We start from the raw sequence: 58,232 nt of genomic DNA, 5'->3' as shown, positions 1-58,232 counted from the left end.
AGGGAATATAAATAAATTTGTGGGTAAAAACTACGATAAAGGATGAAAAACTTGTTTTTCATGTGAAATTTTACAGTTTCTCCTTAAGTAATTTTTTAAAATATACACCCCTGGTTAGATATAAATCAGAGCCTGCGATTTATTAGCTTAGACTCGGGATTTTAATCCTTAGGCCCAGGTTTAAGGCTTTACCTTTCACCCATCTCATGAAGAACTTTATGAGCTTTTTTTAGAAATTAACTCAAATCCACTTTGCAACAGTTCTAACAAATGCTATGTGATACATTTAATAAAAGATTTTAGGATATTTTTTTATAATTTTCAAACTTTTTAGCTTTTTGTGTGAATAAAATCACAGTAAGGAATTATGTACAAATCAGAAAAAAATTCATTAAAATAAACCAGAAGATGAGTATCAAAATATCCGTCTTGAAACACTGAGTTCAGAAACGTTAAATTGGATAAAATCCCTTGAAAACTAAGCAAACCCGCAACTTATCGCAAATCTTAAATTAGTCTCAATGACAGCACAGTCGAGTCTTATCTTCATCAATTTTTAAATCGCTGGCTCTGTAGAAAAATAATCCCTTTTCTCTATGGTTACAATTTCCTTGATAAACGGAAGGTAATGAAAGGAACTGAATATTTGCCACAAATCCAAATTTTCTAATCCCTATATCTTTGAAACCTGATGGTGAAAACTTTGAAACACCAAAGTTTTAAACCATCAGGTTGTAAAGATAAAGGGTTTGGAAAATTTTATTTTGTGTCAAAAACTGATTTCCTTTAACGGCAAAATTAAGTTAATGGATCGAAACACCATAAAATAGATAAAACAGGCAATTAAAGCTTTTAGTTAAAAACCAACGATTTCCATAGATTCATTAGGTGCATTTAATTTTCTAGTTCTCTAGTACTTGTTTTTAGCTTAGGATTTAAGAAGTTAATGACAAAATTTTGTACTTAAAAAAGTACAGCCCCTTATACAAATCCTATTAAAGAAACCTGTTTTTAATGAAACCCCGTGTAAGCTTTATTAGCAATTTTTAATGATGGTAGATATTTTAAAAATCATTAAAAGCGGTTATTTTCATTGAGTTTTATGCAATTTTGAGCAGAAGATTACCTAAAGTGGCAGAGTTACTTTATAACATATCCGGTTGTTCTTTTTTCATGAACGGTTATTTCCGTTCGTTAACAATTTCAAAATTAACGGTTTTTGCCGTTCTCTTTTAAGAACAATTGTCAGTCGTTAACATAACTTAAAATTTTAGGAAAGTTACAGCACTCCTTGTGGTTTAGAAACAGAGGTTATAAATATATGCCGGGATCCAACTTTATTCTGTGATTATTTAAAACTGTATCAATAAATGTTAATTGAAAATCTGGAATTCATCGTCTCCTAATAGTATTAAAAACTATTTCTTAAAACTCAATCAAAAATGAATTGGTTTAATCAATTTAATAATAAAAGTGATAAACGTCACAAATGAGTTAAAATCCGGTTCGTCGGAAATTGTTAAGGGATTCCCAACGAATATATGATTTATACGACGATTTGATGCAAAATTATGAAAATGTGCATCAATCTAAATACTTGGGTCGATTTTAAAGTGTTGCAACGCCTTGCTCTTAGATATTACCGTACTAACTCTGTAACTCATTTAACGCTGTAAAGGCTGGGGGGTCTGAAACTATGTATAGCCTGGGGGTGAGTTTGGCGCTCCCCCCCCCCCCNCCCTATAAAACACCATAGTTTAACAGTAGAAGTAAATATTTCCATTTATTGATAGCGCTGATTAAAGGATTCATAACTCTGATTGGATAATGAGAAAGATATAAAGATAGTTGTTACCGCCATACTATTTCTATTGGTTCAGAATAGACAACAAACACATGACTGGACCCTGATTGGATTAGGCGCTAATGGACTTAGAGAATAGGTATAGGGTTGAAATGCATGTTCATAGCCCAATTTTTCATGGCGAACTCAAAGAAAAAAAATAGACTGATAACTTTAATAGTTTGGGTGCTAAGGAGGGCGGAAAAAAATGCCTAAAAAAGTGTAAAAAAAATGAAAAAAATATTTTTTTGTTTTCAACAAATATCAAAATGTGACACATGTTTCTACATGAGTTTTTTAAGGGCTTTTCGTGAATATAGTTTTTAGATCTGTAGCTTTAGTCACAAAATAGTTATGGGCTATTTTAGATTTTTTTTTTCACAGACCGGACTTTTTTTTCGCCCTGTACCCTGCCCTATTAATTAAAAAAATATTTTTCAACTAAAAATCCTTGAAAATACTACTCATTAATAGTCACAAAATTTTTACTGTGATAGTGTCAAAAATGAGAGTGCTAAAAAAAACTACAGGCTGCGCCAAACGCCCCCCCCCCCCAGCCTGTTTAGGGTTAAACTTTGATTAAATACATATTCATTTTAAACTAGTAAAATACAATTGTTTTAAGTAAGTAATTGTAAACATTATTTTGTGAACGTAATGACACCCCACGCGAAGAGGGCAATGCCCGATTTACAACGGTACACTAAAAACATTTGTGTTTTCGTCGAGTACAGAGATATTTGTGTGTAAATTTATCGAAACCCGATTGTATTCAGCTGCAGATTGCAGTGTGCACTCTGTCTAGTCCGAACTTTTATTAATCCTCTAAATTGAAGGAAATCAAGATATTGTTTAAATTTTATAAGATATTAAATAGAATAAGATAAGATAAAGAATGTGAATGAATTTTATTGCTCATAGTTGGTGGGATCTTCATGGAACTCTTCCTGAGCTGTGGTTCCTTGTTCAGGGGCGAGGTTCTCTTCAGCTGGGTCGTCTGTGAGTCCGTGGTTCGGTTCTTGGGGATCGGGTTTCTCCCCTCCCAGGAAGGGTGGATCTGGTTGGATTAAAGGATTTGGATTGGTTGGAGACCCTGTATTGGTTGGAGGGTCTGGGTCGATTGGAGTATCAGGTTTGGTTGGAGTAACTGCATTGGTGGAGGACCAATTTTAGTTGGGAAGGTCTGGTTCAACTGGAGGACCAGGATTGGTTGGAGGGTCTGGTTCAACTGGAGGAACTGGATTGGTTGGAGGATTGGGACAGATTTGAGTAGGTTGGATTAAAGGATTTGGATTGGTTGGAGACCCAATTTTAGTTGGAGGTGCCGGACTGGTTGGGGGATCTGGAGAGGTGGGAGCGTCAGGATTGGTTGGGGGCCCTGGATTGGTTGGAAGGTCTGGTTCAACTGGAGGACCAGGATTGGTTGGAGGGTCTGGTTCAACTGGAGGAACTGGATTGGTTGGAGGATTGGGACAGATTTGAGTGTTAGGTGCGGTTGAAGGATCTGGTTTGGTCGGAGGGCTTAGATTGGTTTGAGGAATTGGTTTGGTTAGAGGATTGGGTTTGATTGGAGTATCAAGGTTGGTTGGAGACCCTAGATTGGTTGGAGGGTCTGCATTGTCTGGGTAGGCGTGAGGATTGGGTTCAATTGGAGGGTCTGGACCGGTAGGAGGACCTGGTTGGATTGTAGGATCAGGTTTGGTTGGAGTAACTGTATTGGCTGGAGGACCAGTTTTAGTTGGAGGTTCTGGACTGGTTGGGGGATCTGGAGAGGTGGGAGTGTCAGGATTGGTTGAAGGGTCTGGTTAAATTGGAGGAGCTGGACTGGTTGGAGGATAGGGATGGATCGGAGGATTAGGTGCAATTGAAGGATCTGGTTTGGTTGAAGGGTTTAGATTGGTTTGGGGTTTTGGTTTGGTTAGAGGATTGGGATTGAGGATCCAGGTTGGTTGGAGACCCTAGCTTGGTTGGAGGGTCTGATTTGATTGGAGGATCTTGAGGGGAGGTTTTGACAGTTGCAACTTTTCCGCAAGTGCTGTGGTCAGAGGAGTTTGGTGAGGCATATAGAAAATCCTGTAGATCGCTGAAATCCCAGTAACGGCTGGGAGTGTGTGAGCAGTGGAGGAAGTGAAGGACTTCCATGGCGCAATCTCGGGTTGCATGGAGGGTGGAAGTGTTACAAAGGAAATTGTCTGAGTTAGATTTCATGTTCAGGCTGTATAGTCGATCTAAGACTTCCAGTTCCTTGATGTCTTCTGATAGGCACGTTGAAAGCCTTGTTGAAGATCACGAAGGGGTGGTTATCTGGAGGTTGAGGCCGGGATGTGAAAGTGGTCACGGCGGTGTATTGGGCTTTATGGAAAGGAGGGCAGTCATAAAGCAAAAATTCCCTCTTGGTACGTACGGTTAGGAGGGATAGATGGTAGATGTGATCCAGTACCTTGACGTTGTTCTCCCGACTAGCGAAATCGAAAGCCGCGGTGACTGTATGTATAAAATGCCTTATTTTTCACAATAGCTTTATTTCAGATAAATATAAGGTAGTTAAAGTAGTAATATTTTAAATTTGAAAATAAAGATATGTAGTTTGAATTTTTTAAAAAAGAATCATTGAAAAAATGTTGATATGAGTGAGGATAGTGGAGAATTGAAAAAATAAATGATTAAATAAATGTTGATATTAAGATTTTAAAAAGTCAGTGGTATTCAGGGTAGTGGGGAATTGGAAAAAAAATCTTGAATAAATGTTGATAAAAAGATTTCAACAAGTTGGTGGTAGTCAAATTAAATGGAAACAAAAAAAAATCCGTTGAAAACCTTACGTATAAAAAACTCTGAAGTAAACAAAAAAAAATTTGACAAATTTTACTGAACCTAACCATTTACAAAAAAACAGCTTTATCCATACCTGGGTTTCTAGGGGGGGGGCAACTTTAACCAACTGCCCCCACCCAAAACTTGTATGAACCTTGTAGATTTTTACGAATTTTTGTCCAAATTTTATGAACTCAAACCCAAAACATCCAAACTTTTTTTTTGTCTTTTTTGCAGCGGGCTGATTGTTACATACTTTAAAAACATCATATTGCGTATGAATCTATCTGGTCCAACCTTTTTTATACAATATTCTTTGTTCATGTTGAACCAGATAAAACCGGATAAAAAACTACATAAAATATAAAAACAAACTTTTAACATTCTTCACAAAGAACTAAAAAGATAGGGTCTGTCCTAATATGAAACTGCACCATTTATATTCCATTTATAAATAACATAAATTGTAATATATAACAACATATGCATATTTTTATGTACAAAAAGTGTAGCAGACCTTGAACAAAAAAGGCAACTTCAAGCCTAAGCTGGAGATATACAGCAGTTCAAGACCAAACGTACTCCAACCCATGGTTCTCCAAAACTCCGGATCCAAACTCTCAAATCCGTTATCACATATTTACGAAACATACAGAAATAAAGATTTTGTAAAACTCCAAACCATTTTTCCATCAAATATCCGAGAGAGTGTCTCAATTCATTCTTACTCCAATCTCATTCTTACTCCAGAATTCATTCCAACTCCAGGTAGGACTGGGCACGTTCCGACTTTTTTGAAACCGTTCTGTTCCGTTCTAGAACAAGGGCCTTCAGCTAAATTGTTCCGTTCTCGTTCCTCTTTTTTATCATTCCGTTCCGTTCTCAGTAGAAGAACGATCTTCCCGTTCCGTTCCGTTCTTGGCGTTCTTAGTTGAAGAACGGTTGCATCCCTCTTGTTCTGTTCTTAATAAAGAACGTTTCCATCCCCCGTTCCGTTCTTAGTAGCGAACAATACCATCCAAGACAAAAGTTTTATAGAAAAGAGTTGGTTAAAAAAAATTACGATTTTTTAATAAAAAGTTCCTCACGGCTGTAAATAATACTTTAAATTATATATTTTAAATTTATAGTTAAAAGAATAAGCTTAGATAATTTCTGGGCTGAGCAATGTACAATAAAAAAAAGGAGGAACAAGAACGGAACAATTTAGCTGAAGGCCCTTGTTCTAGAACGGAACGATTTCAAAAAAGTCGGAACGTGCCCAGCCCTACCCCTGATATCATAAATGATGCTCTTAGCAAATTAAAAAATGAAAACAACTCTGGTCCAGATAACATTTCTACTAACCTATTAAAGTCGATAATGCCAAGTATCATGGGTCCTGTCTGCCATTTATTTAATATGTCGTTTAAAAATGGTTATATTCCAACCATCCTTAAAACTGCTAAAATTGTTCCAGTCTTTAAGACTGGAGAATCTGATAAATTTACAAATTACAGACAAATTAGTTTACTTTCATTATTTTCAAAACTTTTAGAAAAAAGTAGCGGGAAATCAAATCATGAAATATCTGAATAAATTTAAACTTCTCTATGAGAAGTAGTATGGGTTTAGGCAAAGCATAACACTACCCAGCCTTTAATCCATTTTCTAGATACAATTTACCAAGCCTTAAACAATCCGGTATCTGATTATACTTCAGGAATTTTCATTGATTTAACTAAAGCTTTTGACACTTGTAAACTCCTCTCTTGAAGATATACTTTGTGGAGTTCCTCAGGGGTCAATATTAGGCCCAATTTTATTCCTAATTCTCATAAATGACCTTCCAAATGCATTAAAACTCTTTACCATACTTTTTGCTGATGACACAACATTACAATATTCTTCGGAAAATCTAAAAAGTTTATACGATTTTGCTTTAAAAAATTGCAGACTGGTTCAAAGCAAATAAACTGAAATTAAATGCCTCTAAAACAAAGTTTATATTTTTCAGAAAGAAAACAAAAGTTCTGGTAGGTGACTCACTTAAACTTTTCATCTAAAATAAGGAAATAAAAAGAAAAGGTGCTGGTTGTAAAAATGAATCCTTTAAGTTTGTGAGAATACAGCTTGATGAAAACCTAACCTGGAATCACCATGTTAAAGCTGTAAAAAACAAAGCATCTAGCGCAGTGTTTGCATTATCCAATGCAAGAAATCTACTTCCAAATAACATTAAGCATACTATTTATAACACATTATTTTGCTCATTTGTAGAATATGGAATTTCAGCCTGGGGGAAAAATAAAAATCCTGAAATGAAAAAAATTAGCTTGCTCCAAAACGTGCAGTTAGAATTATTGAAAATGCAAAAACAGCTTGACAAACTGATCTTCTTTTCTTAAAGTATAAAATCATTAAGCTAAATGATTTGACTGAATTTAATCAAGATTCAAGCAACATTTATGTATAAATACACAAAAAACCTTCTGCCCTCCTCATTTAACAACACTTTTTAAAAATTCGGAAAAGGAGTTGAGTTTTTGCCACAAAGTCTGATTTTCTAATCTCTATATCTTTGTAACCCAATGGCGTAGACCTTAGATATTTCAAGCTATTAATACTTATAGGTAAAATAATCTAAGTTTGAAATATCAAAGGTTTGCATCAAAAGATTGCTAAGATATTGGAATCAAAAGATTTTAGTTTGTGGCAAAAACTCAATTCCTTTGAAAGATCTTTTAACTATCAAATTTTTTGAGATCTATATATTTATTATCTCCGTATCGAGATTATTTAAATTGTACAAAAAAGTATACATAGATTAAATATGACAGTTTTACATCAAACTCGTTTACATATATTTTGAGAGAATTATATAGGAGTTAATTTACGGATACATTTTTAAATAAAAATTTGGTATCAATGCTATTTAGATTATGCAAACCATACAAATTGAGAATTGTAACATTGAAGTGGTGGAACATTAAAAGCATAAAATAGGTTATTGACGAGAAAAGTTTATGTGGATTGAATAAAAATATTTTACAACAAAATCGTTTACATATAATTTGAGCAAGTTTTGTAGAATTCAGTTTGCGTATACATTTTACATTTTTTAGGAAAAAAAAAATTTTTAAGAAAAAAACATTTTTTAGGAAAAAAACATTTTTTAGGAAAACTATCAAATTGACATTCTAAATACAGGCTCATTAGAATATCTTCCCTCATATGCATTTCTTAAGATATGGAATAAACTGCCACTTGATTTAAAAAGAAGTGCTTCGTTAGGTATCTTAAAAAAAAGTTTATTTAAAATGTTATCTGACGCCTACAACTCAAAGTGCAATAAACCCTTTTGTTATTCTTGCAAAAAATGAACATAGAACTTTGTAGATGTTTGTACATGCTTAATCTTATTCTGTTAAACGTACAAGTTTATAAACTTATAACTGAAAAATGAATTATTTTGTTATGCTGCACCTCGGTCTCTCTAAATTTAACTAGTAATCCCTGACTTATTGTAAACTTTCAACACCTAGTAATATTCATCATATTCTAAACGTTTTAATATTAATTAGGTGGGGATAATGCCCAAAACAGCAAATAGCTAATCTCCACCTAATTGCTATAATTACATAAATATAGTAAACAATATAAAAATAGTTAGAGACTATTTTCCCTGTAACATTATAACTTGTATGTGTATTATTAGAAATAAACTATATCTTATCTTATCTTATCTTAATATTAAACTGTTGCTGGCTTGTTGCATGTCTTCAATGAAAAAAATAATTAGCTTAATTAAGATAATTAACCCCATAAACTCAGTTAATTACAGTAATTTGCATCTTTAAAGCAAATAAAATAGAATTCAAGGATGTTAATTTTGACATATATCTTAAATCATTTATATTTAATTTACCTTCTTAAATATAAATGTATATCTATCTTATTACGTTTCAACACTATAGACTTTTAGGGCGATTTGCACTTTCTTTCCTATCAACAATTTTCAGAAAGTCGCTATATTAAATTATTTGCTTATTTTCGCGGATTTTTGGTGTAAAGTAGTATTCATCACATCCCCAGCATCTTCTGAGGCTGAACATCTTTTCCCGCCACTGCCCAAATTATCATGCCCGGAGGCCATTATCAAATTATCTACTTAAAGTCCGAATCAACCCCTTTAAGTTTATTAGATTGAATGTTTCGCGACCAAACCACTGGCCGTGAATATATCAATTTATCAGGATAACCCTTATCCTTCTCTTAAACCATGGTAGACCCCATCATATCCTTATCTTAAACAATGGTAAACTATCCTATCCTTCTCTTAAACCATGGTAAACAATCCTATCCTTCTCTAAAACCATGGTAAGCCATCCTATCCTTCTATTAAACCGCGGTAAACCATCCTATCATCCTCTTAAACTATGGTAAACAATCTTATCCTTCTCTTAAACCATGGTAATCCATCCTAACCTTCTCTTTAACCATGGTAAACCATCCTATCCTTCTCTTAAACCCTGGTAAACAATCCTATCCTTCTCTGAAACCATGGTAAACCATTCTATCCTTCTCTTAAACCATGGTGAACCATCCTATCCTTCTCTTGAATGAATGGTAAACCATCCTATCCTTCTCTTAAACCAAGGTAAACCATCCTATCCTTCTCTCAAACCATGGTAAGCAATCATATCCTTCTCTTTAACCCTGGTGAACCATCCCATCCTTCTCTTAAACCATGGTAAACTATCCTATCCTTCTTTTTGACCATGGTAAACCATCCTATCCTTTTTTAACCTAGGTAAACCATCCTATCCTTCTATTAAACCATTGTTTTGCTACTTAGCGATTTTCCTAAAGACCTAATGAAATCTTTATAAGTACCGTGCGGTATTTCTCAAGATAGGATTGTAAGCCTTCCTCTTCTGACCGCTCTCCATAATAAAGGATAATAATATGGTTCCGAACGTTTATTTCTCCGAGACTTCAATCTAAATAATTTTAATAAACCCACAGAAAAAGCATTGAGTGATAAAATCATACAAATACAACAAATAAATCAACTCAGGCATTAAAAAACTGTGGAATGGAACCAACAAATTACATTTATAAAATATCAAACCATAACCGAACATAAACAAACGATATTCATACATATATATAAAGAATAATTACCACAGTGATCCTAGAATTTTAAGCACGGTTTAATAATAGACGAACTTGCAAGACAAACAAATATGTACTACGGTAGAAACTGTCCGCTTCCACGCGAGAAACTTGCGCATGCGTAGTCGGTCTGTAAACAGCTTCTAAAACTAGTTTTTCACAATACGTTCTGTACAGATCTGCTGGGAGAACTCAGGAATTCACAGGGGCACCACATAGACTTCATACATGGAGCATGGCTCGCGTAACAACCATGTTAAGCATCCTATCCTTTTCTTAAACCATGGAAAACCATCCTATTCTTTTCTTAAACCATGGTAAACAATCCTATCTTTCTCTTAAACCATGGTAACCTATCTTATCCTTCTCTTAAACCATGGTAAACAATCCTATCCTTCTCTTAAACCATGGTGAACCATCCTATCCTTCTCTTAAACCATGGTGAACCATCCTATCCTTCTCTTAAACCATAGTAAACCATCCTATCCTTCTCTTAAACCCTGGTAAACAATCCTATCCTTCTCTTAAACCATGGTAAACTATCCTATCCTTCTCTTAAACCATGGTAAACTATCTTATCCTTCTCTTAAACCATGGTAAACAATCCTATCCTTCTCTTAAACCATGGTAAACTATTTTATCCTTCTCTTAAACCATGGTAAACAATCCTATCCTTTTCTTAAACCATGGTGAACCATCCTATCCTTCTCTTAAACCATAATAAACCATCCTATCCTTCTCTTACACCATGGTAAACCATCCTATCCTTCTCATAAACCATGGTAAACAATCCTATCCTTCTGATAAACCATGGTAATCCATCCTATCCTTCTCTTAAACCATGGCAAATAATCTTACCCTTCTCTTAAAACATGGTAAACTATCCTATCCTCTTCTTAAACCATGTTGAACCATGCCTATTCTTCTCTTAAACCATGATAAACCATCCTATCCTCTTCCTAAATCTTGGCAAACAATCATATCCTTCTCTTAAACCATGGTAAACTATCATATTCTTCTCTTAAACCATGGTGAACTATCATATTCTTCTCTTAAACCATGGTAAACTATCATATTCTTCTCTTAAACCATGGTAAACTATCATATTCTTCTCTTAAACCATGGTAAACTATCATATTCTTCTCTTAAACCACGGTAAACCAACCTATGTTTCTCTTTACGGTAAAAGTTGTGACAAAATTTATGGGGAAAAGGAGAAAAACTGTCAAGGATTAAGAAAAGAAACAAGATAAAGGATAGGAACAAGATAGAGGAATAAGAACAAGTTGGAGGAATAGGAACTAGATGGAGGAATAGGAACTAGATGGAGGAATAGGAACTAGATGGAGGAATAGGAACTGGATGGAGGAATAGGAACTAGATGGAGGAATAGGAACAAGATAGATGAATAGGAATTAGATAGAGGAACAGGAACTAGAGAGAGGAATAGGAACTAGATAGAGGAATAGGAACTAGATAAAGAAAAAGGAATACGATAGAGAAATACGAACACGATAAAGGAATAGGAACTAGATGGAGGAATAGGAACTAGATATAGGAATAGGAACAAGATAGAGGAATAAGAACAAGATAGAGGAATAGGAGCAATGTGAAGAATTGGATGAAGAAGATATTGAACAAAATGAAGAATATATTTGAATAGAAGCAAAATGAATCATACCCTCAGTTGACAGGTGGAATATGTTAACTGCCTATATAAAGATAGAAATAGAATGATTATCTATCAGTTCAAGATTAAACTCTGAACCCCACAACAGGTTAATATTTAAATTCACCTTCTTTTTCTCCTCTTTCTTCATTTTTTCTCTTGTTTGCCCTCAGCTGGGAACACTTGTATTGTGTTTGATGCTTAATCTCGATCTTTTGAATGTTTGGATCCTTAAATTAAAAGTGATTGGGATTATAAGTTTCTAACACAAAAGTTCCCAGCTCTGCCCTTTTCATTTCCCCCTTCTTCTCCCATCTTTCTCTCCTTTCCCTCTTCTCCTGTTAATTGATCACTGGTCTTGCACCCCCACCCGGTCCCTAAGTCGTGAAAAAAAAATAATAGTATTTATTCACTTTGTCCCCAAGCAGCATGCTGTTTTAAAAATTGAGAGGAGATTGTTTTCAGGGACCATGAGAATTTGGTTATCTATATTGGTCTTGGCCATGGTGGCCTTTTGTTTGGCACAGGAAACTAAACCTAAGAAAAATTGTTTCATCAATGGTCAAAGAGTAAACGATCCTAAACGATGCCAAAGGTTTCACAGGAATAAAAAGCAAATAGCTCCAGAAGGCCAGGACGAAAATAACAAAGAACTGAAAAACTATATCAGTAAGTTAAAGAAAGTCCCAGCTAAAACAGCGCAGAAAGACATTAAGAAAGAAAAGAAGAAAAATCCTATCATTAAGCGAAGGAAAATTCATTCTCAGACACCTGGGAAAAAAATGTTGAAAGAAAAGAAGGAGAGAAAGCCCATCATTAAACAGAGCAAGATCTCAAATCAAATTTCAGAGAAAGAAAGTAAGGAAGAAAAGAAGAATAAAAAAATCATTGTTAAGCGTATGAAGATACCAGCTGGAACAGCCCAGGTTCGTATTGATGAGACTGGAGAGGGATGTGAATATGTTGTACTTTCTGATCTAACTTTCAAAGGAACAGGCTGTGTTAATGGGGCTAAATTTGTAATCAAGAAAGGAACAAACTCCAGAAGGCAGTATGTAATCATGAATGATAAGATTTTACTTCTTTGGGTGAAAATCGGATCAAAGTTCAAAGATTGTCCAGCTTTCACCGACAGAACAGCAACCATTACCTGTAAAGAAGTTGTGGGATTGGCAGCTGTAAATCTAGGCATAGCTACTGTTCCTGTTGCTTCTACAGCTGGAGTTCAACCAGCTTCTTCTGCTTCATCTGCTGCTGCCCCGCCTACAACTGCTGCCTCTGTAGCTATTTCTGCTGCTTCAACTTCTGTAGCTTCTTCTTCAACTGCTGCTCCTGGTGCTTCAACCTCTGTAGCTCTTTCTACTACTTCTACACCTGCTCCTGCAGCTTTAACATCTATAGCTCCTTCTACTACTGCTGCTCCTGATTCTGCAGCTTCTTCTACTTCTAATATTTCTGTTGCATCAGCTAGTGCAGCTCTTTCTACTACTGCTTCAGCTCTTCCTATCTCTGCTGCTTCAACTGCGTCAGCTGCTTCAGTTGCTTCAGCTGCTTCAGTTGCTTCAGCTGCTTCAGCTGCTTCAGCTGCTTCTCCTACTTCTGCAGCTCCAGATGCTTCTTGCCAGGTAATTTAGTTTACATTGTTTATGAAGTTCACACTCATTCCTCAAACCTATATAGTGACCTTGGTTCTCCCAGTCACACATTTACATGGTTTCAGCGTTCACAAATGTCAATTGATTTTATTAAACAGGCAGAACTATATTTCTATATGCTAATGTTGTTTAAAAAAAATATGAAAGAATTCCATACAGAATTTAAAATGCAAAGAAGTGTTTAATTTTCTGTATGCGTATTTTCCATCTTAAAATGCAGTATGCTTATTTTCCCAATTTTTTTCAATCGCAAGTTCTGTAATAGTAGTTCTATTTATGATCTTAACTGACAAACCTGTATATACAGTTCCATCCTATAAAATATTGGATTATATCCAAGTATGAATTTCAAAATACACATAATACTCGAAAAACCTAGTTTTTTTTTTCTTTACTTAAGCTTTATACAATAAAATAATTGATTCTTTTTAATTTTCCTATTAGTCCTGAAAATATCAATTTAGAGATATAAACGATCCATTATGGGCTGGAACACCCTAAATATCCATCCATTGATGAGAATTCATGGGAAAAAAATCATTTCACATGAAAATTTGAAAGATTAGTTTAAAATTTTAATTTAATAATTTAGAATGGTATTTTTTTTATTGGTGGCTCTGGAACTTCTTCTGGGTCAGGTAAGTTAATATATTTTTTTTGTATTTGGAAAAACAGACTTTATGGAAGAGAACATGATTATTTTTGATTTTGTCTTTTTGAAACATTTGGATAACTAATCCCATGAAAAATTTAACTTCTATTGATCATTTTAACAATTTCAAATTCTTTCCAAAAAAATCCCAAAAATTATGTTTCTAACATTACTGACAGAATATAATTGGCAATATTTGGTGAACAGGGAAAAAGACAGCAGTTCAGAGCTATCCATGCAAAATAACCTTGCCATCTGAAGTTGATAATGATATTAGTAGCAACAGATTTATGCCAGGAGGTAAAACATCAATATCATCATCATCATCTATATGTATGAAGTAGTAACCTCTGTTTATTGCGCGCTTGTTTGTTTGTCGGATCAGAACTAAAAATGACAGATAAAAAAAATTACTTTCGAATGTTTGAATATGCTAGACACGGATCAGCTGGGTTGATTTCATACAGTTTGTAGTGTACACTAGGTTTTAGATCAATTCAACATTTCACAGATCATACACAAGCTCTCTCTATATACCTGATTAACAGTCAAAGTTTAAAGAGAATCCATGTAAATTAGGCAATGCCCTATTCACATGGACGTTAACATAAAATTAAACTTACAGTTCCTTCAAGGAATGATTTAGTAGTTTCACCATAATTTTTTGCATGCAGTACATTTTGTCATTTATTCTTCAATGCAGGAGTTGCGATTCTTAACGGAAAAGCCCTTATTCTCAACAATGGAGATACAAGGACCGAAACTCCAAACAAGTAAGATGTTTAACTATCTATTTAAAGGGAGTGCTCGCAAAAAATGAAATGGGTATATATGACCCTGAATCATTCTGTTTTTATCTAATGCTTTAGTAATTAAAATATTGCAAAAACATCCAAGGCTTGTAGATAATATTCATTTTCAATGGAATTAAGTCTTTGTCACAAACTAAGAATTTTTTATCCCCAGATTTTTTTTATCCAATGTCGTATTCGTTTACTTTAGATATTTTAAAGGATGAATCTGTTAGATCAAATAATCTATGTTGGCCATTTTAAAAGGTTTGTACCTTCAGGTTGCAAAGATAGAAGGCTTTAACTATTGAGTTTTCTTCAAAGTGATCATTCCTTTATATGCAGTTGGAGCCTTTTCATTTTTTGCTAACACCCGGCCTTAAAGATTGAAATTGTTATACATTAGATTCGAGTTTTTATTCAGAATATCAGAAAATCAAGTTCCACATATTAATTTAGATTATAAGGATGAATTTATGACTATTTAATAAAAATATTAAAAATAAAATCTGACCAGGTGTTACAACGGCACTCTAGGCTCCTCTGAGGGCTGGTCTGTAACAACTGATTGTTTGCTTACAAGAAGGATGTATCCAAGTATGGTAACAGTAGGACAATCTATTCTGTTGACTGGGGGAGCAGTACGTACTTCTGATAGTATTTTTAATAATAGTTTTTTTACCATTGATTTAATTGAACGCTATGACGGGAATAGTTGGACAACCCTGACTAATAAACTTCAAACACCAAGAGCTTACCATTGTTCTGTAGCAGTCAGGTGACATATTTGTAAATGACAAAATTTTAAAAGATTTGTGAAAAAAAAAATTAGAAACTTAAATTTTCAAAATAAAAATGACAACTTTTTATTTATTTCTGAAATTTAAAACACTTTTTTGTGAATAGAAATTTTAAGGACCCTATGCATACATTTTTTTTTCTAATGCATAGGGTAGGTTACAGGATTGAAAAAAGTGCGGTCTTTGAAATAAAATCTAAAATAGCCCATATCTTTTTTTGTATCTAATGCTACAGATCTAAAAACTAATTGATATTTGTTTAAAACAAAAAAAATATTTTTTTTTCATTGTTCTGACCCTTTTTTTTGGCCTTTTTTCAACCCTCCCTAACTTCCAAACTATTAAACTTATTAGTCTAATCGTTTTTTTTTCAATGAGCTAACCTTGAAAAAATGGGCTATGAACATGCATTTTAATCCTATACCTATTCTCTAAGGCTTTTTTCTAGGGGGGGGGGGGAGTGGGACGCCAAAGTGAATAAATACTAAAGTGGGCCAAACTCATAGTAGGATGACGACATTTGTTGTCCCAAGTATGTAAAAATAATATTGCAGGGCCCTTACAATCTGTGTGTACGGAGTGTACAGTACTAAATTAGCTGGACTTCAGTTTGTTTACAAACTGTCACTCAGAGTTTATGTGGAAAAATTAACAAATGATGTAAAAATGTAATGATTCCGTATGGCCTAATTAGTCGTCTTTATTCTGTCTGTTTCACTTTAGTATTTATTCACTTTGGTGGACGACCCCACCCCAGGATATACATAGATTTAGACCCCCAGCCTTTACAGGGTTAAATAAATTGTATATATTATTTTTTAAATTTAGTCTAAAATGAAAAACAACCTTATAGAAAATCAGATTTTGCTAAATGTCAAGTCTTTCAAATTTTGTTTTAAAAACCTTGAAAGCCAAAGAAACAAGGATGTTTAATAACGGACCTCACAATGATGCCTATCAGGAAGGAAAGGACTAAATAAATCTTAATTCAGTAAATCTGAAATAATTTTGCTGGGAGGAAACACAGGAACAGGCCCTCTTGCCACTATGGAGAAATATGATGTGGATGGAAAGTTAATAGAGGTTCTTCCTAAAATGAGCCTACCGAGGTAATTAATTAGGAGTTAGGTACTTTCCTAAAGGCATTTTTCCAAGTGGCAACTTTCAAATTGTGCTAAAACTTCGATTATGTACAGTAAGGGTTAGGCTAGGCCTTCTGAGATGTAGGGCTGGGCAAAGTTCAGTTAACGGCACAGCTAGGTTTTCAAAAATTAACGGAAACAGCTAGAAAAAGTTGGAACATGCCCAGCCCTACTGAGGAGCTGCCGGCTGCAATGGGGCCAAGTGCTGTGGCAAGGGTGGGCATGGTACGCCGAGCATTGCGGCTAGAACAGGCTATAGGGCTCTTCACTGGTTTGATAGCTCTGTTTATAAGATTTACTTAAGACACAACCTTGGATGCACCATTTTCAACAACGAACTTTACGCAGCCGGAGGAAATATTGGGACTTTTTTTGGAGATCCTATTAACAATGAGTAAGTGTTTCTTATAATATCATTTGTTATTTTTTCCGTTAAAATGAAAATTCACATGTCAATCTTAATTTCTTCAGTAATACAACCGTTCTTTCTGATGTCGAGGTTTACAATCTAGAGACACAAGTATGGAGAAAAATTAGTAATATGAATCAGAGACTGTGGTTACCAGGCTTACATGTATACAACAACCTTGTAACAGTGTTTGGAGGGGGTACAGGCAAAAATAGAATTGAAAAGTTTGATGGTACGAAGTGGGACTTTGTTGCTGATAATCTTGAGACTAGTTTCGTCGGCGGGGTTTCAACTGTATTTAAATGCCCATAATGCCCATAATAATGCCCATAATAATGCCCATAATGCGGGGCGTGTTCAATTATTAAAAATTTTGTTTGTTCATATTTGTGAATGACTTATTTTTTTTATTGTTCAAAAAAAATTGATTTTGTTAGTTTTCCATATAGTTTGTCAATTTTCTCATTAAGTTTTCATTGTAAATGCACAGAAGAACAACAGCAAAAATATTTAAAATATTATAAATATATCAAATAAAATAATAAAGGCTTAAACTTTTTAATAGATTTTATTTTGAAGTGAAAGTGAACTAAGAAGAGGAAAGATGATAGTTGAAATGTGAATATGGAAAGAGAAAGTCTCAAAACATTTTTTTAGAATTAAATGATGAGACATAAATTTTTCTTCCTTTAAAACCCTATGTCTCATTTTTTTTCGTTGCTATTTATCAGTACGTAAAATTATTTAGTTTGACGTTAGTATCTTTTTTTTTATTTTGAACCAATTTTTTCTACTTCCACAGCACTTCGGCAATTTGAAATAAATGTTTTTTTTTTAATTAAATTAAATTTTTTATAGGAAAGCTTGATAAATTTACAATAAATATCTACTTTTCTTAAAACTAAATGAATATGAAATATATATATTTTATCACCACAATTTACAAACAATATACCACTATAAATATTAAATAATCAAATTTGGTAAAAAAGTATAAACTAAGTCTTTTAAATCTAATGTCAAGTCAAGGAAATGTTAAATCCTGACTTTTTGCACCATGGTGTATGAAATGATACGAGTAATTAATAGGTTATAGAATATAAGAAATGGATGATTGGGGAGTAGGGGGTTCTGAAATCTTGTAAGAATTGTGTAACTAAAAACGTTATTTACATTACAGGCGCTGATATCGATAAACCATATTAACAAAAATCACAAGAAATTTTGCTTTTTAAAGGAATAAATTTAGAATCAAAATAATTCTTAAACTGAAAAGATTTTTGCCTGTCTAATTTTCTTTTTAACCCTATTCCTGCTGGGGGGCCCCTGTAGTTTTTTTTACATAACTCAAAAAGTATTGGTCTGAGGCTGTTGAAATTATCTGACTTTTCCTACATACCCAAAGCCCTCCCTTTAGGCCTAAAACCGGGCTTTAATTCTAACTGCCTGAGTCCTCAGGCCCACTGCCTGAATGACTGCTTTTTCCATGTAACAAACTAAAACTTTGTTTTGACCCACTTCCACTTGTCAGATTTTGATAAAATTTGATTTTTTGGAAAGCCTTTGACATAAGGAAACGAATTGCACAAGTTTTATTTGCACATGTTTAGTTTTTCTTGATTAAAAATCAGGTTATTCAAAATTTTGCATTACTATCCCTGTACTATCCCTGTACTATCCCTGTACTATCCCTGTACTATCCCTGTACTATCCATATACTATCCCTGTACTATCCCTGTACTATTCCTATACTATCCCTGTACTATCCATATACTATCCCTATACTATCTCCGTACTCTCCCTGTACTATCCCTGTACTATCCCTGTACTATCCATGTACTATTTTTTACTATCCCTATACTATCCCTGTACTATCCCTGTACTATCCCTGTACTATCCCTATACTATCCCTATACTATCCCTGTACTATCCCTGTACTATCCCTGTACTATCCCTATACTATCCATATACTATCCCTGTACTATCCCTGTACTATTCCTATACTATCCCTGTACTATCCATGTACTATACCTGTACTATCCTTGCGCAATATCTGTACTATCACTATAATATCCCTTACTATACATGTACTTAACCTGTACTATACCTGTACAATACCTGTACTATACCTGTACAATACCTGTACTATACCTGTACTATACCTGTACTATAACTGTACTATACCTGTACTATCCCTGTACTATCAATATAATATCCCTGTACTATACCTGTACTATACCTGTACAATACCTGTACTATACCTGAACTAAACCTGTACTATACCTGTACTATACCTGTACTTTACCTGTAATTTCCCTGTACTACACCTATACCTGTACTAAACCTACACTATGTCAGATCCTTACAATTTCTATAGTTTCTATAGTTTCTATAGTTGAATTGTAGGTATTCAGACAGATACAGAAATTTCAGATTTTTATTTTCCTACCTCTCGTAACAGATATGATTTTCAGACATTGTGTAATCAAAAATTGGTTGAATGGACCTTCCTTTATGTCTGAATGGAAGATGAGTAAATAAAACTTAATGGAAGTCTGTTTATAAGTTTACCCATTTATTTGTAAATGTCTGAATACCCATGTTCTGAAATAAAAAAGTCTGAATTTACACCATCATGGCGTTAACTTTGCTTTAGTAATCCCTTTACTATTCCTGTACTTTGCACGTACTTTGCATGTACTATTCATGCACTATCTCTGTACTATCACTGTAATATAACTTTACTAACTTGTACTATGTTTGTACTATGCATGTCCTTTCACTATACTATCCCTGTACTATTCCTGTACTATCCTTTTTACTATTCCTGTACTATCCCTGTACTATTCCTGTACTATCCTTTTTACTATTCCTGTACTATTCGTGTACTATCCCTGTACTATAACTGTATTATGCCTGTACTTTACCTGTTCTTAACCTGTACTTAGTATACCTAGCTGTACTATATGGTATACCTGCACTATGTCAGTATAGTATCTAGTAATGTTATATCTAGGTTTATTATCTAAGATATATCTATATATCTATATCTATATCTAGGTTTATTATCTAACCGAAATGGGAAAAACAATTAATTATCTCCTCCTATTTTGCCCATCCAAGCTATACCTGTGAAGTAAAATAATGATCGTTTTTGCGGTGTGCCTTGCGTCTTGAAAATGTCACAATATTGCAAATTTGCAGCGCAAAAACCGTGTGTCCTTTGAGCATTGTAATTATAGCTCCGCTTCGATATATTTCTCTGCAATACGAGGAGGGAAAGCAATAGATCTGAACCTCCACTCTTTCTGCAATTCGAGGGGGGGGGGGGGGCAATTCTCATGCATTAAAAAAGAATAACATCACAATATTTTTATATTCAGTTTTAACCTATGTTAAAGAGGCTTTTATGTTTAAGCCAATAGTCCAACAGTTCACAATTTAGCGATTTACATCGAACATAAAATTTTTTAAATATTAACATTAATAAATCTGTTGAGCTAAATAAAGTTCTGAACCGGAAATAAATTATAAAAGAAAATATTCAATTTTTTTAAAATTGTGCCCTCTGAATTTTTTAAGAATTAATGAATATCAAGAACTTTTTAAAACTGTTAATTTGAGGCTGGAAGCGGTCTCACTTTGAAGATAGAGTCTTCTCCCCCTCCCTCCCTCGTTCTTCTGTTTTAGCTTCTGTAGGGTTTCCAATATCAAGAGAAATACAAACATTTATAAACATTTTTCATTTTCAGACTATTTAGTTCAATTAAAAGCTGAGAACTAGCCCCCCCCCCCCCCTCTCCTGCCTCGGATACAAGATGTCGATTAGAATTTCACACGTGAGCGAGCGAAGAGAATGTTTACAATTACTTTTAATTTTCTCTAACAAGGGCACATACTTTTATTCTATATTATAAAAGCGCCCCCCCCCAAAAAAAAATTAAAGGGACTATAAGCGTAATTTCAAGAGACCCTCCATTTAAAGATGGCAGTTCCCGATTTACAACGGTACCCTTGAAACCTTAATCTGATAAAAAATGTGGAAGATATACCGACCTTTCCCTGACTCAAAAAGTGTTTAATTCTGATGATTTCTCCATTGGTTCCTAAAACAAGAATTAAATGCGCAAACCACTTTTTCAGAGAGACCGCAAATAAAAATGAAAAGTTTAAAGAAACAAAAACATGGATATCTGATTTATGCTTGATCATGCAAAGCTTTTAAGGGTACCGTTGTGAATCAGGCATAGCCATCTTTGCATGGGGGCCGGGGGTCACTTGAAATTACGTTCACAGTCCCTTTAAACATCTTCAACCTTTGGTTTCTTTGTAAAATTAGCGACGAGAAAAATGTTAGATTTTTGTAATCATATTTCCAGAGGGGTTTCATCCTTAATACTGGTTGAAAGTTAATTTGTTTTGATGATTTTGTTAAATTGGTTTAATTTTCACCTCTTTATCTGTTAATTTATCCCCTCGTGCCAGTAATTAACTCGAGGATTTTTGGATATTTTTCGAATTCTTTTCTGACAATATAATTGGTTATGATAGGGGTTAGAACTACACTTGTCAGGGGCAATTTATATTTTATTTTTAGAAACAACACAATTTCAGTTTTTTATTATTAGGAGTTTTTAAAAATATCAAAGCAAAATGAATTTATGCAAGCATTTGACAGACCTGGAATACCTCCAACTTATTGTTGAAATCTAACATTTTTTGGCTAAATACAGGAATTTCGATTAACTTCGTCTAGGTTTTAAGTTTTATTTTTTAAGTTTTACATTTGATAATGAAACGGACTAGCAGTGCCTTGTATGTGATAAAGAAAACGGACTAAAAGTGTCTAGTAATTGATAATGAAACGGACTAACAGTGTCTAGTATTTGATACTTATATGGGAGGGAGTATAGGTTATCTATATGATAATATTAGATTAATTAATTGCCTGGTTTCAATATGAACCTAAGCTTCTATATTTAACCCATAAATCTACCAGAGTAGATGCTATAGTAGTTCTCAAACCCAGGCTGTACAAAAAATATTTAATTTATTGAAAAATATTTAAATTTTAGAAAACTTTACACAACAACAGTACGTCTGAAACAATGTTTCAAAAATATTGCAGAATAAAAGATTTTTTTTGACACCTTTCATTTTCTATTTTCTGATACCACGGAACTACTATAAATTATATTCTTAACTCCCAATTACCAGTTTGCTTACGTATATAATACTAGATGATTAACAAGGTCTGGAAAGTATAAAATTTACGAATTTATTCAACAACGACAACAACAACAATGTAGCCAAATTGTGAATTATATTTAGGACCATGACAGTGTGTGTTTAGACAAATTGTACAGGCAAATCAAAGTACGCTAAAATATTGTTGATAAAAGTACAGAAGGACAGGAACTGTAAGAAAAAGATTGTACTGGCTTGGTAATTAGAGTACAGGAGAACCTATACAAATTGTACTTTATTGCATCTCGGTACGCACCCCGGGACGGTACGATACAAATTGTACGAGCATGGTAATTTAAGTAGTACAGCGGTTACCAATGTACAGCGGGAACCAATGTACTGTACTATAAAATATGTACAGCGGGAACCAATGTATTGTAGAATATGCAGACGTAATTAAAACAATTTTCAGTTATTTTGAGGCAAATAATTTTGAGTAGCTTGAAAATCAAGTTTTGAACAGTTTTATCCGAACATCTTTTTTGTTTATAAATGTATTGTATAATGTATATTTTTAGAATTGTACAATGTATGTACAATGTAAAATGTATGTACAATGTACAATGTATGTACAATGTACAATGTATGTACAATGTACAATGTATGTACAATGTACAATGTATGTACAATGTACAATGTATGTACAATGTACAATGTATGTACAATGTACAATGTATGTACAATGTACAATGTATGTACAATGTACAATGTATTGTATTTTTCCTGTTCAATATTCAAAAGTGTATAATACTGCGCATTGCATGTTTATGAATCAAAAACTAGATCAATTCACTTCATACCTTGTGCAATCATTCATTTAGTCAGTACAGATAAGGTTTCATAAAAAAATCATCATTAATAAAAAGGCATACCCCCCCCGCTCCTCCTTTTCTTTGTACCACCCCTTTATACCTTCCCACTTAAATTTGAAGTAATAGCGGCGTGTATTAACATTGTTAATAAAAAGGGCAGTATTGGGTATTTTTTGCCGGAGATCGGTCATAATTTATTCTTGTTCTATTATCTGAATACTAACGAGCTATCTACTTATCTATCCATCTATCTAGTTATCTATCTATCCATCTAGCTTTAGTTATCTAGTCATCTATCTATGTGTCTTCTTCTTATCCATCCATCTATCTAGTTATCTATCTATCCATCTAGCTTTAGTTATCTAGTCATCTATCTATGTATCTTCTTCTTATTTATCCACCTAGCTTTAGTTTATAGTCATCTATCATGTTTCTACTTCTTATCCATTTATGTTTTACCTATTCATCCATATTTTTATCCATTTATGTTTTACCTATTCATCCATATTTTAATCCATCCATCTCTCTGCGTCAGGCCATGTTTATTCAGACTTTTTTTAGTATTCAGACCTGGCGTAATGAGACTATGGTTATTCAGACCTCAAAAAAATATCTTTAAATGACAATAACTTTGTTGTCAATTGACCAATCTTTCCAAAACTTATTCAGGGTAATCTACACAGAATTTCCGTTCTAAATATGCAATTTTTTTGCAATATTGCAAAGTCCGAAAAGCCATGTTTGGTGAACAAAGTCTGATTAAGTGTCGTTGAAAACATTGCAGTTAATTTCGGACCTCAGGTCTTAAAAGCCTCCTTTTGGTGTACCTATTTTGCAATGACAGCTTTGACAGCTTGTTGGACAGCTTAATGGGCAAATTTCAAATAAAAAAGACGATATTTAACCACATCGTAAAAGCCTAGTCAATTTATCACAGGAATATTNACTCCCCCCCGTGCTTTTTAAAACTTAAAACGTATTGGTATTATGTCGTCTACCTATTCCAATGCTTTCTGGTTATCACTGTAGCTGAGACTAAAATCAAACTCTTTCATAACAGATAAAGTAGCATTTTTTCTTCCTCCAAGAAATCTCTAATAATAAATTATAACCTGTTCTTTCCATGATATGAAATTACCTATCTCTATGAGAATTCTTCTCTGCCTATGAAAAAAGTCCTATTTACGAAATATCCCATATATAAAAGTCCTATCTAGGAAATATCCCATCTATAAAAAGTCCTATCTAGGAAATATCCCATCTATAAAAAGTCCTATCTACAAAATGTCCTATCTACAAAATATCCCATCTATGAAATGTTCTATCTATGAAATTTCCTTCTATAAAATGTCTTTCTATGAAATATCTCAACACAATTGAGCTCAAGCTAGTGGGTGTATAGTTTTATAGATTCGTGTTTTTTGAAAAAATTATTATTTTCATAATTATCTTGACTTTTTTACAGGCATTTGTCCTCTTTTTACTATTGTCCTTGATATCTGTCAGTATCATCCTCTTCTTGTATCAAACTTTCATATCTGTCTCCTTTTCTATCCTATTTTCTGTTTATACAATCATTAATTTATAGTTATATTCTAGTCAAATTGATTTTAAACTGAACTATATTTGAGTAAAAGCTTTTATTAACAAAATAAACTGCAAAAAGTCTTTCATATCTAGCACAATGTGGATGAAGACATTCAAAACTTTTTACCAACTGTCATGTTTCGTCGGACACCCAGTATGTAATTATATGATTGGCTAATTTTTGGTATCGTCAATTTGTTATAGACAATTTGGTGATGACAATGTGGTAATGCCAACTTAGTAAGGTGACTTTTTGGTAACGACAATTTGGTAAAGACAATAATGGTAACTACAAAAAAGTGACAATTTGGTAATAACAATTTTATTGCTTCATAAAAATGACGATTTGGTAACTGCACAAAGTGACAATTTTGTAACTACAAAAAAGTGACAGCCAGGGATATAACTACATAAAAGTGACAATTTCGTGAGCACAAAAAAAAGTGACAACCATTTTGTCTAATCAATTTTGGTCTAAGTAACATTATGTCAACGTTCAATTTTGTCTAACTTTTCTTGGTCTAAGGTAAATTTTTGGTCTAAATAACATTTGGTCCATAGTAACTTTTGGTGTAACGTAAATTTTGGTCTGAAGGTACTTTTTTGTCTAAAGTAACATTTATCTAAAGAAAAATTTTGTTAGAAATATAGGTTCACGATACCAGGTTGTAAAGATATATGGATTAGTAAATTTAATTTTGTTGCTAGTTCTATGTACCTTTATAGTCTAATTACCTTTTGTTAACCTCTAGGATGGGCTATTGGGCCGAGCGCTGCTGTCTCTTACATTATTTAGGAATAGGGTTGGTTAAGACAATTTCTGGGCCGAGCGCTGCGACTAGGATAGGCTAGCGTTGTGGCCTATTAAATGTTGAATAATCTAACCAAACACAATTTAATTATTTTTAATAAATTCAAATATGTATACTTGCCACACTTTTTTTATCAAATTTTCACCTTACCAAATTGTCACTTTTTGTTACCAAATTGTCATTACCAAATCGTCATTACCAAATTGTCAGTACCAAATCGTCATTACCAAATCGTCATTACCAAATTCTCATTACCAATTCTCATTACCAAATTGTCGTTACCAAATTGTCATCAACATATTGTCATTACTTCCCTGTCACCCTGTGGTTCTGTGAGGTGCAAAATGTGAGCTTAATTAGTTTAGCCTTTTTTTACGGTAAATCGAAACATTATTAATAAAATATTGTCTTCATTGTATTGATATTATCGTCAACCTCTGCAATTTTCATTTAACATTTTACGGTTCTCAAACCTTGCCACAAAAATGTGGGTCCTATCGGTTTAGCTGATTTGATGTTAATTGAAAACAAACAGGAAGGCAAAGAATATAAATTGATTGTCCTTAATCTCTTTTAATTTTCAACCAAAAAAAAAACAAAGATTAACTTTATATTTTTAAACCATATAAAACAACTTTTTGGGAAATAATTATGATTCTTCAGAGCTGGAACCAAAGTTATTCCTGTGCATAAAAAAAGTTCTGAAATTCGGACATGGTGCTATCAAAAATTGGTTAAACGGACCTTCCTTTATGTCTGAATGAAAGATGATTAAATGGAACTTAATGGAAGTCTGTTTTTAAGTTTACCCATTTATTTGTAAATCTCTGAATACCCATGTTCTAAAATACAAAAGGCTGAATTTAGACCATCAATGCGTTAACTTTGCTTTATTAATACCTTTACTATTCCAGTACTTTGCATTGCATATACTTTGCATTGCATGTACTTTGCATGTACTATCCATGCACTATCTATGCACTCTCTCTGTATTATCACTGTAATATAACTATACTAACTACTATGTTTGTACTTTGCATGTCCTTTCCCTATACTATCCCTGTACTATTCCTGTACTATCCTTTTTTTCTAATACCTGTACTATACCTGTACTTTACCTGTACTTTACCTGTACTTTCCCTGTACGATACCTAGCTGTACTATATGGTATACCATGGCACTATGTCTGTATAGTATCTAGTGATGTCCATTTTTGTCTTGTAATGTCTTGTAATGTCCTGTAATGTCCTGTTATACTTTGTCCTGTCCAGTTATGTCTCGCAAGGTCCTATAATGTTCTGAACTTTCTTGAAACATATTCAGATGGATAAAGCAATTTCAGACTTCTCATGAGAGATATGATAATCAGACATTGTACAATCCAAAATGGGTTAAACAGACCTCTTACTAAATTTGAATGGAAGCTAAAAATGGAACTTAATTAATGCCCGCTTTTAACAGTCTGAATACCCATATTCTGAAATACAAATGTTTGTTTACACCATCATGGCTTTTGAAATTAAGTATTACACTGCTAATTCATAAAAAAGACGATATCGAATTCGTCACTGAATTCCCATGTTTTTTTTGGGACACCCTGTATCTTTACAGCCCAGTGTCGTAGTCCTTAGATATTTTCAAACTAAGAATTCTGTTGGATCAAATAGTCTAAGTTTAATATATCAAAGGTTCAGACCATCAGGTTGCTAAGGTATAGCAATTAGAAAATTTGAGTTTGTGGCAAAGACTCAATTCCTTAACAACGAAAAATTATAGAAACAAATGAATTACAATGTAGTTTTGACAGCAATGGGAGAAACTGGAAAGCCTACCAGTCTATGTTGTAGCTAATAAAATTACTAAAAATTACAAAAAGATTAATTCTAATGTAACTTTTTGTTCTCTTGATTTTTGACTCTGATGGTGTTAACCTTTAACATTTTAAACCGTGACCTTAACTTTAGATATCATAAAATAGCTTGGGAACCCAGCTTTACCAAAGTTATTGAAATTTACTCCCGCCCAAGCTAAGAACATTCTATGGGTCTCCCGAGTTCCCGAATCAAAATTTGAGGCAAATCGGTCCAGGGGTTCCTGAGTTATGATCGGACAAACAAAGAAACAGACATCCAGACAGACACACAAAGATTAGAACTTTATATATTATAATTATTACATACCTTTTAAAGACTTCATCCCCAGGGTAAAAGATTTTTTGGCAAAAGCACAAGCAAATAATAAGTACTGTTTGTCTGTTTGATCTAGAAACCCCGATTTGTTTCAATATTTTATTATGGAGCTTGGTTAGTCACGGAAATTTAACTGGTTAATTCAACGAGGTTATAGTGTATAGAGTGATGATGTACGGCAACACTTTACTGATCTTATAGGCCATAAACTATCCGAGAGCGTACTGCATATTTGTTTATTATAAGTTGATTCTGGCCTAACCTATTGTATATCAATATTAGTAAGCAGTTGTAAGTGTACATTACAGCTAACTGAGCACACAGGTAGAGAATTACAACCCCCCTGGGTTAATTGTATTGTTTTAAATTGGTGAACAATACCTTAAAAAGAAAAGACATTTATTGGTGGGGTGGTATATCCGACTCACAATACTACCTATTAAAGGGATTGTTCGCGAAAAATGAAAGGGGGTATAGACTTAATGCGATAAAAAAGTGCTTTTGATCGCTACTAATCTTACTTCTATCTTAAACCTACATAGATAGGACATGTCCTTCCTTGCAGGGTCACTTGAAACTACACTTAAAGTCTCTTTAAAGGGAGTTTTCGCGAAAAATGAAAGTGATTTCAATTCGATATTAACCTTTAAACTTTAAGAATGTGCGTGTATGGTCTATGTCCCTTTTTGCTTCAAAGTCACACAAAATAATTTTATCTTTTATTTTACTTATTTTAAAACTGTAATTTCATTGAAAAACGAATGTATCTAATAGATCATTATTTTCAGATAATTATACAAAAATTCTAAAATATTATATATTATATTATATAATTATGTTTGAATGTTTAATGTTTGAAAACTTCAAGTGTTTCAGGAATTGATTCAAGTTAAGAGATTTGGAATTTGTGTTCATTGTCAGATTCTTCTCCGAGTCGACTATGCAAACATACTTAAACATCATCAAATAATAAATCTTAATTTATTCCACTTAAACTTAATAATGAAACTATTTAGTATAAAATCTTTAATTTAAACAAAATATAAAGATTTTTTTCTATTAAACTTAAACAAATCAATGGAACCTTCAACTTTCTAAATAAAATTTATTCTATGGGACTTAAATAAATTAATGAAACTTTGATTTTATAAATTTATAAATTTTGGACAAAATATGAAACTTTTACTTATTAAACATAAACTTGATTGTAAAAATTTAAGCTATAAAATATGAAAAAACATGAAGTATGAAGATGTCGTCTTCATTATCAAAACTCCTTGAAACGGGAATAATTTTTTTCAAAAGTAACAATCAGATCATATAAAATAAAAAATATTATGAAATATCAACTATTTACGAATGCGTAGAAAACTATCGATGATTATTGGTTGTAATATCTAAATGATTTATCTTGAATCAAATTGATATTTTTACGATCCGAGTTGAATGTTGCAAGTTTCTCACTTTGTACGGACTCTACGTTCTTTGGTATTAGTTGTTTTTAACAATTTTCCTATCATAGAAGCAAGAGATAGAAGTAAGATTAGTAGCGATCAAAAGCGGTTATTTTTGCCGTAATCTATACACCTTTTAATCTTTCGCAAAGACTCCCTTTAAGTTAAACTAAAAATGAAACATATAATCATATAAACTTTTGAACACCAATGAAACTTGCAGTTAGTAAACTTTGGAAAAAAATAACAAAACTATAGTAAACTTTTAAAGAAATAAAATTTTATGCTCTTTCAATTTTTAAAAATAATGAAAACAATCATCTAATAAAATGTACTAAAATATAACCAAAATATAAGATTTTTCTTAAAAAAGATAAAATGGGAGTTTTAAACCTAGCCTTAGTTGGCTTTCTTCTTAGCATTCATGCTTCATTTGTGAGCGGTAAGCACTTTTGTGTAAAAACACTTTTTAGATTAATTTTCTAAATATTAATGATATTTCATATATTGTTACTCTAGGTACTTATTCTACAAGTTCCATGATAGGTATGCATACATTTACCTCTTATATGTTAATATACATAAAGAATAAAAATAACTTAAAATATTATAAAAATCCTTGCTTTACAGATGGCATTAAAGTAGCCGTGGATTTTAATGCTAATCAAACATTAGAAAGAACAGCAAGAGGTATTCAGAATAAAGATCCAAATGATAACAAATCTGAAAATTTAGATAAACCTAAAAAAAAAGATAAGGTTGAGAAGAAAAGTGAGTCTAGAAATAAAAAGCAAAAAAGAAGAGAAAAAAAGATTAAACTTAATTTGAAGAAAAAGAAATCCCAGAAGAAAACTAAATCTAAAAAATTTGAGAAAAATCAAGAAATAAAGAAGAGCCCTGGTGGTGTCACTGAAAAAATTAAGAAAAAAAATCTGCAAAAATCATTCAGCACTAGACAAGCAATTTCGGATAGTTGCATCAAGGTAAGATTTGAATAATATCAAAAAAATGTCAAAAATTTTAAATCCATTCTACTTTTGTCAGGATTTGGCCGAGTTGGGTGTGTTATTTGGGAATCAAGCAAGAAACTTTTTCCAGATTTCGTCTAGAGCTCTAGCCGCCAGCCTTTCAATAGGCAGTAAAAATAATAAGAAAACCAGCTTCAAGGAACCATTCAGTATTCTTGTCAACACATTGGGAGGAGACTTTACTAATCTTACATGCTCGGGGAAATCTGTCAGAAATGATTCTACAGTAGGTATGAGGAAAAGAAAATAACATTAACAATTACGAAATAGAAAATATTCTGAGACTTAAACTTTTGGTTCCGTGGTTAGCCGATGTGGCTTAACGTGATATCCAAAGAGTAAACTTTTAAATTTAATGATTTAAATAATAACTCTGGAACAAACGGGAAATCCCCTCAGAGATGATTAAGAAATGATTCAAAGAAAGACTTAAATTAAACCATCAGAAAAGAGTAACCAACTTACCGCATTATGAAAAGATTTAAAATACAAAAGTTTTGACCTCTGTGTTGATTACAGAAACAGCCACTGTACTCTCTGAGTGTGAAGTCGAAATTGAATCCTCTTGCAACAATTCTTTAAACAGTGCCGAGGAGCTACAAATATCAGAGTGCAAGAATGCAACAGATAAATTCAGGTTGGGAAATACTAAAAATATGAAAGAAAAAAATATGTAAAACTTAAACATTTAGGACGATGTACTTGACCCTTTTCGGAAACGGAAAGACTGTTCCAGAGGTAATTTTCAAGTCTTCGTTTTTGTTTTTGTTTAAAGTGACCAGTAGGAAGAGTATTTTTACCATAGCTTGATCTACACTATTTGTAGTATATTTAATTTAGAATTTTTATTAATAAATAGTAAAAGGATCAAACACTCAAATTGTAATTTTATAAACATTACATCTTTGCCACCTGATGTCGTACTCGTAGACCTTTGATATATTAAACTATGGAATCTCCTAGATATATAATATGCCAAGATATAAATATCAAAGATGTACACCATCAGGTTGATTTGCTAGACGGATTTGAATTTTCAAGTTTGGGAAAGTTATCAGTTTCTTTATATGTGCAAACATTTAATGATGGTTGAGCACATTTTGTTTATGATTTTTGTTTTGTAAAATATATTTTCTCAGTGTTCGATAGGACCGTTTTCAATATAACAAAAGGCTTAAATTTTGTCTAATATATTTAAAGTTTATAAAAGATTTTCCCAAAAATTGTGCACAAACAACTCAAGATCATGGGGTTAATATTTATTTTCCTTAAACTTATAACTGAATTTATATTGTGGACTTTCATGTAAGCTGCACAAACCTCATTTGTAAAAAACATTGTTTTACAGCTTTGTGCTGGAACAGCTGATAAAACTCTGGTTGCCCTGGCGCAACAAGTAAAGAATTGTTCATTTTTGACAAATAGTGGAGGCGTAGCACAAAATATACCTTCACAGAGAAATAAATGCAATAAAGGTAGACTTTCTATTATTTTTTATATAAAAATTATTCATACAAAGTAAAAGTTATTTATCAAGTATTGAAAACAAGAGCAGAAATACAACTGTGTCCGAATTTAATGAATTTGAGCCGCATCTTAAATCCGCTAAAAACCGGTTTAAATTAAGCGCCGGTTTAAATCTTGAAACATTGAATAAATTTTAAGCCGCAACTTAAATTTAAGCCGCATCTCAAATTCTTTAAATTCGGCCTCTGGTCATTTTTCAGCAAAACACAACATTTGAAAATATATTATAACCAGTCTTTTTTTGGGATTTCATAACCACGGAGTTTTTAGAATCATAAATAGAATTATCAGATGCAAGAAAGAATATTTCAGTTTTTGCAAAGTGCCGAGGAGCAGAAAGAGACAGTATTGCAGCAATTAATAGATGTGTAGTGTGCCCAACCCCAGGAGAGGCTAAACAAGAACTTGTTGCTCTAGAGAAGTTAGTCAAATTGTTTTTTTTTTAAAGGGAACATTAGCAATTTCTTAAACGGGGTATCGAAATAATCAGGATAACAGTAAATATCGTTAAGGCCTTGTCTTGTCTGATGTGGATAAGGGGGTGGGGGAGGTTTAATGAAGAAAATGTTGGTTAAAGACTAGTATAATAACAGAAATCAACTTATTATCTCATAAGAAGTTATATAAAACAAGTATTTTTACAGTCGATCAACGGTTTTTAATTCACGGAACATTTTTTAGTCTTGTTGGGGCTTTGGATAAATCTGAAGCAGCGGTTGGAGCTGCACTTGAAGCTGCGGGAGTTTCAACTGGGCCAGGGGCAGACGGGACTGTAAGTTTTAAAATTATCTACTAAAGGGACTGTTCCTTATAATTTAAGTAAACTTCAATTCCACAGTACAGAGTGTCATTACTGGCGACGCGATTTCAAGGGACGAGTTGCATGTCCGATTTTCAACAGTATTCTTCAAACCTTGTGTTGGAAAATTTTTTTTGATGTTTTCTTATTTTTCAATCTGAAAATTGATAATTTCTAATTGTGTTTTTTTATAAGTGGCCGCTGAATTGAGGGAGAAAAAATCAAGAAAGTTAATGGTTATTGTTTGTAAATGCTTTCAATCTAAACTTGCTTCAATTTAGATCGGCACTTAAAAGTCTAATACACGCTTTCATTTAATTCCTAAATTAGAAGAAATATCGATCTTTCTAGCTCTAAAGCAAACTGTGCTTTGTTATTATCATTAATTTATCTTGTAGTTAATCAAATATAACTCAACTTATTGGGACTGTAGGCATATTTTCAACTTCAGACTTAAATCACATCTTCGTCTTTTACTTGCAAAACCGCCAGAAATATTATAATGAAATTGAGACTGTGCTACAAACTCAAATTTTATAATCCCTACATCTTTGCGACTTGATGATATTTGATATTTCAAACTTAGATTATTTGATCTAACAGAATGCACAGTTTAAAATATCTAAAGAATATAATATCGAGTTGCAAAAATATAGAGATTACAAATAAGATTTTGTGAAAGAAATACAAGTATTTGTTTATAATTTAAGGTTTAAAGATGGATTACTGTTGTACATTGGGCATACCCCTTATAAAATAAAATGTCACCTGAAAGTACGTTCACAAATTTAAGGCCCTTTAAATTCATATAATAATGTCTGATTTTCCTTTCAACCAAGTTCTTTTATATCTTATATATATAAATATTAAATACTAGGTGAAGGGCCCGGCGTTTGGCCGGCCATCGGAACTATTTATTTATGAATGTCTTGTTTTATTATGTAGATATCATATATTTTAGCTTCCTCAAGTTGATACTCAAATTAAACAAGTTCCAGAGGCGCCAGGATGCCAAGAAGTATTAGATAGTAAGTAAACAGTTTTATACAATGAAAATCTAGTATCTGGTAATTTTTGAATAATTTTATTATGCTAGGTTATATCAAATTCAATAAAAGTGCGGAGGCTATTGGCTCAGATCCAAACAAGGCTCTAAATCAAGTTCAGACCTTAAGTGCAACAAAATTTCTCACTGAAATAGGAAATAGGTAACACACCTTTTCCCCTTAAAGGGAGTGTTCGCGAATTGATGACTAAAGGTTGTAATATCTGAATGATTTTTTTGAAATTAAATTGATTTTTTTACGATCAACCGTATGTTGCAATTTTCTCAATTTGTATGGGCGCTAAGTTATTCGGCATGAGACGTCTTTAACAATTTTCTCCTCATAGACGCAACAGATAGAAGTAAAATTAGTAGCGATCTAAAGCGCTTTTTTATCGAATTAAGCCTATACCCCTTTCATTTTTCGCGAACACTCCCTTTAAACGAGTTAGGAAAATATGTGTGGCAGTGCAGGCTTAATTTAATTATATTTTACCGCAGACCTACCCTTGTCAGTGATCTCCTGTCCTGCACAAAACAAGAAGCAAAACAAGCAACAATTCTAGCAATATCTTATATCAGGTATTTCCGCACTAAATATAATTTGAACTGAGGTTGTAACTTGATCTCTCAATTATAGTTATCCCAGTGTGTGAAACCACTAATAATAGATCTGCATAAGCATAATATTAGTGGTTCATGCTGAGATTCACATAGTTCTCACTTCTTGAATTCCCTGACTAATTATTGCACATTTTTAGATTTTATCTATATTGGTCAATTCAATGGAGGAAAAATGTAATCCTGGTCCGAGTAGCAGTTGTTGCAATCACCTTTAATATACCTTCACCATTAGTTCCATCTGTAACAACTATTGCTCCAGTAACAACTATTGCTCCAGTTACATCTATTGCTCCAGTAACAAGTATTGCTCCAGTAACAACTATTGCTCCAGTTACATCTATTGCTCCAGTAACAACTATTGCTCCAGTTACAACTATTGCTCCAGTTACAACTATTGCTCCTGTTACAACTATTGCTCCAGTTACAACTATTGCTCCAGTAACAAGTATTGCTCCAGTTACAACTATTGCTCCAGTTACAACTATTGTTCCAGTAACAAGTATTGCTCCAGTAACAAGTTTTGCTCCAGTAACAACTATTGCTCCAGTTACAACTATTGCTCCAGTTACAACTGCTACTCAATTTACAACTACTGCTTCAGTAATAACTGCTCCAGTAACAACTGCACCAGCAACAACCACTACTAAAGAAACAACTACTGTTGTAGAAGAAACAGCTACAGGAGGAGAAACAACTACAACAGGAGAAACAGCTACTGCTGGAAAAACAACTACCGCAGGAGAAACAGCTACTGCTGGAGAAACAACTACCGCAGGAGAAACAACTACCGTAGGAGAAACAGCTACTGCTGGAGAAACAACTACCGCAGGAGAAACAGCTACTGCTGGAGAAACAACTACCGCAGGAGAAACAACTACCGTAGGAGAAACAGCTACTGCTGGAGAAACAACTACCGCAGGAGAAACAGCTACTGCTGGAGAAACAACTACCGCAGGAGAAACAACTACCGTAGGAGAAACAGCTACTGCTGGAGAAACAACTACCGCAGGAGAAACAGCTACTGCTGGAGAAACAACTACCGCAGGAGAAACAACTACCGTAGGAGAAACAGCTACTGCTGGAGAAACAACTACCGCAGGAGAAACAGCTACTGCTGGAGAAACAACTACCGCAGGAGAAACAACTACCGTAGGAGAAACAGCTACTGCTGGAGAAACAACTACCGCAGGAGAAACAGCTACTGCTGGAGAAACAACTACCGCAGGAGAAACAACTACCGCAGGAGAAACAGCTACTGCTGGAGAAACAACTACCGCAGGAGAAACAACTACTGCAGGAGAAACAACTACTGCAGGAGAAACAGCTACTGCTGGAGAAACAATTACCGCAGGAGAAACAACCACTGCAGGAGAAACAGTAACTTCAGGAGAAACATCTACTATAGAAGTAACAACAGCAGCCACTTCTATTCCTACTTCCACTGCTACTACTACGGCCACTACTACTACTACTACTACTACTACTACTACTACTACTACTACTACTACTACTACTACTACTACTACTACTACTACTACTACTACTACTACTACTACTACTACTACTACTACTACTACTACTACTACTACTACTACTACTACTACTACTACTACTACTACTACTACTACTACTACTACTACTACTACTACTACTACTACTACTACTACTACTACTACTACTACTACTACTACTACTACTACTACTACTACTACTACTACTACTACTACTACTACTACTACTACTACTACTACTACTACTACTACTACTACTACTACTACTACTACTACTACTACTACTACTACTACTACTACTACTACTACTACTACTACTACTACTACTACTACTACTACTACTACTACTACTACTACTACTACTACTACTACTACTACTACTACTACTACTACTACTACTACTACTACTACTACTACTACTACTACTACTACTACTACTACTACTACTACTACTACTACTACTACTACTACTACTACTACTACTACTACTACTACTACTACTACTACTACTACTACTACTACTACTACTACTACTACTACTACTACTACTACTACTACTACTACTACTACTACTACTACTACTACTACTACTACTACTACTACTACTACTACTACTACTACTACTACTACTACTACTACTACTACTACTACTACTACTACTACTACTACTACTACTACTACTACTACTACTACTACTACTACTACTACTACTACTACTACTACTACTACTACTACTACTACTACTACTACTACTACTACTACTACTACTACTACTACTACTACTACTACTACTACTACTACTACTACTACTACTACTACTACTACTACTACTACTACTACTACTACTACTACTACTACTACTACTACTACTACTACTACTACTACTACTACTACTACTACTACTACTACTACTACTACTACTACTGCTGCTGCTGCTGTCAATGCTTGATAAGAAATTATAAATAAAAATTCGTAATATGTAAGATTCTTAATTTTTTTTTGTATTTTAATTGGCAAATACAAACCTGCGTACATAAATTTTTTTTACAATTTTAGAATTGTTTGGTGATTCTTATCTAGAGTTTGCAGCGAAAAGGAAACATCGTTTCGCGAAAAATAAACATTGTTAGGGTATTAAGTAAATTACAAAAATTAGGTTTAATGATTTTTTTGAAAAAAAAATGCTGACAAGGATTCAAAATTTGGTAAATTGTTTTTAAAAAGTCGTTTAAATAAAAGAAAATTAGATAATTTTTTGATGAGAGAGGTTCCCAGTTTTCGGGGTTAAACCTGAAATTAAGGCTTAGAAATATTTGAAGTATTTATTTCTAGCAATATCACAATCTGCAGAATATGTTAACAATAAAACATTTTAAATGTTTTTAATTGTAAATTGGTTTAAGTTGTTTTTAATCTTAATCTAGAAGTCAGAACTATTGTTTTCTGGTTTTCGGGATCAAGCATTGATCTCCATCTTAAGCAGACCAGTGTACGGATTAACGTAATTCTTTAATTCGATATTCCGTAGTTTTCAAACCTTGTAGGTACAACTGAGAGATCCTCAAATTTAAAAGTACTCCTATTGGATATCTAGATCAAGCATTCAAGATTAAGGATACATCATATAAAAGTTCTAACCTTAAATTTGAATTGTTTATGGCATAACTAGCCTTTTTAAAATCTTAGGTTTGAAATTAAATATTTGGTAGAATATGTTTTTTTTTGAATTTATGCAGTTTTCATGCGCGTCTTGTGTGCACTGTGCAATCCCTTATCAAATAATATGATCCTGTCCCTGATCTGGACCTGGATATAGACCTAGACATTGACCTCAACATATACCTCAAAGTCCTTACCCGTTTCCTGTTAGCATAAAGAATGTTGCTTACAAAAATCCAAAGAGATGTTTTGTAATTAAGAGAAATGTTTTATTTAGTGAAAAAGTTGACGTATACAGTTTTATCGTCTTTTGAGATGAAAATGCGCTAATTTTTTACGAATGCTTAATTAATTTCCCTCTATCTATTAATTTCCTTCTATCTATTAATTTCCCTCTATCTATTAATTTCCTTCTATCTATTAATTTCCCTCTATCTAAAAGTGTTAGTCATCAAATGTTTGACAGCCTGGTAATGCCTTGGCCTTTGGTTTTACCCCACCAACTTGCTTATACTTTTTTGTAGCACTAGACATTTATATTTTAAAGATGTAATGCGCTTCTAATCGTCGGTTTAAGCATATTTCTTGACAAAATACTACTCAATTTTTGTGTGTGAGCGTGCACATCTTGCAGTAATTTTGGTCAAATTGATAACCGAGGCTGCTTTTAATAGTGCAGCTCCCTTAAAAAATTATAATAACAAAAAGAAATAAATTTCTGCATCATTCGTTGAAAAACTAATTATAATTGTATGTATTGACGATAAATGATACTGATCGTTATGGATTCTATACCAGTTCTTTAAACTTGCATACAGCCAATTAATGGCAAAACAATATTTTTTAATAATGAATACCTTACAAACATAAACAGAAAGTTTTCATTCTTGTGAATAACAAGGAATAATATATATATAGAGTGTTAGGGCGACGTACTGTACAGAATATGGTCATAGGATCGGGTCAGTCAGTACACGCTGTTATCTGACAGGCTGGTACAAACTGGCCAGGTCCTGTTCGAATTCAAATTTACTACGGCGCAGAGTGAGTGCGTAAGGTAGTGTCGAATAAAATGTATCTACACGAACAAAACTTCATTAATCAATTATTAAGGATTTACATTGGTACATGTAAAAAAGTTGTAAATAAGGGGCCTGATAGTCCATGCACTAGTTTTGTTGTTTGTAGTCATGGATATGAAGATTTTATAGTTTTGATGCGACTATTGCTAGCTTCAGTTCTTAGAGTAGAGTGTCCATCTTATTATCAATACTAATATTCAATTATCTACATTTTACCACCCCAAAGAAATACGATCACTCTATACAAGTGTACAGTGTTAGATACGTAAACATATCGCGATGTATTGTACACAAACGACCTCAAGGGAGGTCGGTTGTGTACATCTGAGCTAAGCTTTACCTCTTCGTTTTATTACTCAATGCTTCAGTTTTATAGAAGAGGATTTAAGCAAAAGAATGTGTGCATAATTTGGTTCATGTTGCCATTAAACTAAATAGAAAGAAAACCTATCCACCATCAGGACTGAGACACATCTTCAAATCCGTCTTAGTCGAAAGGGTTTTCATACCTGGTTATTTCATAGTGTGCAAAAAAACTATTTCAAAACTTTATTATGTTAAAAGAAAAATTAATGTCTCTCAAAAACAAAACCTCTCCTAGTCTTTTCGTAAACAAAGGTGAGTCATTATCGACATTTTTATAGAAATTAACAAAACAAAAAAGAACTTGAACCAGAAATTTATCTGTATATTTCTTATTTTGCAAAGATAGTTTAATATTACAATTTATTTAACCTTAAGCTAAGGGTATCGAGATGTTCTGTAGTACTTGATCTTTTGTTAAAACGTAGATAAATTTATTCTTTATTTGAAATAGCACGGTACCCTGAAATGAAGAGATTAAGCATTGATCCTCAAATTAAAAGTGCCCGCAATGTAAATCGAGATTAAGCAATATGGATTATGGGTATTCATTTCAATACACAAGTTCCAAGCTCTAATTTCAATTCTAATTCAATTGTTCCCCGTGGTGAGATTAACTCCCGGTTTTATTTTACCAAATAAAGTTCGAAGAATCAGTGAATCTTTAAATCTTAACCATTGAGACTTGAGAGAAAACATTGAATGAATGACGCCTTCTAATCTTTTAATTAGAAATCAAATTCTAAAATTATGTACTGAACATTTTAAGACATTTCTCAATCAAAACATTTTAAAAGTAAAATACATCCTTAACGAAAATTCTAAATCGAAGAAAGAACAAATACAAAGGAATTGAGTGTATGCCACAAACTCTGATTTTCTAATCCTTATTTCTTTACAACACAATGTTTGAAATATCAAAGGTTCACAAGACACAACAGATCAGGTTGCATGATTAGTTTAGTTTCATTTCAAGTATTTCAGTAGAGCTTTGTAAAACCAGCTTTATAAGATATAGAGTTACCCACATAGGATAAAACTGTTAAGACGACCCAAAACTCTGACGACGATTTGAAGCTTGCTTTTTGGTTTCTGCTCTTAACTTGAACTACAAATTTTCTGTAATAACTTTCAATAAAAATCTAATCAATTTAATTTTAGACTTAAAAGTTTTTAGTTTGCGGTCAAATTATAACTAATGCTACCTAATTCCTCTTCATTTAAATATTTTCAGCTCTAATCCTCTGTTTAGTGAAGGAATATCTGGAGGATACTAGTATTCATGGGCTTAAATACATAAATCCTGACCGAGGGTTAGTATGTAAACAAAGTATATATGTACCAAATAGATGGTCAAGTACAATAGATGGAAACAGAAAATCGACAAACTGCGCACAACGTCACAAGTGTCAAATGTAAAAAGAAAGACGACATGTACTCTAATTAGTGGATATGATTTCCAAGATTTAGCGGAGATAAATGTCGTTTTTGGGAGGAATACGTAGAACATCTTTACAACTCAAAATTATGTTGAGTATTTTTACTGTCGTTTGGTGACTTTATTCTTTTTTTTTTCCCTGTATAACTATGTAAACTAAAAAGTGTGACTGAAGTAAACACATTACATCATCATACACAACAACAAAAGTAAATAACGATAATAATTCATGCCGCAAATCACGATTTAAAATAACAAAACGGCGCACGCGCGAATGGGTTAACCTACAGAGTTGAAATTTTGCATGCACACAGGTAAGACCTAGCATCAGAACTTTCTGCACAGAAGTCTCTAACCTAGATAATTTAAAACTTTTTCTTTAATAAACCTTCACCCAAAAAATATTTTTTATTGAAAAATATTTTTTATTAAAAAAAAATATTTTTTATTAAAAAATATTACAAAGTTAGCTTAACCCTATTCCTGTAGTTATTTTTACATAACTCAAAAAGTATTGGTCTGAGGCTGTTGAAATTTTCTGACTTTTCCTACATATTCAAAGCCCTCCCTTTAGGCCTAAAACCGGGATTTAATACTAACTGCCTGAGTCCTCAGGCACACTGCCTGAATGACTGCTTTTTCCTGCAACAAACTAAATCTTTGTTTTGACCCACTTCCACTTGTCAGATTTTTGATAAAATTTAGCTTTTTGGAAAGGCTTTGACACAAGGAAACGAATTGCACAAGTTTTGCAAAACAAAATTGCAAATTTTTTGCAAAGAACCTGTCAAAGGAAATTTGCACATTTAAAATTAGGTTATTTAAAATTTGCATATTTGAAATGGCATGGTCAAGGGCTTTTCAAAAACGTATTTTTTTTGCAAACATTTTTACTATATTACTAGATTTTGCGATAAAAATTTTAATTTTAGCAAATTTGAAAATTGCAGATTCTAAAAGTAGAGCACAAGAGCTTTCCAATGATGTATCATTTGTCATATTTGGACATAAAACATGGGATTTAGAGGGGGGGGGGACAAAATGACCCCCCCACCATATCCTGGTTTTCAAGTACCCCAGCAGAGATAGGGTTAATAACGTTGAATAAGTTTTTGGCAATTAGTGAAACACTTTTTGCTTTCAATAAAAACAGAATTCTTGCATTAAAGTAGAAAAACAAATTGAAATAAAAAAGCAAAGAATTAAAATGATGAACTGATATTGTTTGAAATAACCATTAAGTTATTTTAGCTTTAGATTACAAGGACTTATTACATGACAAGACCCAAGTAGAGACGGGAACATTATTTTTTTTCATTTATCGTTCATAAACGACCCAGTTCATTCATTTATTATAATCTTTAAAAAAATTACTTTCCATCTATTTCGTTCGTTTTCTCAGTAAAACAGTTCGTCCATCATATGTTTTTTTTCTAAGCAACGCAATCGTTCATGAAAAATATTGTTCATTCATAAAAATTATGCTTATCTTTAGACCAAAGAAATAGAGACCAAATTTTCAAATTTTAATAAAAAATGTAGTTGATTAGAAAAGTAAACATAACTTTATTATCATTTTATCAAAAATATTACTTGTCTTCCTTACTTGATTCAAATAAATAGAAGTAAAACACAGAAAACTTTCTTTATTAGCACATTAACAGTTACAATTCATCACTCATAACTTTCATTTAAAAGGATAACTAAACAACTAGATTTAAGCTCTGTGAACTGCCTCTTTTAGTCTCAAAACTCTGTCTGGTTCATCTCTCTCAAGCTTTTTCATGTGAGAGATTAAATCCTTCTGCTCCAAAGGCTCAAGAGTCTTAAAGTTTCGCAGCAATGAGATCAACTCTTCATCTGTAAAATCAGCGTAAAATTCATCTTCTTCCAAAACAGGTTTAGCTACTGGGGCAGTTGTTTCAACTTCTGAACGCATATTCTCATGATGAACAGACAAGTCATCTACCAATTGATCAGTCTCAGGACCACTTTTCACAGTTTTGATGATGTTGGACAATGAGTTCCAATCTATGTTTGGAATTGCTTGGGCACTTTGTGCTGGTAATATTGGACTAGGATTAGCCGCAAATGGTAGTAATGGGACCTGATTTATGCTGGCTGCAATGGGAACTGCAGGTGACTGGGCTGGAATCAAATTGACAGAAATTGCTCCAGGATAACTAGGAACAGCTTGAATTCCCTGCGCAGGTAAAGGATTGTTTTTTGGGATATTAAATTGCAATGATCCTTCCCATTCCCTGGACCCATGTGGCTGTGGAACAACATGTTGCTGTTGGTTAAGTTGACCAGAAATATCATATGTCCAAGGGTTTCTAGACAATACATTTTGCTCTAATGCTGTTGGCTTTTGAACAACCTGGGTTTGCTGTGAGATTTGACTTGGTAGTTGATGTTTGACCCTGATATATTCAGCTTCAACTAAAGCATTAAACTCTTCTTGGCTTAACCTCTGCCCCTGAGCTGTTAACTGCTGGTCAATAGTTCTTGCAATTGCCATTTTAATCAATCTTTGATCATCGATTACTTCAGGTTTTTTCTCCACTACATCTTCAAGTTTCAAGGTTGACCGCTGAAGGAGAATTATCACATTATCTAGAATTATTCTGCAAACCTTATTTTCACTTTCACTCATCGTACCAGTTTTGATAAGATTATCAACTCGATCTTTTGTTGCAATAAGTAATTTGTAGAAATCCTTTACATCAACTAAATCCCAGCTAGAACCTGGAATTCGGTTCTCCAGAACAACTGCTTTTCCAAGATGTTCATCAATTTGCTTACCAAGATCTCTGATAAATCCAGCCTGGTCTAAAGCAGACATTAACCTTAGTGTTGATATCACAGACACTTCATTAGATGGTTCATCAATTCTATCATCAAGATAATTAGATCCACGATGTTCTTCAGATTCAGGGGAGAATGATCGTCTGTCTGGTCTTTGATTACTGAGATGGTGATCTCCCAAGCGACTTCTTTCAGAAAATGGAGAAAGCTTTGATCTTCTTTCTGACCTATGCTGATCTGCCAATCTTTGAGAGATTGGAGACTGTTTGGTGTAGTGCGACTTGTGTGGAGGAGATCTCTCTATGGATCTCTTATCAGAATATTTATCTCTTTGAAAATCGGGAGATCTTTTATGAGAATAACCTGATGATCTTTCAATTGACCTTCTATCTGAGTAACTTTCTCTTCTGGGGCTTGAGGATCGCTCTGTTGATCTTCTTTCATAACGCTTTTCTCTACTATAATAAGATTTTTCAGAAGATTTTCGTTCAGAATGCCAGTCTTGACCTTTGGCTGGGGATCTTGAACGCCGTCTATGGTGATCTCTGTAATTATCCTCAAACCCAGCAATGCTAGGCTTCGATTTTCTCTGCTGTTCTGCCAGTTGAACCTTAAGATCTTTGGAACTTGGAGACTTACTTCTTCTTTGGCCAAAGGCACCTTCTTTGCTTTCAGAATACACATCATCCTGACCATTTCTCTTTTTAGTCCCTATTTCCTTCGAGGCAGGAGAAAGAGGTCTCTTTTGAGTTAATGGTTTGTTTAATTGATTTGGATAATCCTCCTCCCAAGGACTTGCAGACCTTTCTCTTTCTTTGGACTCTGTATGTTTTCTGCTTGCGTCTGAAATAATATTTTGCTCATTGTGATTTTTAGCTCTAATTAAGAACTTCATGCTTTCAGCCATTTCAGGCTGCTTTCTTTCAAACTCTGCCAAGTCTCTCGGAAGAAGTTTAAACTTCCTCATTAAAATATCTCGTTCTTTTTTACGGCGATTCACAAAGTCCCATTCAAAATACTCAGTCCATTTAATTATCCACTCAGGTTTCATGTCATATGTTGACTCAGATATTCCACGTGCTCTTAATTCTGCCGTTTTACCGCGCCAAAAGTTGCTCCATTCTCTAAAGACATGGCCAATGACTAACAATATTTCTTAAGAATAGGGGTGGACAAATTAAACTGTTTAGTTTAAGGCCATTTATGTTTTTTGAAAGAGTAATATTTTCATGTTCTATTTATCATTAAATCCAATTTTTAACTCCTGAAAGTTAACAAAAATAAACAAGATGGCTTTTTTGAAAAACTTATTCATAGGCCTGGTAATACTGGTAAAATCCAATTAAATTAAAATTAAAATTTAAAATATAAAATTAATATAAATATAAATATAAATTTAAAAAATACAAAAAATGTTTGAATAATTCATCTTTGTAAACTTTAAAAGTAAGAAAGTTTCTGGTAAAGTCTTTAAGCATTTTTCTAAAACTAAGGTCAGATACCAAACTGTTTATTTCTCAAAGTAGAGCTGGAGGGGGGGGGGGGGGGCACATTCAATTTGAACTGGCCAGTTCCTGCTGTAATCAGGATGCTGCACTGCATCTTCAAGATAAGTTTGTTTCAGTTTATCCAGGACATCTAACATAACCTTCTCTGCTGCAAGAAATGCTGTAACACGTTCCTCCCGTTCCTTTTTATACTTTAACCTACGCTCTTCCGGGGTTAAAGTCTCCGTTTCTTCCTTCGGAAGCGATGATGATTTCACAGAGTTAGGAAGAATTGTCTCTGATGATGCTTTTTTATCAATATTAATGTGAGACTCCTTGTCGTTAATTAATTCAGACTTGATCTTTGTCAGCTCAGTCTCTACTGCAGAGGATAGTTTATTGGTGTTCTCCGTGACCTCCTCTTTAATTAAAAGGATATCTTTTCCCTTATCTTCCCCCCTGGTAGGATTGGATATCATATCAACATTCTCGTTTTTTACTTCTAAAACCTTCTTATTAGGTTCATTAGCTTTTTCAGGAACTTTTGTTTCTTCCTCTTTACTTATCATCTCTTCTATGGGAGCAGACTTTTCAGTCTTATTCTCCTCATTGGAAGTTTTATCCTTGACATTTTCCTGGCTCCTGGGCTCATCTCTCAGCTCAGTAAACTCCTCTCGAGTAGTTTCTTCAGGACTTCCAATAGAGGATATGGGGCTAAGTGATCTTTCATCTAATCCATTCTGCTCGCTAAAAATTTTACCATTAATAAAAAGTGTTCACAAAAACATAACAAATGCATAAAATAAAAATTAGTATTCTTAATTTAGAAATAAATTTTCAGCACAGAAAATGTAAATTAGAAATGGTTGCTCCATGCACAAGAGTTTTGTAAAGTTTTTTAAGGGGAATTTTTTTTCTAAATTGGGGACAGTACTTGTTAGATAATATCAAATATTACAAAACCTCACTCCCCCCCCCTGGCATACCTCTCATTTTTGTCATTTTTCTCCTTTTTCTCCTTTTTCTCCTTTTTCTCCTTTTTCTTCTCTTTATCCTCTTTATCCTCTTTATCCTCTGTCTCCTCTTTCTCTTCCTTTTCTTCTTCTTTTTTATCCAGAGCATGTACTGAAGGTTCAGGTTTTTTCTTTATCACTATATCAACAATAAACTGAGTCTCCCTAAAATGAATAATGAATAAAAAAAATTAATCTACGATAACATTTAAAGATATTGTCAAGGTTACAATATGCATGATGACCCAAAAACAGCAGACACATTTCTAATAATCATTTTATCTTCACTGTTTGTGTCTGGTAATTGCTTTGAAAGTTTTAGCGTTAGAAAAAGGGGTCGAGTCACCCGCACCCTCCCGGTCACCAACTGTTCAGCTGAGCTGTGTTTCTAGCAGGAATGAAAAAATCGTTGTGGACTGATTCTGCACATTGAGCGCAATTATTTAATCGGTATGTTTTGCGCTTTTTCACGTAGGGAATACATATTTTATAGTAAAACTTCTGGTACTGGAGTCTGGATATGAGCAAAAAGAAAAAGTTTTTGCGCTATTTTCGTGCAGTGTACGCAAAAATTTTGCGGAATTTTTGTGTGGAACTTTTTTGGACAAAACTTTGCTTCTGCTGGAAACCCCACATAGAGCATAATACAGTTTCTAGTTCTAATTAATTATACGTAATGATAATGGCAGGGTGCGGCCATAACTAATCAGATTTAAAGTAAAGTTGGACTGTGTAAAGAGGCTTTGCCCCCCCCCCGTGTGCCAGCCCCTTCAAAACTTTCAGTTAAGGGCCTGATAACAGGAAAAATAATAGTTATCAAATAATCTAAGGTTAAAAACTTACTTTAAATGGGGTCCGAGCTCAATGGCTCTTGTTATTTCATCCAAATTATCTTTATATTTCTTACGCCCAGAAAGCAAACGAACCTATAAAAGAAAAAAGTTATAAATGTGATTTTTTTTTATGAAAACTAGATTAAACTGATATTAAAAAGACTACAAATTCTTCTTTTTACTCAAAGCAAAGATTTCAAGAATTTAAAATAATAGCAATAAAGGTGTTGAATGTTTTTTATGAAAACACTTAATCAAAATTGAACACAAGATCGTAAATGAAAACGATGTTATGGTTAAAAATAAAAAGATAATACTGCTTAAAAAGATTATCGGCAAATAATAATACAGACATTATTATGACCATGCAAAAGATAAGAACGATCATGAGAAAACAGGTGATCAAATATCAGAAGTGATCATGATCATCATTAAACACATGATCACCATTAAACACATGATCATGACTATTTAAATGGTCATGATTGTTGAATTCATGCAATTAACTATTTAGTTTTTTTTGTTCAGAAATCGCTTCGAAATTTGCACATTGGCAAAATATAGATTTTAGAAAAGGACAATAATTAGAGTTTGGGTTTAAAGTTTAAATACAAAATATGTTGTTTACAAAGAATACTTAACTTTAAACGAAAAAACAAGAAAAAAACGATGTCAAACCAATTTTTTTAAAACAATACAGAATCTTTTTTCACCCAAACATTAATTTATTGTCCCCATTTCAGCGAATACATAGAGCGAGTATATAAATATTGACAAAAAATAATAAAAAGCAAGTCGTAGAATGTTTGATTCACAACGGTACCATTTAAACCTTTGGATGATAGATATACTTGTTTTTCTATCTGAAAATTGATAGTTTACATTTGAAGGTAAGTGTCAGAATTCATCACATTTTACAAAAGAAAAACGATGATGTCTTCTTCATTCTTACTAAAAATATAAAAGTTTAAGTACGGATGTGAATCGGACATGCGGATGTGAAATATTTTCAGGAGACGCAAATCAAGTAGTAAATAGTCAAGTTTTTGCAGCATTTACAGCATTTGCAGCATTTTTTGACAAAATCAAAGCTGACAATCGCAAATGGCTATTTGTGGCCAAAAAAACGGTAAAACAAGTGAATTCAAAAAAATATGTCGATATGGGTATCAGAAGCCCAATTCAACGCAGCAAACGGTTAGTAGAAATATTCAAATACATGCAATCTAGGAGCATTGAAATGGAAAAAATTAGGGAAATAACAGAATCAGCTGTTTTCCCTAGTTTTTTAGCTCCGACTTTTTTTTCATTATTTTGTTAAACATTTTTTTCATTGAATATGGCCTGGAAAGACGGATTTTAAGTAGAAAAAAACACTTATTCACGTTTTTTATCACAAGGCCATTTGCAATGGTCACTTTTGATTTCAGCGAAAAAAATGTTTTGTAAATTAAAAAATACTAAAAAATATTGATTACTTAATAATCGGATGCCACTCCTCATACGAAGGATCACTTAAAATTACGTCTACAAGCACTTTAATGTGCATTACAATATTGTTTTTTTTAAAGCATTTTTTTACCTTTAATCTTCCAAAACATTTCTCCACTATCCTAGTAATCTCATTCAAGGTGGTGACTGGGGTCGTCTTCAACTTATACTCCCAGATTGTAGGAAAATGTTTAGACTAAAAAAAATTATATGTTCGACTTTTCGAGATTCCAAGAATTAATTAATCACACAAATTTTACCCCTTTCTGAAAAATACTGTACCCCTATTTTCGAAACCACTCAAACATTTCCCAGCACTGCCCAGGTTTTTTCATAGTTACTCCCGCCGTTTACCCAAACTTAAACAATTTTTACCGGGAAACTAACTTTTTGCTAGAAAGGTCGACCCACTCAACTTATAATCCAAAAACAAATTGAGAACATTCCCGTGGTTCTCCCAAGGTCCCCAATCAAAATTTGAGGCAAATCGGTCCAGGGGTTCCTGAGTTTAGATCGGACAAACCAACACACAAACAGAGACAACATTTAATATATACAATACATAGATATCTTTGCTAGCTGGCCGAATGTTCCGGACCAAAGTGGCTCAAATTTTTTGAGGGAACCTATGACATCAGATAATGATATAATAAGTGCAGGGAGCAACTATGAGTAATAATATAAACCTGGGCACTCCAGCTAGTAACATATAAGCCAGAAAATCTAAGTTTTTGTAATATTTTCTCTTCAATGAATTGCTCATAACATGTAAAACACATACTAAAAAATTTAACCATTTAACCCTATAAAAAATCAATCATCAAGAGCCAAATATTCTAGAAAAAAATGCAATGGTTTTATAAGTGTTGGATCATTTATGGATATGCATCTCATTTCTTATATTCAGGGTTGCACACAAAAGGATGAGACTTCTGAGACGACTGTACAGAATTTATGCTGACCTTTTACACACATATTTGGTTCCTTGCAGCTGAATATTTGTTTCTTTTGTTGCCAAATCATTTCAAGACTATTTCTAGTGCAAAATACCAAATTTTATCTTCTAATTATTAGAATTCGTAGATTTTTGGTAGTCATTAAAATCTCATCCTGTGTGGGTTACCCTGTAAATTGTATAATAATCGTAAACTTTGTTTAAGCAACCAAAAATATTGTTCAGCATTTATGTTTTCCAATTTTCAAAATATTTAATATCAAAGGTTTGTTTGTAATTCAAGATTTAGATTGTTGAAGGGCTTGCACAAGGCGGGGGGGGGGAGGGGGACTGAGCCCACACTACACTTAAAAGACATCAAAATTTGTCATTTTAAGACTTTAGAAACATAAACATGCCAAAAATATTTCCACAAATTCTGTCCCTCCCTAAATACTGTGAGAGGGGGAGGGGCGGTCGGGAAGGACAAAAAATTGCGCATTTACTGGGACTTACTTATTACTTACAACTTTTAAACGAATCGCAGAACAGAAGAGAAGCCTACAAAGCACTTACCAAATATTTAGTTTTATGCGAATTCATAATCAAGTGTTGCCGCATGTTGTCAAGGCAGGTTGAAGTAACCTTGGGCTTGTACAGAATATCACAAAGTCTGAAGCAAGAACATTTGTTTTAAAAATAAATTCGGGTCAAATTAAAAATATAACAATTTAGAAAATTCAAAGATTTTTTAAACTCTACCATGACACCTATTAAATTTTTTTATTTAAAGAAAATTGCTGGGGTTGTTCCTGGCCCCAGGGAATCCCACCCATCAGCACTCCCCCTAACGATACGCATATCAATCACGCCTGGGGTAGCCTTTTAAACAGGAAGACTTCTGTTATTTGTTAAAACGGTCTGGTGAACATGAAACACAACAATTGTGCATTGTACCAATTTCTGTTAATACGTTAATTTTGCCAATTATATCTGGTAGAAACTATTTTCTAAAAATGAAAAATGTTGTCATTCACGATTTTCTTGGATGTCATTGTAAACTTATCAATTATGACATCAAACTTTTTTTCTACATTCTGTCATGTTTTTATTAATTTTCGATTTAACAAAGAAACCAAATAGTGTTATTCAATATAATAAAGAAACCAAAAAATATTCAGTTTAAAGAGACTGCCCATGTATTTAAAAGTGACCCTCTGTTTATAGTATGCAATGTTCAATTCACAACGGCACTCTTTACACCTTAATCTGGTCAATAATAATGTGAAAGCTGACGTCTTTTTTACATTTTAACAAGTGTTAAAATATTTAAGTTACTTTTTCAGAGAAACCATAAATAAATATATAAACAATTTTCGATGAAGAGATAATGGATATTTTAAGCATTCTTGATCAAACAAAGCTTTAAAGAGTACCGTTGAGCATCGAGCGTGCTTAAAAATAAAGGGTCACTTGAAATGTTGTATACAGTCCATTTAATCTCAAAATAAACATCCTGCCTGCAAGAGTACCAAGACCCTTCCTGACTTCCTTTCTCCTGAATTTCGATAACATATTCCAAACCTAAAATAACAAAAATAACATACATGTTAAATACATCACACTTACATTACTAATATACAGTGATGCACTTGTTAAAACTTGTTAAAAAATTAAAATAAAACCCCCCCCCCCTTATTCCTAAACAATGCTCATTTGTCACAGTGATTAGAATCAATCCCTTTTTAACCTCTTTTCAGTTTACTTACTCCCAGGGTAAGATTGAATATCTTTAAAAGGATCGATTTTTTAAAGAAAAAAACGGCAGAAATGTTTAATGTTATGGTTTCTGTGGTTTGAGCTCATAACTAAATCATATAAATAAAAAATAAATAAAACATTTTTCAGTCTTTATAATATTAAGGTTATACCTACAAATGGATATTCTCGGTTTTTAGCCAAAAACCCTTGAATGTCTGCTTCTTTATCCCTGACGAACAATAGTCCGTCATTATCAAACTCTTCTGTATTAATGTTTGGTAGAACTGATGAAGCACTTGTTGTAGATGAACTAACGCTTGATGACGTAGCTGGAACTGGCTTGGGGAGTGCATTGACAGGCTTAGGAAGCGATGATAGAACAGACCCAGCCGGCCTGGCAAGTGGAGAGGCTATAACAGCACTTGGAGGCCTAGCTATCGGAGAGGATAACATTACCCCCGGCGGTCTAGAAAGCGGAGAGGTTATCATTGCTCCTGCTGGAAAAGGGACTGGGGAGGGAAATGCAGTATTGGGAGAAAAGTGCTGCAAAGCAACAGCAGGATCTGGTGGAGCTGGTGGAGGAGGTTTAGAGAGGTCAGGAAGATTGTCATGCTTCATAAGAGGAAGCAAGGTTGGTCGCGGGGTTGATTGTCTCTTCCCAATCCTGGAATGCATTGCTAAGATGGAGATAGGGGGCGGTCGTCCAGCCATATGATGGAATATGAACTCAAACCATTCATGATCTAGAAACATACTAGGTTCAAAGCAAAGTGACAATCTTTTGATAATTACATCACAAAATCATTTGCTTCCTAGCATAAAAAAGGAAGGACCTAGACAAATATTTAAGAATTGCTTGTAAAAGATTATTAAATTTATAGTTAATTCCAACAAAGACATGGCTCATGCTGTAAGACCACTATGCAATATGGTTTAACATCACAGAACAGATAAAAAACTGAAACAGATCAGTAAAGTAGCAGAATAACTGAGGAAGGCAAAGTCAAAAGAAAAAGAATAAAAAAGTGGAAGAAGTAAAAATTGAGATTTAGGAAGTAGAACAGTATAAAAAATATAAGTTTTTATAAATATAAATATAAGTATAAAATATAAGTGAGATTGTTGTCTTGTGTTGTACACTTCAAATTTATTTTAAATGATGCTCTATTTATTGGAAGAGTGGTTTTTACATTTTTTTTAAAAATACTTAAGTATCTACTTTCAAAATGATTGTGCATTTTCATCCAATTTAACATTTCCTCATAACAATTTTACACAGTAAATTGATGTTAAAAATTGAAATACATACCAATAGTAATAAGTTCATAAGTGTGCTGTATTTGTTGAATGCAGCTTGAATGAGTTTTCCCTTTCAGATGTTCATCAACCTAATTTATGCATAAAACAATTTGATTTATTTTTGTTTAATTCAGATCTGGATTTATTTATCTGGATATTATAATTCTTTTTTCATTTATCAAATATGTTTCAATTGTTAAAAAGGGCTTCACTGTTATTTCTAATTTTTGATCTCCTGTATTCAACCTTGGGTTTCCAGTCAAAATTATTTGCATGAAAATCATGCAAAAATTGCGAAAAGATTTGCTTAAGTTTTGAGTAGAAATTGCACAAAATTTTGATGCTTTTGCGCATTGATGCGCAAAGCTATTTCGCGCAATTTCTGAAGAAAATCCTGGTATTTGCATTTATTTGGAGAAACAATTCCAGGAAATGATGAATGAATTCAAAATTAGACCAATCAGAGCTACAGGCCGGGCACACCAACTATACTCCAGCCCGCTCAGCGCTCACACCTGCAGGCCTAATGGGCCTAAATTCTCAGGTTTTAGGTCACCAGACCGTACCGACTGTAATACCTTTTACCGGCAACCCATCTCATCTAGTAACTGAGTTACTCACTAATAAATTAATCATAATCACTAATCAGCCTGGTCTAACTTTGAGACGAGCAGGGTTAGGTGAAAGTTGTTTTTTTACTGAAACTAATTCACACCATACAGTCCTAATATTAAAATCTTTCATATTTATGCACTTTATGGCAAGCAACAAATTACTTAATTTTGTATTCATGCACAATACTGCAATACAAAAAGTTCAATTTTTCGGATTCATGGGCATTGCACAATTACATGCAGAAATGACATGCTTGGTTTACCAATTAATGTTTTTACCAAAAATTTGGTATGCTTCTAAACAACACATTTCTATGTGATTTTGTCAAATGAAATGAAATCATGAAATGAACTCAAATCCAATCAAGTTTGAATGAAAACCTTATTAACAGGTAAAATTTCTAACAAAACTCTTTTTTCAAAAATGATGCCTATCACTGTACCAATAATGCAAAGCAACTCATATTTTATTTTGCAAGTCTGCTTGACAAAAAAGTCAAAACATAGGACAATAATACTAGATGTGCTTCTTTTTAATTTATTACTTGTGGTTTTGAATAAGTTTAACACCCCCCCCCTAATATAACCTTGCCCCTTAAAAGCTAAAAAATGTTTTTTTTAACCAAAATTTTTGTTTCTTCTGAATGGGAAAAAAATATTTCAAGTGTTTCTTAATTCCACNCCCCCCCCTCCTGGTTAAGGGTTAAGACCTAACCTGATCTGGTTGCAGCCAGCGTTTGCAGAGAAAGCAAGCATACTGTACAGGATGTTTAACATTCTGAACCTAATTAATTTTGAATAATTTAATTTTTTAATGATAACAAAATTCCCAGTTATGATATGTGTCATAAATTCTCTCTTTTTAGGACCTGATAACTAATTTTTTTAATCTTTATAGGCAAAACAACTTTAGGGAAGACATTTCTACATAGGTAAGAATGTTCATAGAATATTTAAAACAAAACACTCTGTGTGCAATGTGCATTGTGCCACACTGCACTGTTGGCATTAAATCTGTTTTGGATTATCTATCTGATTTACCATACGTAAACTACATTCTTTAATCTTTATTCTACTATTTAAATTCTAAATCCTACATCCTTCATCTGCCAACCTATATTTGTGGTCTTATTTCCAGTGCTTAGGATCCAAATCCGTTGGATCCCCAAGATTTTGGCTTCCTGGATCCGGATCCAAGGGGTAAAATATCAACCAAAAACTGCAAAAAAAAACTTTTTTACTCCTAATACCAAAATCTTAACTTTTGAAAAAAAGAGAGATTAAAAAATTTCCTCATTTCTGAAAGGTTCATTAAGTTTTAGGATAAAAATATGCGAAAAAAAATAGAACAAAAATTTTGAAAATCATTTTTTGTTAAAAAAATTTCAGTTAATCTTAAATAAATGACCTGGATCCGGATCCGGATTTGGATCCGAATCCAGATCCATTTTTTTCCAGTGTGGATCCAGGATCAGGATCAGGATCAGGATCCGGATCCGGATCCGAACCGCATCAACATTAAATGGATCTCAATCACTGCTTGAAACAGCCAACAAAGGGAATAACACCTTAGCCACTATAAGCCTTTCGCTGCCTGCTTTCCAAAGGAATGGAGTCTTTGGCACAAACTCTAATTTTCTATTAATCCCTTCCCAATGTTGTAGACCCTAGATATTTTAGTCTAAGAATTCTGGCTGATCAAGTTATCTAAGATTGAAAGATGGTTTACACTATTAGATTGCAAAGATTTAGGGATTAGAAAATTAAAATTTGTAGCAATGACTCAATTCTTTTGCCTCCACAACAAAGTATAGAGCCTCCCCCCAAGCACAGCTACTTTTGTTCCAACACATTTTATGACTATTTCCTGATTGGCATGGCATGAATGGAAAAAGAGAAGTTAAAAAGCTTTGTTATGTTATTTTGAAAATCTCTGGTTTCCAGAACATCCAAAATATATATGGATCTAAGCAGTGCTTAGGATCCATTTAATTTTGATGTGGATCCATATCCTGGATCTGCACTGAAAAAAAATGAATCCGGATCCAGTTCATTTTTTTAAGATTTACTGAAATTTATTTTTTTTTAAATAATTTCAAATTTTTTGTTTTATTATTTTTTTTGCATATTCTTATCCTTTCACTTGATGAACCATTCAGAAATGAGAAAATTTTATAATCTCTCTTTCAAAAATTCAGATTTTGGTTTTAGGAGTAAAAAAGTTTTTTTAATTGTCCTTTTATGTTCCTGAGTTGACTTGCCTATAAATTACCCTCATTACATACCAAAATTAAATTTAAATAAAAATCTTAAAAACAATGATTTTAACATTAAATTTCATATTTACCTTTTTAGCTTTTAAAAGTTTAAACAACTGTCCATCAGGTCTAAGCAGGAGGGTATACAGACTTTCAATTTTCTAGAATAAGGTTAAAACATTAAAATAAGGATATTTATAAGATGAATCTTTTTAGATAAAAATATTTGACAGAAATACTCACAGGGTAGAAATAGGTGTCTTGCTCAGCAAACCATTCTTCAGGCGGAAAATTCATTTCAGATTCGTCTTTTTTTCTTGGCCTCATTACTCATTTGACCTAAAAATATCACATATTTTCAAGCTGAACTAAACCAAGATTTTTCATTCCAATCTGCATTTTGTAGTCTTAGCAGAGTTATGCTGTACAGTTAACTAAAAACTTCATCTTGAACTGATTTTTTCACCTTTTCATCAGAGAACTACATTTTATTTTTGAAAATCGATAATGATTTTTAGATTCTAGTGAACCCTAATGCTATGCTCTGAGGCTCACTCAAGAGCAAAGCATCCAGATTTATCTGCCTGTAAAAGTTTGAGCAAGAAATCACCTGTTAAAGTCTCTAAGCCATGTTTTCTTAAATAGAGAACATTAAAGAAAACATTTGACTTTAGGACAATCAACAGAGGATGTCTTACTCAAGGCAAATAACAAATCTGATCTCCGCAAATGTTTCCGGATTATACTGCATGCGCCACAAATACTTTTCATTTTAAACCGCTTAGTGAGAAACTTAAGTTCAAACGGCTTGAAAATAAGTTGTCCCTTGAGATATACTTTAAACATATTTCTGACACTAACAACTCCTCAAGGTTTATCTGCAACAGATTTGTTTTACAGAGTACCTTTAAAAGCAAAATCTATTTTATTTGGATCAAATAGAGGATTTATATGATAAAATTAAATGGCTAATCAGAGATAAAATCTACACACCGACTTGAGTGTAGGGTGATTTGTTACATAAAATAACTTGTCCAACCCTCTCCAACTCCACCTAATTCAGCACGACATCCAAAGCATTTTAGTTATAAAAGATTAATGCTCATAAGAAAACTAAAAAAACAAAACAATGTGAAGTAGATATAAAAACAGAGTTAGGAAAAAAACAATCCTGGTTGGTACTTTTTCCCCATTTTCATGCTTTTACACTTTGATTTAAGTATTTTAAATTTAACAGTGACTGAATCATTGTACATCTTAAGTACTCCCAGCAGAGAAAGAGGGAATAGGGGTCTGTTTAAATTCATTAAGGCAAGAATAATATCCCCCCTTATGAGATTTATAAATAAATTTACTATATTTAAATTTAGCGATATATATATATACAGAACACAGGTAAAAGTTTCCAATAGAGAAGAATTGAGATCCCCCCCCCCCCTATAATCCACTTCAAGGGAAAGGGGGGAAGTTTATTCTACCCTGGGCTGTATTAAAACACCCCATACAAAAACTGAATAATTTTCTAATGTTCAGTTGAGAATGTGAATACAAACACTAAACAAGAGTAATTTGAGTAACAGGATCTAGAAACCCGTTTGCAAACTCAACTTCTTGAATATCCATTATCCACTGCAACTTATATCTGAGATTTCTTCAATGCTTCATCAGTTATGACTCTGTCGACCTATTACCTTCTAGTAAAACTTAAAATCAAAATCAAAATTGATAATTCTTTATTAATTGACGTAAAATCTTTAAAAATCGATGGAACTTACATAATTCAATTTAATATGAAATATCCGTGTTTGGCGTAGTTTCAGGGATTCTTATCTTTTCTGTGCTGACTGCTGATGTGTTTGGGTCGGGAGAGCCGAGAGTTAGGTTAGTGAGGTAGATTACTAGCTTTCTTCGGACTGACGGGGGTGTAAAAATTTTAGTAGATTTGTAGATTTAAATTTTTAAATAAATTTTATTCGTGAATACTATAAAAAGACAGCGTAAAAAATATATTTTAAAACCTTTAAAACTTTTTTTTTTACCCAGTTCTATTTTAGTTTGGGCCCCGATACATTTTCAAAATCAATAAAAAATTCATTAAAATTGATTGTTTCGCAATTCATTTCCAGAATTATATTCATAACAGAAATAATTCTTCAACAAATTTAAAAGAAATATTATACAGGTTAGGTTTGGTAGACTAAAAGTTTCGGGTCTCAAAAACTTCTTTTTAAGAGAAGACGACATTTTTAAATCTCGTCAAAAAGTTATCTAGTCAACGATAGTTAATTTATTAATTAAAATAATGAAACAGTAAATATTAAATACAGACAGAATAAAGTTGAGTCCATAAAACTGATAATAGGAAAACTACATTTAAAAAAAACAAATATGTGTATTTGATGTTGTTTTAGTTTTAGTTTTAGTTTTGGTACAACTCAGATTTTCTTGAATATCAATGTCAACACACGGCGACAATCCCATGAACTATCAATGCCACTACCACTGGGTGCGATCTCGTAGCTATCGGTGTCAGTTTGGACACTAGCAAACAATTGATTAATATCTCAACTAGGACACGATCCACACTTAGCTGTAAATGCCACACAGGGAAACAAGCTTAGCTATAAAACAAGCCTAGGTACGATCTCAGCCCGTACGTTTCAACAAGGATTCAATTGATCAATGCCTTAAAAAGGACACGATCCACACATAGCTCTAAATGCCACACAGGCAAGCGCGCAACTAGACAATTTTGTGCATTATACTCAACACTAAGAAATCTAACCGTACCAACCAGATATTCAGTAAGTCAAGACATCTGAAATGAAATAAAAAAAGAATTCTATTCTGGTTAATAAAAATCACATTATTATAATTAATTTACAATTTACATAAATATAAATTCATTATTCATCCATAAATCAAATATGTACATTGTACTCATTAAAAAATCATGATTTTACATGAAAAATATTTTTTTTGATATGACACATCACACAATATGTGTCACATGTAGGATCAATTGAATAGTTGTACTACATATTAAAGCAATATCATAATAAGTGGCAAAACTGCTAAACCCCAGGAATTCATGAATCGCTAAATTACAAAACAGGGTGGAGTGTGGACTTCTTGCCCCCCAATTCCTCCCTACAGTGGGGGCAAGCGTTCTTAAGAGAGGGGCATGCCCCCCCGTAATAGGCTAGGGGGCCTTGCCCCCTTTGCCCCTCTCTAGTTGCGCGCCTGCACACAGGGACACAAGCTATAGCTATCAAACAAGCTCTTACTCGATCTGTACCAAATGCCTAGGTATGATGTCAGCCGGTATGTTTTAACGAGGACACATTTACTCTACACTGTAATCAACGCAGAGTTTCTATATCAACTAAGGTATTCAAGTAGATTAGAATTCAGGTTAGATTAGAATTGGGTCTTTAACAGTGTAATTACAAGTTATGCACTGTTACATATATAACATTGTTGACTTGTAAAGTCACTATAATAAAATAAAGAGATCTAAAATGGATATTTCTAACATTTATTTAAAACGAAAGTGTTTTGAAATATTTGCATTTAAGGCGGAGTTAAAATTGGTTGATTTAGAAATTAACAAAGGAATTAATGA

At 33.2% G+C, this 58,232-nt stretch overlaps 4 protein-coding genes and 1 long non-coding RNA gene across 5 annotated transcripts; 3 read left to right on the top strand and 2 right to left on the bottom strand.

Moving 5' to 3' along the window:
- Positions 1-3,012: 3,012 nt before the first annotated feature.
- On the bottom strand, positions 3,013-3,985 carry LOC111715839 (extensin-like). The gene is made up of 2 exons (XM_023491222.1): positions 3,706-3,985; positions 3,013-3,608 (listed from the first exon to the last, which is right to left on the bottom strand). The coding sequence occupies exons 1-2, from the start codon at positions 3,983-3,985 to the stop codon at positions 3,013-3,015; spliced, it is 876 nt and encodes a 291-aa protein (XP_023346990.1).
- Positions 3,986-11,575: 7,590 nt separating this feature from the next.
- Positions 11,576-17,434, top strand: LOC111715840 (uncharacterized). Its single transcript, XM_023491224.1, has 9 exons — positions 11,576-11,592; positions 11,949-13,108; positions 13,731-13,776; positions 13,998-14,090; positions 14,494-14,563; positions 15,099-15,359; positions 16,374-16,490; positions 16,828-16,917; positions 16,995-17,434. Exons 2-9 carry the CDS (start codon positions 11,954-11,956, stop codon positions 17,242-17,244), a joined length of 2,082 nt encoding a protein of 693 aa, XP_023346992.1. The 5' UTR covers positions 11,576-11,592; positions 11,949-11,953; the 3' UTR covers positions 17,245-17,434.
- An 11,938-nt stretch (positions 17,435-29,372) lies between these two features.
- Positions 29,373-29,831, top strand: LOC111715837 (uncharacterized). Its single transcript, XR_002768320.1, has 3 exons — positions 29,373-29,475; positions 29,553-29,579; positions 29,664-29,831. It is a non-coding gene; the product is annotated as an uncharacterized LOC111715837 (long non-coding RNA).
- Positions 29,832-29,875: 44 nt separating this feature from the next.
- On the top strand, positions 29,876-37,034 carry LOC111715838 (mucin-19-like). The gene is made up of 12 exons (XM_023491221.1): positions 29,876-30,016; positions 30,078-30,291; positions 30,581-30,698; positions 30,754-30,799; positions 31,410-31,536; positions 31,901-32,009; positions 32,270-32,360; positions 33,349-33,415; positions 33,484-33,595; positions 33,934-34,014; positions 34,194-35,567; positions 36,992-37,034. The coding sequence occupies exons 4-12, from the start codon at positions 30,758-30,760 to the stop codon at positions 37,032-37,034; spliced, it is 2,046 nt and encodes a 681-aa protein (XP_023346989.1). The 5' UTR covers positions 29,876-30,016; positions 30,078-30,291; positions 30,581-30,698; positions 30,754-30,757.
- Positions 37,035-41,735: 4,701 nt separating this feature from the next.
- LOC111715836 (uncharacterized protein CG7065) lies at positions 41,736-45,426 on the bottom strand. The gene is made up of 3 exons (XM_023491220.1): positions 45,391-45,426; positions 44,492-45,151; positions 41,736-44,041 (listed from the first exon to the last, which is right to left on the bottom strand). Exons 2-3 carry the CDS (start codon positions 44,971-44,973, stop codon positions 41,827-41,829), a joined length of 2,697 nt encoding a protein of 898 aa, XP_023346988.1. The 5' UTR covers positions 44,974-45,151; positions 45,391-45,426; the 3' UTR covers positions 41,736-41,826.
- Positions 45,427-58,232: the final 12,806 nt, after the last annotated feature.

Source organism: Eurytemora carolleeae, unplaced genomic scaffold (genome assembly GCF_000591075.1).
Source record: "Eurytemora carolleeae unplaced genomic scaffold, Eaff_2.0 scaffold1669, whole genome shotgun sequence".
Taxonomy (NCBI): Eukaryota; Metazoa; Arthropoda; class Copepoda; order Calanoida; family Temoridae; genus Eurytemora; species Eurytemora carolleeae.
Note: the sequence above shows the minus strand (reverse complement) of the source record. Positions and strands in the feature narration are given on the sequence as shown.

What these genes read in the sequence shown, in the direction of transcription:
- LOC111715838 (XM_023491221.1), top strand. Translation starts at nt 30,758, where the DNA reads ATGTACTTGACCCTTTTCGGAAACGGAAAGACTGTTCCAGAG. An exon ending in GGCCAGGGGCAGACGGGACT is followed by an intron (nt 32,361 to 33,348) that starts GTAAGTTTTAAA and finishes CATATATTTTAG; the next exon opens with CTTCCTCAAGTTGATACTCA. An exon ending in ATGCCAAGAAGTATTAGATA is followed by an intron (nt 33,416 to 33,483) that starts GTAAGTAAACAG and finishes TTATTATGCTAG; the next exon opens with GTTATATCAAATTCAATAAA.
- LOC111715836 (XM_023491220.1), bottom strand. Translation starts at nt 44,973, where the DNA reads ATGATAAGTAAAGAGGAAGAAACAAAAGTTCCTGAAAAAGCTAATGAA. An exon ending in CAGCATCCTGATTACAGCAG is followed by an intron (nt 44,042 to 44,491) that starts GAACTGGCCAGT and finishes CCATGTCTTTAG; the next exon opens with AGAATGGAGCAACTTTTGGC.
- LOC111715839 (XM_023491222.1), bottom strand. Translation starts at nt 3,985, where the DNA reads ATGGAAGTCCTTCACTTCCTCCACTGCTCACACACTCCCAGCCGTTAC. An exon ending in CCAAACCAGATCCTTCAATT is followed by an intron (nt 3,609 to 3,705) that starts GCACCTAATCCT and finishes CCACCTCTCCAG; the next exon opens with ATCCCCCAACCAGTCCAGAA.
- LOC111715840 (XM_023491224.1), top strand. Translation starts at nt 11,954, where the DNA reads ATGAGAATTTGGTTATCTATATTGGTCTTGGCCATGGTGGCCTTTTGT. An exon ending in CTCCAGATGCTTCTTGCCAG is followed by an intron (nt 13,109 to 13,730) that starts GTAATTTAGTTT and finishes TTAATAATTTAG; the next exon opens with AATGGTATTTTTTTTATTGG. An exon ending in TGGAACTTCTTCTGGGTCAG is followed by an intron (nt 13,777 to 13,997) that starts GTAAGTTAATAT and finishes TTTGGTGAACAG; the next exon opens with GGAAAAAGACAGCAGTTCAG.